We start from the raw sequence: 72,089 nt of genomic DNA, 5'->3' as shown, positions 1-72,089 counted from the left end.
CTCCTTGGTTAGGTTTATTCCTAGGTATTTTATTTTTCTTGTTGCTATAGCAAATGGGATTTTTCTCCTGATTTCTGTTTCTGATATTTCATTGTTGGTGTACAAAAATGCCTTTGATTTCTGAATATTGACTTTGTATTCTGCTGCTTTGCCAAATTCACTTATTGGGTTGAGTAGTTTTTTGGTGGAGTCTACAGGGTTTTCTGTGTACACTATCATATCATCTGCAAACAGTGACAGTTTTACTTCCTCCTTTCCAATTTGGATGCCTTTATTTCTTTTTCTTGTCTGATTGCTATGGCTAGGATTTCCAATACTATGTTGAGTAGAAGTGGTGAAAATGGACATCCTTGCTTTATCCTGATCTTAGTGGGAAAGCTTTTAGTTTTTGCCCATTGAGTATGATGTTGGCTCTATGTTTTTCATATATGGGCTTTATTATGTTGAGGTATGCTTCCTCTATTCTGACTTTACTGAGTGTTTTATCATAAATGGGTGCTGTACCTTATCAAATGCTTTTTTTGCATCTATTAATACGATCATGTGATTTTTGTTTTTCCTTTTATGTGATATATTACATTTATTGATTTGTGAATATTGTACCATCCTTGCATCACTGGGATGAATCTCACTTGATCATGGTGTATGATCTTTATGATGTATTGCTGGATGCAGTTAGCCAATATTTTGTTGAAGATTATAGCATCTATGTTCATCAGCAATATTGGCCTGTAGTTTTCTTTCTTTGTTGTGTCTGTCTGATTTAGGGATTAGGATGATGCTGGCCTCATAAAAAGAGTTTAGTAGTCTTCCTTCTTCCTCGATTTTTTGGAATAGTCTGAGATGGATAGGGGTTCAATTTTCCTTAAATGTTTTGTAAAATTCTTCTGTGAAACCATCTGGTTCAGGGATTTTGTGTGATGAGAGTTTTTTGGTTACTGCTTCAATTTCACCAGCTGTTATTGGTCTGTTTAGGCTTTCTGCATCTTCTTGAGTCAGTTTTGAAAGATTATATTTTTCTAGAAATTTGTCCATTTCATCTAGGTTTTTAAATTTCTTGGCATATAGTTCTTTGTAGTAATTTCTTACAATCCTTTGTATTTTTGTGGTATCAGTTGTAGTTTCTCTTTTTTTCATTTCTGATTTATATTTATTTAGGTCCTCTCTCTTCTTGATGAATATAGTTAAAGGGTTGTTGATTTTATCTTTTCAAAAAAATAGCTCCTATATTTATTGATCCTTTGAATTGTTCTTTTAGTTTCTATGTCATTTAATTCTGCTTTGATCTTGATTATTTCCTTCCTTCTACTTGCTCTGGGCTTTGTTTGTTGTTGTTCCTCCAGTTCTTGTAGATGTAGGGTTAGGTTGTTTATTTGAAATGTTTCTATCTTTTTTAGGTGGGCCTGTATTGCTATGAACTTGCCTCTCAAGTCTGCCTTCACTGTGTCCCATAGGTTTTGGACTACTGTGTGTTCATTTTCATTTGTTTCCAGAAACTTTTTGATTTCCTCCTTGATCTTATTATTAACCCATTCATTGTTTAATAGCATGATATTCAGTCTCCATGAGATTGAATGTTTTTGATTTTTTCTCTTGACGTTGGTTTCTAGTTTCAAGCCCTTGTGGTCCAAGAAAATGCTTGATATGATTTCAATTTTCTTGAATTTGCTGAGGCTTGTTTTGTATCATATTATATGTTCTGTCTTTGAAAATATTCCATGTGCATTCGAAAATAATTTTGCTTCTTTGGGATGAAAGGTTCTATATATATCAGCTAAGGTGATTTGATCTAATATGTTGTTCAGTACCACAATATCTTTGCTGGTATTTTTGTTTGGAAGATCTATCCATTGTTGACAGTGGAGTGTTAAAATCCCCTACTACAATTGTGTTGCTGTCTATATCTTTCTTGAAGTGCTCCAAGATTTTCCTTATATATTTGGGTGCTCCTATGTTGGGTGCATATATGTTTACAATATTTATGTCTTCTTGATGGATTCTTCCCTTCAGTATTATGAAGTGTCCTTCTATGTCTCTTTTTATGGGCTTTGTTTTGAAGTCTAATTTGTTGGATATAAGTATTGCTACCCTGGCTTTTTTCCACTTCTTGTTTGCTTGGGATATTTTTTTCCAACCCTTCACTTCAGTCTGTGTAGGTCTTTTGTCCTGAGGTGGGTCTCTTGTAGACAGCATATGTGTGGGTCATGTTTTCTTATCCATTCAGCTACTCTATGTCTTTTGATTGGAGCATTCAATCCATTACATTTAAGGTTATTGTTGATAGGTACTTATTCATTGTCATTTTAGTCCCTTTGTAACTGTTTTCTTCTCTCTCTATCACTGTTTTTCTTTCTGTTCTCAAAGCAGTCCCTTTAGCATAACTTGCAATGGTGTTTTAGTGGAGGTGTATTCTTTTAGCTTTCTTCTGTTTGGGAAGTTCCTTATTTAGTCTTCCATTTTAATAGAGAGCCTTGCTGACTAGGGTAGTCTTGGTTGCAGGCCTTTGTTTTTTATTACTTGGAATATTTCTTGCCATTCCCTTCTGGATTGTAGTGTTTCTATTGAGAAGTCAGCTGCTAGCTTTATCAGAGCTCCCTTGTATGTTACTTGCTGTTTCTCCCTTGCTGCCTTTAAGATTCTCTCTTTGTCATTGCATTTTGCCATTTTAATTATGATGAGTCTTGTAATGGGCCTCTTTGGGTTCCTATTGATTGCGAACCTCTGTGTTTCCTGGACTTGTGTGACTTTTTCTCTCATCAAATTAGGGAAGTTTTCCATCATTACTTTTCCAAACAGGCTTTCTATTCCTTGCTTCTCTTCTTCTATTTCTAGTATCCCTATTACATGGACATTATTACTTTTCATGTTGTCCTGCAGTTCCCTTAACCCATCTTTGTTCCTTTTGAGTCTTTTTTCCTTTTCTTGCTCTTTCTGGGAGTTTTTTTCTACCTTGTCTTCTGGCTCATTGATTCGATCCTCTGCTTCACGTAGCCTGGTTTTGATTCCTTCTACTGTGTTCTCCAATTTAGAAATTGTATTCTTCATTTCCTCTTGACCCTTGTTGGTTGCTTCTATGTCTTTTTCCATGCTGATATAGTTTGCAGTAAGTGCCTTGTAGTTCCCATGTAGTTTTGGTAATTTGCATTGAGCTTCCTTATAACCATTGTTTTGAACTAAGTATCTGATAGTTTACTTGCCTCTGTTTCATTTAGCACTCTTTCTGAGGATCTTCCTTTCCTTTTGATTGGGGGTTGTTCTTTGTCCTCCTATTATTTGTGAGACTCTTCTTGTTTGCTTCTGCTTCTTAAATTGATCTGTTGACTGTTGAGTTTGTGATGTGAACTTCTATGGTAGGGGACATGTGAGATTCAGTGGTGCAGTCTCCTTGATCTCCTGAATTTGATGCTCTTGGGATGCCCTTTATGCCATTTATGTTGGTTCTCTGGATGTAACTGGGTTTTGACTGTGGTTGGGTCTTTCTTTGGTGGGTCCTTTCCTCCAGCTGGTTGGCAGAAGGTCACTCAGCCCACCATATCTTGTGTGCTGTTGGGCAAGTGCTGCCAGAAGAAAATCACAAAGCCAGGAATGAAAACCACACCCACAAAAATAACTCGCCCCCACCACAACCCCACTATCATTAGCAAATGTACCAGTATTAATAAGGATGTAAAAAGATTAAGACTATTATCATAGAGACAGCAGATATGAGATGACCTACTGAAAGAAAGAAGATTTTGAGAGGGTAGAGGGAGGAGCACTAATAAGAGTTTGGAGTCAGAGCAATGTGAAGATAGAAAGTAAAATTTACATCATGAATAAAAAAAAGAATGAAAAATGTGGAATGGAGTATGAGAAGGGAAGCGTATAGTGTTAGGTTTAAACAGAAATTAAAATAAAGTATAATAAAGTGAGAGAAAGAAAAAGGAAGGAAAAAAGTAAATAAATAATAAAAGTATAGGAGCCAAATTGGAGAGAAAGATCCACTGCAGCACTATCAACAACAAATGAGATAAAATTAATGTAGGTGGTATGGGAATTATTGGGGGAAAAGAAATGAAGAAAAGCTTAAGAGATATTTAGAGGAACGGGAAGTGATTTTGAGATGATAGAGGGAGAGGGAGTATTAAGAGTGAGGAACAAAAACCAGACTAAGAGGGAAAAACTAAAATTTGAGACAAAAGGAAAAAAGAAAAAAGAAAAAAGGAGAATAAAGAAAAATAAAAGGGCAGGAAGAAAGAGAAACAGAAGAAAAAGAAAAAAAACAGTCTAAGGGCAAAACTAAAAATTTGAGACAAGAAAAAGGGTAGGAGAGGGGAGTGGTAAAATTTGAGATTTGAAATACAAAATTAGAATGAAAATATAGAGATAATATTGAAAAAATGCAACAACATCTACTTTACCCCAACCAATCAGCAAAGATTGCTAAGGGTGGAGAGAGAACATGGGTATTTTAAGAGCAGGGAAAAAGGATATGAGATGGCCATTGACAAGAAAATTGTTTTTGTGTGTCTGGACTGGGGAGAAATGGTAAGAGTGTGGAATGGAAACAAGTTGTAGCAAGAGAGAAAACAAAATTTGAAATGAAAATAATGAGAAGAAAGAAGAAGGTAAAATGGGGTAAGAGAAGGGAGGGGCAAAATATGTGAATTGAAATAAACTATAGTATAAAATCTAGTGACTTAATATATACAAACTTGCTGGACAAGAAATGAATGTTAAAAAACTATGCAGGAAAGAAAATATAGTAAATCATGGAGAAGACCACAGTGGATTTCATCTTGGTAGCCTCTAGTATTTACCACTGTTTTTTTTTCCTTCTGGACCCACCTCTGGTGATGTCAGATGTTGATTGACCCTGTCTGACCCTAGGCAGCCAGTTGGAGACTTACAGGGATCTTCTGCCTGTGACTGTCTCCTTCAGTTGCACTCAGCAGTCAGGTTTAAGTACTGTAGGGTGGGGCTGAATCCCTGGGGGGGGCACTATTGTTTCCCCTCAGGCTACTGCTGCTTGGAAGAGAGTAGTCTGCCTGAGAAGGATGGCTGCTGCCATTTGGGGGATGACTCAGCACTGGGACCCCAGCATCTACTCTCTCAGTTCTCTCCCCAGAGCCTCCGTCTTCAGTCTTTCCTCAAATGTCTATAGTCCTATCTGTGCCCCCTTTGCCAGGGATCTACTGTATGTGGCTGTCTCCTTTGGTTGTTAATCTGTTCACTAGCATTCAGCAGTGCGGCTTAAGCACCACAGGTCCTAGGTAGAGACCCTCCTGGGGTTGGGGCTATTGTTTCCCCTCAGACTGCTGCCGCTCAGAGGGGAGTGGTCTGCCTAAGCATGATGACTGCTGCCATGCGGGAAATGATTTCGCATTGGGATCCCAGCGTCTACTCCCTCAGTTCTCCCCAAAGCTTCTGTCCCCAGTTTCTCTTCAGGTGTCTCCAGCCCACTGTGCCCTCACCTTTGCCAGAGCCCAGGGTACATGGCTGCAAATGAAAATTTGTGTGTTGGCCTTTTAAGCAGCTCTTGCACCTCCAGCCATCTGTCTCTGGCAGAGAGCAACCCTGCCACTTTTCGCAGCTGTTTGTTATCTGTGTACTTTTCAGGCTCTGGTGCTGTAGGCTGGGGATCCCAGCTTAGGGTGTAGACCCCATTCTTCTCAGGGGGATCTAACTGCCTGCTCAATTATCCCTCTGGTGTTCAGCCAGCCCTTTCGAGTCTCCATCACACTCCTTACCAGACAGGTTGTGCCAAAGCTGATTCTTTTGTCTTGTCATGGTTCTAAGGCTTCTCTCTTGCTATCGCTCAGTTCTCTGTTCTGGGTGATTTCTACACAATTTAGCTGTAATTCCAGATTGGTCCTGGGAGAAGGTTAGTGTGACTTCCATTCACTCCACCATCTTCCTTTCAAATGCATCAGGTGATTCATTTTAATATGGTGCATAGGATAAGTCTTAGATATTGCTTCAGTCTTTGCCCTTTTTCTTCCTTTCTTTTTTCTTCCTTTCCTCTTTGCTTTCCCATCACTGTAGTTTAAAGATACACCCCAAGATCCTAAAACACATAATAATGAATACAATAGAAAAAGCTTGTTGTGTTAAGTGGTTTATCTTTAGGGGAGGGTACACTCTGGAGGTGTCATCAGGAATGCTAGTTACATATTGTAAAATGTATTCAGAACTTAGTCCACTTTTTGAGAAGAATGTTGATAGAATTAAGTTTGTAGTCAGCACTGCTCCCATGTTTTCTGAGATCCTTTCTGTATCTCCATCACATACCAGCCTGATGGCCATGGTCAGCACCCAGTGGAATCTCCTGTTCCCAGTGCATGATGGCAGAAGTGACGGGGATCATGCTCTGTCAAAGAATGCTCCAGATGGAGAGATGCAGGGTATAACATGTACCTCGCACCTCAGCTGGGATAATTCTGAAGTTTGGATCTTGTGACACTTCCCAGAATTTCCCTACAGGGTGAAAATCCTGCTTACTAACTGTGGGAACTGATGTGATGTAAATTTTATTGGATGTATTTTCTTCTCTGTATCACATCTCCACTGTCAAACCCATGCTCCATGTTCCTTGCTCCTTCCATTAAAGGGCTTACACATGAATACTTGGCTCAGTGTCTGCTTCTTGTAGTCCAAAACCAAGACCAGTGGTAAAGCTGTGAAGGGTATCAAACAATATCATGGATGGAACTAAGTTGTTTGGGGGCAAAAAAACCAAAGAAAAAGCAAGCAAGCAAGCAAGCAGTAGGTGTATAGTAAGATCCTCAAATTACTGAGAAATCATACTCAATGTGGCTTCAATGCACTTTGATTCTATTAAGTTCCATCAACTGTGTATTTATTGTCTGCTGTATACAAATTGAAGAGGGGGCCAGAGATGTATGTAATCATGATGACAACACAGAGTGGTAAGCACAATAAATTTGGATGTAATAGAACCTGTGGAAAACAAAGGTAATAGTTTTCAACTCACTTTGAGTTAATTTCAGAGAAAACTTAAAAATTTTTGTTTCACTGATTTATTGAGGTATAACTTACCCTGCAATTTACCCCTTGAAAGTATAAATTCAATAACTCTATTCAATTTATAGTTAGGCAACCACCACCACAATCTAATAATAGAATATTTAAAAAAATTTTAAATATATTTTATTGATTATGCTATTACAGTTGTCCCATTCCCCTCCCCTTCATTCCCCTCTGCTCTGCACACCCCTCCCACCCACATTCTCCTCTTTTGTTCATGTCCATGGGCCCTACATATGAGTTCTTTGCTTCCACATTTCCTATACTATTTTTACCCTCCCCTTATTTTCTACTTACCATTTATACTACTTATTCTCTCTACCTTTTCCTCCTCTCTCCCTCTCCCACTCCTCTGTTGATAACCCTCCATGTGATATCCATTTCTGTGCTTCTGTTCCTGTTCTAGTTGTTTGCTTAGTTTGCTTTTGTTTTTGTTTTAGGTGTGGTTGTTAATAACTGTGAGTTTGCTGTCATTTTACTGTTCATATTTTTTATCTTCTTTCTTAGATAAATCCCTTTAACATTTTTTTCTTTTCTTTTTTTTAACATTTCATATAATAAGGGCTTGATGATGATGAACTCCTTTACCTTGACCTTATTTGAGAAGCCATTTAAATGAAAGCCATTCTAAATGAAAGCTTCACTGGATAGAGCAATTTTGGATGTTGGTCCTTGCCTTTCATGACTTGGGATACTTCTTTCCAGCCCTTTCATGCCTGTAAGTTCTCTTTTAAGAAATCAGCTGATAGTCTTATGGGAACTCCTTCGTAGGTAACTGTCTCCTTTTCTCTTGCTGCTTCTAAGATTCTGTCCTTATCTTTAATCTTGGGCAATGTAATTATGATGTGCCTTGATGTGTTCCTCCTTGGGTCCAACTTCTTTGGGACTCTCTGAGCTTCCCGGACTTCCTGGAAGTATATATCCTTTGCTAGACTGGAGAAGTTCTCCTTCATTATTTGTTCAAATAAGTTTTCAATTTGTTGCTCTTCCTCTTCTCCTTCTGGTACCCCTATAATTTGGATGTTGGAACATTTAAAGATGTCCTGGAGGTTCCTAAGCCTCTCATTTTTTTGAATTCTTGTTTCTTCATTCTTTTCTGGTTGGATCTTTCTTTCTTCCTTCTGGTCCACTCCACTGATTTGAGTCTCATTTCCTTCCCATCACTATTGGTTCCCTGTACATTTTCCTTTATTTCACTTAGCATAGTCTTCATTTTTTCATCTAATTTGTGGCCAAATTCAACCAATTCTGTGAGCATCCTGATTACCAGTGTTTTGAACTGTGCATCTGATAGGTTGGCTATCTCTTGGTCACTTAGTTGTGTTTACTGTGGAGCTTTGATTTGTTCTCTCATTTGGGCCATTTTTTTTTTTTTTGTCTTGACACACCTGTTACATATGAGGAGCAGAGCCTTAGGTGTTCACCAGGGAAGGGTAACCCACTTTGCTAGGTTGTGATGCTATATGTGGGGAAGGGGTCTGAGAGGGAACAATGGCACTTACTCAGCTGTCTGCTGGATTTCAGTCACTTCCCCCACTACCCATAAGCAAAGTGGGCCCTTCTGGTGCTGATTCCCAGGCGGGTGGATTTGTGTACATCCTAGGACCCTGTGGGTCTCTCCAATGAACTCTCCTGTGAAGCTGGGAGTTTCTCCTGCTGCTGCCTCAACCGCTACTGGTGTTTCCAATCAGAGGTTTGAGGCTTTCTTTCCCTGCACTGGAGCCCTGGATTGCACAGTCTGTTTCACTCTGCAGTTGTTTCTCCCAGTTTATCTGAGCACAAATATGGGACCTCCCACTCCACCAGCCACTGCCTTGCCAGGTCCACCAGCTGCTGCCTTGCTGGCCAGTTAGAGCCTTCCCTGCCACACTCCACAGTCCACTGCCTCACTGGGTCCGCCAGCCACCGCCTTGCCCACCCTGGTCCTCCAGGCACCGCCTTGGTCTCTGCTGCTCCTACCTGTCTGGATGAATGTGTTTTCTCTATCTCCTCTGTCATCGGACTTCCATACAGTTCAATTTTCTGTCAATTCTGTTTTTTTTTTTTAATTGTTGTCCTTCTTTTGGTTGTGAGAGGAGGTACAATATGTCTACCTATGCCTCCATCTTGGCCAGAAGTCAATAAGAATAGAACATTTTGATCATCCCAAACAATTTCTTTGTACCAATTTGTGGCTAATGTCCACTCCCACCTCATTGCTAGGCAACCACTTATCTGCTTTCTGTCTCTACAAACTGGACTTTATATTATACGAGATATACGACACACACCATATATGATATATGAGATATATAACATACGATATAGGTGATACATGATACATCACATACAACATGCCACACATGACATATCATGATATAGATACACGCCACATGATACATAACATACAGACAGATGTAGGACATATAATATATGACACACCACCTACATGGTACACCATATATGCGACACACATCATGTGACATGCATCACAATACATAGACCTATAGGATATGTAGATACACATGATAGATATGACAGAAATCATGCAACATACACCAGGATAGATATACGACACATATATGTGACATCACATGTTATGCACACCATGTGAGATATAGATGACATATATCACATATAAGTGTGATATACATGAGATATACATGAGATATAGATGAGATATGTATATCTCATATATGACATATATATATATATATCAATGGAATTATATAATATGTGACCTTTTATATCTGGCTTCTTCCACTTAGCATAATGATCTCTGAGGGTTATCCATGTGGAAAATATGTATCAGTATTTTGTTCCTGATAACTGCAGAATAGTATTCTGATATATGGTTGTACCACATTTTTTTTATCCATTTACCAGCTGATAGCTGTTTGTGCATTCCAGTTTAGGTTATTATGAAAAATAACATTATGAACATTTGAATATACATCTCCGTTGACCTGTGTCTTCATTTCTTTGGGGTACATAATTTGAAGTATAATTACTGGGTCATATGGTAAATTTATGTTTAATTTTTAAGAAATTACCAAACTGAGAAAAGGATACACAAGGACATAGGGAACAAGACCATATGGAGACACAGGCAGAGACTGAAGTAATGCAGCCATAAGCCAAGGAATGCCAAAGACTGCCTACAACCACCAGAAGCTGGAAGAAAGGTGGGGGCAGATTTTCCCTCAGAGCCATCAGTGGGAGCCAACCCTGTCGACACCCTGATTTCAGACTTCTTGCCTCCTAAATTGTTAGAGAATAAAGTTCTGTTATTTTAAACTAAAAAAAGAAACTCACCAAACTGTTTTTGAACATGGCAGTGCCATTTTACATGCCCACCAGCAATGAATGAAGGGGTCTGTTTTTTCACATCTTCACCAATACTTGGGATTAAGAAACAACTTCTAATAGGAGACTATACTTAAGCATTGAGTAACACATAATCAGTAGGAATTTAACTGGAGAATGGATTTGGGTAGGAAGGAGAGAGGACAGGAGAGTAGAAATTAGAGGAAGAAGGAACTACATACACATAAACATGGAGATATTCAATAGTAAGACATTTCAAGAGAATATTTGGAACTTATGACTAAGTTACTAGAAATAAGCCTAGATATGTAGGTGTAAGACAGACTATTGAGTGTCTAACTTGACATATTAACACTTCTAAAAGCAACTGAGCATGAGAGCCATGTTGTAACAATAGGTATAATATGAAAAATTTAGGGTTGGTATGAGTGTGTCAAACTGAAGGCAGAGGGGACAGTTAGGAGGCTGTTGAAGTATTCCATGGGAGAGACGATGGGAACCTGCCTAGCCAGTGGCAATAAGACAGATTTTGCAAGAGAGGCATATAGTTTTCTATTGCTGCTATAACAAATGGCCACAAGTCCAGTGGCTTAAAATGACACAAAGTTATCTTACAACTTTGGAAGTAAGAAGTCTAATGTATTAGCAGGGCTGCTTTTCTTCTGGAGGCTCTAGAGAAGAATCTATGTCTTTGCATTTTCTGAATTCTAGAGATCTCTTGCATTCATTAGCTTGTGATGTCTTCCTCCATCCTCAAATTCAACAGTATAACATTTTAAAATCTCTCTCTAGCCCTCTTGACTTCCTGTTATAAGGATCCTTGTAATTACACTGAGGTCACCCAGGTAGCTCAGGAATATCTCCCTGTCTGAAGATACTTAATCACATCTGCAAAGTGCCTTTTGCCATCCAAGGTAACATATTCAAATATTCTAGAGATTAGTATGTGGACATCTTTGGGAGGGTATTATTCAACCTGTGACAAAAGATATATGTGATACAGAATTTGCCAACAATTGATTCATAAGTCTTGAGCTGATTTTCATTGAGCATGTCCATCTCATGATACTGACTCACATAATGATGAGGCTGCACGAGACATGTGTGCTTTGAGGGCAAGTGACAGGAAAGAGAACCTAGTCCATTTGAACCTAGGTGAGCAGAGACTCAGCTGTATACAGGCACCACTCAACACAGAGGCTGAAACACTAGGAGGATTTCCTTTCAGATGATCAGCTTTATATTCTCAGACTGGTTACCTCTACATAAAAAGAGACATGGAAAACAGTAGCTCTCATTACTCACATTAGGTAGCTTCACTACTTAACAGAAACTAGATTTATTTAAGCTCCTATATGTTAAAAAAAACTTAGAAAAAGAATGTAATTGGTATAGGTATATCTTCTTCCCCTGCTGGCCAATCAACTATGGCCAGGAGACAATGTGACTGGTGGCCCCTTCAGAACCACATTTGTTTATTCAATTTATCGAGCCTATTTTTACTATTTACTATGTGTCAGTCATTATTTTAGGCTCAACTACCACAGGATTCAGAGGATCAGGGATATGGGTAAAAGCAGGTTGTCATATTTAAAATGGTGGTCTTCATAAACCTCATTGAGAACCTCATTTGTGAAGATGGTGAATGATTTAGGTGAGTGTATATCTGGGGAAACAGTGCCACAGGCAGAGGGTGAGATTAATACAAATACTCTAAGGTGGGAGGTTGTCTGAGGGCAATGTGGCTGGAGCAGAGCCAGTGAAGTGGGGCATATTAGCTAAGAGGGGTATCGGGTCAACGTGTGAGGTTTTCTCTGCCACTGAAGGACTTTTGCTTTCATTGACTGAGTAGATTGAGGAGTCATTGAAGGGGTTTGAGCAGACACATGACATGATCTGACTTAGGACTTCAAAAAATCACTGTGGCTGCTGGGTATGGCATGGATTGTAAGGTGTGAGGCAGCCTGCTTGGAGCTGACTTATGCCATCCCAGTGTGATATATATAGCTAGGGCCAGGGTGGGGATAGCAGTGTAAGGGTTGAGAAGTCATCATTAGGGCTATATCTTGAAGGTAGAGGCAAGAGGATTTGTTGTCAGTCAGGATTGGGTGTCAGAGAAAGAGAGAAGCCAAGAATGTCTCCAGGATTTGGGGCCTGTGCAACTGGAAGGACAGAATTGCCTCCACTTCTGAGACAGGGAGTGCTGAGAATGGAGAAAATTGGGAAGGAAAGAGAACTTTAGAATGTTCTCTTTGAAATGTCCAAATTGAGATATTCCAAATTGAGAAATATTATAAGGTTCTGCTTATATTAGATAACTAGAATAGTCAAATTCATTACACAGAAAGGTTAATCTAGATTATCAGTGAATGTGTGGAGAGGAAAATGGGGAGTCAGTGTTTAATGGATACAGATTTTTATTTGGGGAAGATTAAAAATATCTGGAGATCAATGGTGGTGATAATTATAAAACACTATATAATTGTAAAACACTATAAAGCGACAGAACTATGCACTTAAAAACAGTTAAAATGCCCTGGCTGGAGTGGCTCAGTGGATTGAGCACCAGACTGCGACGCAGGGGGTCAGGAGTTCAAACTCAGTTAGGGCACATGCCTGGGTTGTGGGCCAGGTCCCCAGGGGTGGCACGTGGAAGGCAACCACACATTGATGTTTTTCTCCCTCTCTTTCTCCCTCCTTTCCCCTCTTTCCAAAAATAAATAAATAAATTTATTTGGTAAATTTTAGGTTATGTATATTTTACCACAATAAAAAATATGGAGATGTTTGACATCCCAGTGGAATCTGCAGTTTGTGATACAGTCTGTACTGGAGGCAAAAACTGGAGGGTCATAGACATATAAATACAGAAGGAACAAGTGTGAATATGAAGGAGAACTATAGACAGACCCCTGGGGTGCTCTGGGAGAGGAGTCACCCATAAAGAGCCTGGGCAGGAGAGACCAGTGATGTGGCAGGAAACTAGGAGAGCTGGTGTTCCAAAATCTAAGTAGAGAAAGTTTATCAATGAAGATACTAGCAATTTTCAAGAAGAAAATTTCAAGAAGAAAGGTGTGACCCCTTCTGAGGTACACGTCCTTCCAGAAAGAGCCAGAGCTGTGCACTGAGAATATCGAGACCACCTGGCCAGAGGAACCCTAGATTTTGTTGAACTCCAAGAGCCTCCACTTCTTATTTACACATGAACTTTCCAATCCGCTGCCCACAGCCAATCCTCAGGAGTGACACTTCTTGTTGATTCTGCACCTATCCCACAGCTGACCCAGCACTGAAGTAGATTTATCCATATTAGCATTTTGAACGTTGGATCTCTCTCTCTAGATAAAGAAATACATTTCTGGGGAAGAACTATTTGAGGATAAGTTGTGTGGACCCTGAGAAAAGAGATACCTACGAAGAAGGGCCTCTGGTGCCTTAACTGGCCTTAAATTAAAAAAAAAAAAAGAGCCTAGCAGCTGTTTCTAAACGGCCTCAGACACAAACTGCACTCCATGGAGAAGCCTGCACTGAACTGCCTTCCTGCACTGTGTTTCTGCCATCTGAGCCAGCCCATATAGAGGAGTTCCTGGAATCCTGTTTCAACCAATGGGACTGAGGCTTCCCTGTCCAACTGGATCTGTGTAGCCAAAACCCTATCAACATCTTCACCAACCAATCAGGAGGATGCTTTTTGGATCAATTAAACTGCTAGGATTTGGAGTCATCATCTGCATGAAGATGAACCAATCACAGACCAGGAGCAGGGACTTCTGTCTATTTAAGTCAGCTCCCCTCTGCTTCTGAGAGTGCACTTTCCCATTCCATGGAAGACAAGGCTACATTTCCCTGGCTGAAGCTAAAACAGAAAATGTCTCACTGGAGCAGAGCAGAGCAGAGCAGAGCAGCATGGAGCCAGAGAAGGGGAATTAGACCAGAGCAGAACAGAGCTGCCTAGCCAAAGAGGAACCTTACCCCAAGGCCTCTTCACAGCCACAGTTATGCTGCTTTGTAATTGAACTATATCACTATTAAGCTGTTTCACAGTTGTGCTGTATCACAATTCAGCTGTTTTGCACTGAATAAAGTCTCTTTCTTCATTGTAGCCCAAATTAGGGATTCATACCAGTGTAACTGGTGCCAATGACCATTGGTTAATCAGGAGATAGTTTGTGATGACACAGATTTAACAAACAGAGTAAGATTTATCCATCAGATAAATCTATTATACCAGACAGTTACAGAATACATGTTGTTTTCAACCATACTTGTAGGATCCATAAAACCTGGTTACATATGAGACCTATCAATTGAGACTAAAATCCCTTGGAACAGAACCTTTCTATAAGACAGGTTTAGACCAGTTTGGAGTTTATTTTTCATGTTACATGAAACCCAGAAATAAGCAACCCAGGGTTGGTACAGCCAAATAATACTGTATGTCCCTGCTGTGTAATTGGTAGCCTATGAGTCATCTTTTTGGTTTCTTTTCTGAGGAAGAAGAAGAGATAAGATAAAGGAAAAATGGTAAAGAGAAAATGCCAGATGAGATGCTCCCCTTTCTTTAAAAGCCACATGCAGTGACCTCTCACTGTTTCTTATTGGACAGGACTGTGGGCTCATTGGCACTCATAGCTGCAATGAAAGCTAGGAGATAAGTCCTTAAAAAACTCTCCACACTGTCAACTTGAACACAGTTGTAATTGTTACTTTAAGAAAGGAAGGGCAATGACTTAAAGTGACTTACTGTAAGTCACTGCAGTCACAAATGGCAATGGATTTTGGGACAGTACCTTGTTGTATCTGACACATTAGGCCACAAAGCAAATCTCCAATAATTTTCTGTCTGAATTTATGCCATTTAGAATCTATATCATGAAGGACATATATTCAGTGCACAATGCAATTAAATTACAAATGTGTAACTAAAATAGGCAGAGTCTGCACATTAAAAAACACATTTCTAAATAATCTATATGTCCAAGACACTTTGATGAAAAGTAGACAATATTTAGTACTAAGTTACAATGAAAACTTTATCAAAACTTTTATGATATAAATCAAGGGAAATTTAGAGTGCCACACTACATTTAATACTCATCAATTGATGAGTTGTCAAACTTTAAGGATGAAACACTCACCAATAAAGATAATCACAGAGCTCTAACACTTACAAGATTGGCCAGTATAATATGTCTTTCAACATTGGTCACCAAAGGTTTCTCTACAGCGTGAGTTCTAAACTGCGGAGTGAGGTGTGAAGGACCTCTTAAGGCTAGCCTGTAGACATTTCATTCATATAGCTTTGGCCCTGTATGTATTCGGTTGTGCATTATAAGGTTAGTGCTGGTGCTGAATGCTTTTCCACAATGAACACATTTATAGGGCTTTTCCCCTGTGTGAGTCCTCACATGGACCCTCAGGCAAGAGGAATTCCTAAAGGCCTTCCCACAGTCTTTACATTCATAGGTTTTCTCTCCAGTGTGCGTCCTCTTGTGCACAATAAGGTAAGAGCCTGTGCTGAAGGATTTTCCACACTGATTACACTCATAAGGCTTCTCTCCAGTGTGAGAGCGTTGATGTTTCTTAAGGGATGACTGATCAATAAAGGCCTTTCCACAGTCACTGCACTCATAGGGCTTCTCTCCAGTGTGGGTTCTCACGTGTTTTTGCAGGGATGAGGGCACAGTGAAAGCCTTGCCACATTCCTTACAGTCATAGGGTTTTTCTCCAGTGTGTGTTCTTCTGTGCACATTAAGATGAGAGCTCTGGCTGAAGAATTTTCCACAATGATCACACTCATAAGGTTTCTCTCCAGTGTGTGATCTCACGTGTTTCTTGAGGGAAGAATGAAAAATGAAGATTTTCCCACAGTCACTACATTGAAAAGGTTTCTCTCCAGTGGGAGGTCTCACACATGGTCCCTGAAGGGACCAGGGGCCCGTGAAAACCTTCTCCTGTTCGTTATGTTTTGAGCTTTCTTCCACAGTACACAATTTCTCATGCACACTGTGGGAAGATCTTTTTCCACAGTCACTGCAGTCATAGAGTCTCTCTCCAGTAGGTTTTTGCACACGCACCAAAAAGGAATGCTGTAAACTGAGAAACGCAAGACACTGATTATACTCATAAGGTCTCTCTCCAGTGGGAGTTCTGAAGTGCTCCCTAAGGGAGGCCTCTTGATTGAAAGCTTTGCCACAATCATTAAAGTCAAGAGTTTTCTCTTTGGTGCAAGTATTAACATGACTCTGAAGAGTTAAGGAACAGCCAAAGTCTTTCCCATATTCTTTGTATTTGCAGCATTTTTCTCCCTTGTGATATCTTGTACCAATAAGGGGACAGTTCTTTCTGAAGAATTTTCTACCGTGATCAGATTCCAAGGGTTTCTCACCAGGGCAAGTTGTTGCCTGTTGAATAAGGAATAAGAGGTGACCTAAGGCCTTTTTACTTTCATTACACTTATGAGAATTCTTTGCCATGTGGAATCTGCCACATATAGTAAATACATTATTATGACTGACATTTTTACCAGTTTTAGGGCATATGTGCAATTTTTGCCCTATTGATTTTTTCAAATTGAACGAGTTGAGTGCTTTCCAAGGCCCCATTGTATTCATACCTATCAAAGGGCATCATCCTAAATACAGAGTTTTTGTAATTGTAAGGCATAAATGAATTATGTATTAAATACTTAATAACAAAAATCACATTTAAGTAAATGCCTATTCTTTGGTATTCTCTGTGAAGTTGCTTACTGTGAGGCAGCAAATGTTGAGGTCAGATTGGAGATTTCTCCGATTTTGTGAGATTCATAAAGTCTTTACTGAGATAGCTTTTTGATGAGTGAATGTCACTTGCCTCAACTGTCTCCCCTTGTGTGGGTGCTGCTGCTGTTTTAATTTATTGAAATTCACAGACTTTTCCTGTTATAAAAAAAACAGATATTATCTCTAGTGAATCTTACCATTTTTATGCCATTGGAAGTCTTTTCCCCAGCAACATCCTGCATAGGAATTACATGTTTTGGTTTAAGTTGAGTAGCCGAGTCTGAAACTGAAGGAGGAAAATTTTTGTAACTACGGGGAAAAAAAAGCAGGGATGAAAGAAATAAGAAGGCAGGCACCCTATAGATATGTTTTCAAATAATAACACTAAATACAGAAAAAATGTGAAAGAGTCATGACCAGGGTCACTATTTTAGGGACTTGTTCCTATGACAGTAACAAGCAATGGAAATGGGAAATATTTTACTCAGAATGGATTCTGGAGACTTGAAACAATAAGAGAGGGTGTTAAAGCAAAGTAGGGTGAACTGAACAAAACATATTCAAGGAAATATGAAATTGAAAGAGGAATTAAAAGTCTTTCTCTGAGACCAAATAAAAAGTGAATGAATGGAGAGATGGTGAAAGAAGGCAAGCTCACATAATGGCCTCAGCCTCTGTTTCCCACACCTACATTCCCAAATATACCACCCCTCACCCACTATGGCTGCTCCACACAATGAGTCCTTTCTGCCTGGTGTTCATGTTCACCTGAACAGGAGATTTGGAGATCTGGCTCAACTTGGAGATTTCTTCTCTCTTCCGTCCTCAGCTCTTCCTGTTCTACTTCAGTTACCAGACTGTGTTTGCAGAGATGATATCCTGCCCATGGGAAAAGACATGTGATTTTGGGGCACGGTGAAGAAGGCAAGAAATGTTTCTATAAACCTGATTTCAACACTCTGGTGTGAAGTAGACAGGCAAGTGCAACTTTAGGAGCAGCAAACAGATTAGATCAAAGATCTTTCACAGGGTCCCAAAACAACCACCCACATTCCATGTCCCACATGGATTGACCCTTGAAATCCAAGGCCAAGATCAGATAGATATACAATGCAAATTACCTAAATCTTGTAATGGGAGAGAAAATAAAATCAGTGCATTTTCATGGGAAGACATGAGACTGCCCCACAAGGGCAGGGGCCATCCATTTTGTGTTCATCACATATTGTTATTCCTTTCAGAGATCCTGGAACACACTATGTGATAAACCATGTACTGCGTGAGAAAATGAAGAAATCAGGCCAACCTTACCCACGGAGGCCACATTCCTCAAGGTCTCCATCATCACATCTCTGTACAGGATTTTCTGAGCAAGGCTCAGCAGTGCCCACTCCTCTGGGGAGAAGTCCACTGCCACTTCCTCAAAGGTCACCAAGTCCTAAAACATCACACACATTCTGGCTCAGCCAAGGACCATCTCTAACACTGAAGTGGGAGAATGGGAGGGTGAGGCTTCCAGGGCTGGGGAAGGAGACTCAGTGCACAGGAAGCTGAGATAGGCTTCAAAGGCCTCTCACTGTCTTCCCCAAGGCTCAGTTCTTAGAACTTTCCTCTTTCACTCTAACCCCCTAGGCCATCTCATTCAGGCTCATGATTTGAGCAGCTTTTCTAACACACAGTTGACCCAACATTTCCACACCTAGGTTCAGGATCCAGTACAGACTGAGTATACAATGGGATGAAAAAGCATATTTAGAAAATAAATAATTTTCCCAGTGAAAAATCTTTCTTTCCTTCATTGCACCCTGCAGAATATGAAACTAATACTCAACCTGGAGGATTGTCTGGAAAAACATATAACTAATATAACAGTAATAGAAGGCTTTCCTAAGGCATTCTCTCTCTCATTCTAAGAAGCCCAGAGAACTGGGGAAGCCTGAGGCTGGCCCAGTAGGGCTGTGAAGCTGTGGGTCATGGGCAACAGATGTGTTCTTTGGGAAGAGCAATGCCTGTTTTTGGAAGGAGAGTAACTTCTCATATACCTGTGACCAAGTTGTCAGCAATTCCGCATCCATTCTGCCTCCTCTGTGACTCCCTGCTGACCAGGCAGACTTCTGAGCATGCAGAGCCAGAGAAAAAGAAAGGAGCCATAAAAGTCTCATCCTGACAGATGTTCAACACCTACAGACCTGTGAGCTTCCTTACATAGCTTCAGAGTAACCACTACACTTGCACATCAACAGTTCACTCAACATTTTATCTCCCTATCCAAGAACAATTAGGAATTGGGAATAGAACGTATGTACTTATTTTTTTCTTTTTAAATTTTTTCTAAACTGAACCACAGGAAACCTAGAGTCAATAACAACTCAAGAGCAATGAGCCCTAAGCCTCTCTAGTGCCAACATGCTCCTAAATGCCATCTGCCTGTGAGAGAAACTAGGACTCATTTGGGAAATAGCTGAGTCCAGTGTAGAACAGTAAATATGTACGATGATCCTGGAACATCTTATACCAGAAAGCAAGGAGCTTATCAAAGGTTGATGGGGTTGTGTCAGAAAGACCTTAAAAGGGCTCCCCTGGCTTTGGATGGAACAATTTAATACAGAATAATGCCTGAAGTCAATTGAAATGTATTAAATGTAAAACAAAATCATGAGTTTGTAATGATACTAAAAAAAAAGACCCTCAATGATTACTAGTGAAGGTGGCCAGGATAGCAAGTCATTATTCTGAAAATTCATAAAAGGAGAAGAATCAAGCATGTCTCACTCCTCCTTTAGGAAGAGTATTTTATCATTATCAAAAGTTGTGATAAGGGAAAATTTTCCTTTATAGAAGAACCATAGAAGCTTTATTAGAAGCTTCATTTATTATGAAGAAAATGCTAGAATTGGAAAGTCACCATTCTGCAGCCAGTAATGAATGAGTGGATCTAGGCGACAACAATCAATGGCTACTAAAATATTAGGTGAGAAGTGAATAGTGATGTTTATTTTCACCTTAAATTTTTTTTATTTTTGACTTTGAGGGGAGGTGGGGGACAGAGAGAAGGCAGGGAGAGAGAGAGAGAGGGAGATTTATTTGTTGTTCCACTTATTTATGCATTCACTGGTTGATTCTTGTATGTGCCTCGATAGGGGACTGACCCTGCAACCTTGCATATTGGGATGACACTAATAAACTGAGCTACCTGGCCAGGGCTGTTTTCAACTTTGAATATGAAAAAATTTCAACTTAAAGAAAAGCTGTAAGAATAGGGAGAATATGATCAGCTTCCACAAACTCTTTACATGACCATTCATAACTCTGTAGGGGCTACTGAGAGGACTCTCCTTAAAAGGAAACTACAGATGTCATGACCCTTTTTACTACATCCTTGAGAATGTCAGAGGAACTTGAGCATTCTTGAACATAACCACAATAATGACGATCAGGAACACTTAACATGGGTTTAATATTATTGTCTACCACACAGCCCTTATGCAGAATTTCATGAACTGGCCCAATAATGTAACTTTATAGCAATCACTTTTTAAATTTCTCACTTAGCTGATGTTCTCAAACTATGTTTCTGGACTCTTCTCTAATCTAGACCAAGCCCTCAGCCTTTAATCATCTTTGAAGATTTGAAAGTCCAGGCCAAATTATTTTATAGACTGTGCCTTAGTTTTGGCTTAGCTGATGTTTTCTTGGATTAGATTTGTCAAGTACATTTTTGCGTGAAGTTTTAGATAACTGGTGTGTATCCTCAGCATATCACTTCATTAAGCATTGATGCTGGTTTGTCTCATTATTGATGGTAACTTCAATCACTTGGTTAAAGTGGTATGAACCAGGATTTTCCATTAAGTTACACTTTTTCCTTTTGTAATGAATAAGGAATCCCATTAATTAGGTGATAATTTGAGACTATATAAATAAGATGAAGAATTTTATAAATGAAAGGTCAAGCTAATACCAGCATCAACTGATAAATCTTAACATGAAAAAAGAGGCATCTGGATATCATGTGAGTTCTGATTTGATTTGAGGAGAAACAGCACCAGCTATTTAAAAAAATCTGACAAATCCCTTAATCTAATTAACTGCTTAGAGAGGAAGGGGAAGAGGAGAGACTCAGACGCATTAAACAACACCTGGGCATACAATTAGCCAACCTAGTATGGGGTAGAAAGAGAATGGGGGAATTATCACTAAGACACATAACTATCCACTGCAACGTGTGTACCTTAAATCTTGATTCCAACAACACCAACTGTAAAAACACATTTTGAAGACATTCGGAGTGAAATGAATACAGAGAGGGCATTATGTGATACTGGTAAGGAGAAAAGCAGCCCCTGACATCCAGTTATGTCTGGGTGTTCTGTTCAATATAAACAATTTCACAACAGCAACAGCAGACAAGGCCACTGTGTGACCATGAAATATTAAGGGAAAAACAAGGCCACTCTGTAATCATGTCTGAACACAGGCAAAACATAAGCATCTAGGCCTCAAAGAGGACTGAAACAGCTGTCCTCCTTTTGTGGGTAACGCAAATGACTGCTGCTTGTTTATCAATGACACCTTTAGCTTCAGTCTAGTTTTCTTCCCTTCTAGGTAAACTTTGCTAAGATACCCAATCATCCAATTACCCTTGCTTTCTGACATCCAACCCAGAACCTTCTCCCAAAACCAACTAACAGGCCCACATCCTTTAATTCTTTCCTCACATGCTTTTCCTGAGATGTCTCACCATTCACCATGGTATATGTTCTGCCTGTTGCAATGAGGAATAAACCCAACTTGTTTAACTATAAGTGTGCCCCTGGTGGTCTTTGGCTAAAGGTCATTGATAATATCAAGAAGTTTTGTTAATTTTGGCAGGGGTGGGGGGCGGCTGTGTGATCACAGTATTGTGATAATGCTAGAAACTTCTGTTAAATGTTTATTTTATTAATGGATTATCTCCCATGTCTCTTCCTCTGTAACAGTTCTCCTTCTTAGCACCAAACTGAGTCATGCTGGTTGTATCCTTGTGATGTCCTCTTCTTTACAGATACAACTCAAATTATGAATGAAGTGATATGATGTCAGATATTTGTTTTAGCATACTCCAGGAAAATAAAACTCAATTATAATAGTAAGCAAGGGGAAGAACAGATGTATTAAGAATGGTGGGATATTGGGTAATCACTGAAGCTGGGTGTTAAGTACAGAGAGGTTTTATCATAGTACTCTCTACTCCTGAGTATGTTTGCAAATCCATAATTACAAGTTTTAGAGAAAGAAAACCTTCCATACAGAAGAAGAGGGCAACAAAATGTACTGTCTAGGCCTTGGCATCAGATATAGTAGAAAAAGAAAATTTAGGTTTCAATCCAAATTCACATTATTCATGTAGTCCAAAGAATCTCAAGAGAATACTTTCAGTTACAGAGGTTCTTAGGTGGCACTGCCCTCAGGCAATTGCTGTGAACAAGTAGACTTATCTCTGGGAAATTTAACTTCAAATCAGGCCTCAAAGAATTCCCACATACAAAGTTTGAAGTAAATTAGGAGGTCACTGTTAATAAAATTATCCAACACAAATATACAATGTACTGTGAATAAGAAGCAACCAAAATACAGGCAGCAGGAAAAAGAAAAACACTGCAGATATTAGACTTTTTAGACATGGAATATAAGAAACTATACTTAACATGCTTAAAGAAATTAAGAGCAACTTGGATGCTCATGGAATAAGACATAATAAAAATGATCAGGCGATTTTGAAAAACAAGCATGATTATTAGAAATTAAAAATATACTCATTAAAGTTAGAAACTCGATTCAAGGATTAACCGTCAGATTAGAATTTGTTAGCACCATTTGATAGGAAATTAACTAAGATTTCCTAGAATTAGTAAAGGACATTAACCTTTGGATCCTAAGATGAATGAAGAAAAAGAAATCCACACCTAGATTCATTCTAGGATTTTCTTTCTTGGTGTTTGATTCCCCCCTCCCCCAACAATCTTAAAAGCAGTCAGGGAAAAGTTACAAGTCACCTAAAAGTAAAAAATGAGTTAGTAGCTCACTTCTCAAGAGCAACACTGGATGTCTGAAGAAAGCAGAACAAAACCTCAGGGTGCTGAGAAAAAAATAACCATCAACCCAGAATTCTAAATCCAGTTTAAGTATCTTCTTCAGGTTTACAAATGAATTTATGAAATGAAACCTGAACCTAATCAAGCTTCTAGACTATTAATTAATACTATTAATAGGAAATACAGAGATTAATTACCAAGTTAAACAACACAAAGAACCAGTAATCAGCCCAATGCAAAATGTAGGGTATTTTAAGGACAATGACTTGGTATCTCCAGTAAGTGAATAGATTTTTTAAGAAGGACATAAAACAGAAATTTATAAGAGATATGTTAAAAACAAAACAAAACAATGTGGGGGACCCTGTTAGGATTCTGATTTGAATAAACTAAGTGTAAAAAGATATAAAAAGATATTCTGGAGACAAGCAGCCCCTAATAACTCACTGCCTGGACAGATTCCTTAAAGAAAAAACAAAACAAAAACAAAATGTAAGAAAATTTTAAATTGTTTATATTTCCCCACAGAGAAAACACCTGGCTCAGTAGTTTTAAAAGTCAGTTCTGCTATTCAAAAAGAATTCTAATCTGATTCAAAATCTCCCAGGGATTAGACACATTTATGAAGATTCTGGCTACTTAAACTAGACTTCAATGTACTCAGTCACATATGTTTGCATATTACTAAATATTAGTAGAGGTAATAATATCTGTGTAATCTATCAGGCAAGAATTAGGTATTTGGCCCTGGCTGGGTAGCTCAGTTGGTTAGAGTATCATCCCAACATTCCAAGTTTGCAGGTTCAATCCCCTGTCATGGCATATACAAGAAGCAACCAATGCCTAGAATGCCAAGAATGCCTAAATAAGCAGAACAACAAATTGATGTTTCTCTCTCTCCCTCTCTCTAAAATCAATGAAAAAAGATTAAGGTATCTGGAAGGTTTTATTTAATTAGCCTTCCTACAAAACATTAGAATGCCCATAATCCCAAACCTCATGTTTGCATTGTGAGTATTCTATTACACCACCATGACAGAGGCAAACAAACCAGTTTGACTTATCAAAGGGATTACCTTGATTAAGAGTATAAATGGGATGGAATGCTCTTTGAGCCTGGTATAATGCTGCTATCAAACATAACACAGGCATCACAAGAAAACAAAATGATAGGTAAATCTCTTTAACAGACATAGATACAAATAAATACAGGCTGGGGCAAAAGTAGGTTTACAAAACACAGTGAGTACACAAAACACAGTTTATTGTTGTATTATTATTTATTAATTATTATATTATTTTCTATAGGAACAACTGTAAACCTACTTTTGCCCTTCCCTGTATTCTAAAGAAAATCAGTCCAGACCAAATGCTGAAAAAATGAGAAAAATAATAAATGCAAGGTGTATTAGAACATCAGTATCACTTGTTTCATTAATAGAGCAAAGTAAAAAACTGTATGATCACCTCAATGATAAGAGTAAAAATGTTTGATAAAACCCAACACTGCATCATGACAAAAATAATCTTAGCCAACTCACTAAAAACCAAATCCAAAATTGGCAAAATAATATTTTCCTTAAGAAAATACAAATGACCATCAAACAAATGAAAGATGGCTATCATTAACTACAAGAGAAATACAAACCAAAACCACAATGAGACAGTACTTCATACCTATTTTGATGGTTATAATAAAAAAGACAAATAACAAGTGTTGGTGAGGATGTGGAGAAATCAGAACTCATATTTTCCTGATGGAAATGTATAATGGTGCAGCTACCTTAAAACAGTCTGCACTTCATTACATGGCTAAATATGGATTTATCATATGAATGAGCCATTCCATGCCTAGGTATATATCCAAGAAAAATGAAAACATAAGTCCACACAAAAACTTGTATAGAATGCTCGCAGCAGCCATTATTTATAACATTCATAAACTGGAAATAACCCACATATCCATCCAATAACGAGTGAATAAATAAAATGTATCTATACAATGGACTATATTTGGCCATAAAAAGGAATTATGTACTGTCAAATGGCACAATGTAGATGTACCTTGAAAACCTTATACTAAATGAACAAAACCAGTAACAAACACATTGTATGATTCTATTTATATGAAATGTTTAGATGGACAAATCTATAAAGACAAAAAGTAGGTTGGTTGTTGCCTAGGTCTGGGGAGTAGGAAAGAATGGGGAGAGACTGCTAATGGGTATGGGGTTTCTTTTGCAGGTAACAAAGATGTTCTAACATTAGATTGTGATGGTTGCACCACTCTGGGAGCATACTGAAACCCACTGAATTGTATACTTTAAATTGATGCAGTATATGTGAATTATATCTCAATAAACCTATTATAAAAATAATCTTAGTAAACAAGGAACTGAAGGGAATGCCTTTAATCTGAAATTGTATCCAAAACGTAGAGCAAATACCTAATTTATTGGTTGCAAACCCAAGGCCTTTATTTTGAGACATGGAAAAAGACAAGGGTGGCTCCTGCTACTAAATTGTAGAAGTTGTAGCCAGTAAAGCAAATTGGTAAGGGGAGGAGAGACAAGGGTAAGGAGGCATAATAGTTTCTAGGACTGTAGGGAAAGAATTAACTTGCCATTACTTACAGATGACATGACTATATGTAAACGCTCAAAAGAATCTAAGGATAAACTATTTGAAATTTAAGAGAACTGTAGCATGCCAGACACGAGGTATACATTGTGAAGGCTCAAAATAGAACAAGCCTAATGGAGGGGGGCAGTTGGCAGTATCTAGAAATAGTAGTACACAGAACCCAACAATTCACTTCTAAAACCCGACTTTAGTCTAGAAATATGAAGAAACATGCTCAAGCATACTCAGATAGGAACTCAGTCACCCATGAATAAGAAACTACGGTGCACCCACATGACAGAGAACTTAAGTCCAAAAAAAAAAAAAAAAAAGTGGGGGAGGGGAAGACCTCCATAAACTGTGGGGCATTTCAAGCTCTGCCGATAATGGAGGAAGAGGTACAGGAAGGATCACTTTCTTATGGAATAATAATGCCTGATTTGGGGAGGACTTTTCAAGAGGGAAATAAAGGGTACGGAAAAAAAGGCCAGCCACGGCGCCCTGTCCACATCTCTCCACCTGTCTCTGGCCAGAGACCCAAGCCCAGGGCAGCCGTCCCAAACCCCACAGCAACAAGAGGAGCCTCAGCAAGGGCTGCGAGGGAGCAGTCCTGGCTCTGGGAGGAAACGGAAGACCGGGATGGTTCGGGCAGTGGCTCCAGAGCAGCTGGTACTGGTAACCACACTCTTGACCGCTCCCTACTCAGCACCTAGGCTTGCGTTTAACAGCCCCAGTCAGATGCAGGCTGCAGAAGCAGATGACACTGCAGTTCCGCTTCCGCTCTGGGGATGTGAGCGGCAGGGTCAGGACTAGGAGGCGGAGCCAGGACTCCACTGCTCATAGTTGGGAAGAAGTGCAAGGAACATTTAGTTCATTTTAGGGAAGAAATGGAAAAATAACAATGGTTCTTAAAGGGCTGTAATGAAGATTAAGTGAGCTGATTCAAGGAAAGCTTTTAGGGCATTCCAAAGTGTCCGGTAAGTGTAAAAATAACCAGGGGCTCTTCTCACTGGCCTACTGAGGCATGACTGTTTCTAGAAAGTTTCCACCTGATATTTACTAACAAAACCATTTGTCTTATTATTGATCTTATTTAACAAATGAGAAATGAATCTTAAGAAAGGCTAAGGTCCATTTTTAAAATACATTTTATTGATTATGCTATTACAGTTGTCCCATTTTTTTCTCCCCCTTACTACCCTCTGCCCTGCACCCCCTCCCACCAGCATTCCCCTAGCTTAGTTCATGTCTGTGGGTTGTACATATAAGTTCTTTGGCTTCTCCATGTCCTATACTATTCTTAACCTCCCCCTGTCTACTTTGTACCTACCCATCATGCTTCTTATTCCCGGTACCTTTTCCCCCATGCCTGCCCCCTTCCCAGCTGATAACCCTCCATGTGATCTACATTTTTGTGATTCTTTCCTGTTCTGGTTGTTTCCTTAGTTTATGTTTTTGTTTTAGGTTCAGTTGTTCACAGTTCTGAGTTTATTGTCATTATACTGTTCATATTTTCAATCATCTTTTTCTTAGATAAGTCCCTTTAACCTTTCATATAAGAGCTTGGTGATGATGAATTCCTTTAACTTGACCTTATCTGGGAAGCAAGTTTTCTGCCCTCCCACTCTAAATGATAGCTTTGCTGGATAGAGTAATCTTGGATGTAGGTCCTTTTCATGGCTTTGAATACTTCTTTCCATCCCTTTCTTGTCTGTAAGGTTTCTTTTGAGAAATCAGCTTATAGTCTTATAGGAACTCCTTTGCAGTAAACTGTCTCCTGTTCTCTTGCTGCTTTTAAGATTCTCTCCTTATCTTTAATCTTGGGTAATGTCACTATGATGTGCCTTGGTGTGTGCTTCCTTGGGTCCAACTTTTTTGGGACTCTCAGTTTCCTGGACTTCCTGGAAGTCTATTTCCTTCACCAGATTGGGAAAGTTCTCCTTCATTATGTTTTCAATTTCTTGCCCTTCTCTTTTCTTTCTGGCATCCCCACAGTTTGGATGTTGGAATGTTTAAAGTTGTCCTGGAGGTTCCTAAACCTCTGCTCATTTTTTTTTTTGTATTCTTGTTTTTTTCATTGTGTTCTGGTTGAATGTTTATTTCTTCCTTCTGCTCCAAACCATTGAGTCCTAGTTTCCTTCTCATCACTGTTAGTTCCCTGTACATTTTCCTTTATTTCACTTTGCAGTCTTCACTTCTTCCTCTATTTTGTGACCATACTCAACAATTTCTGCGAGCATCCTGATTACCAGGGTTTTCAACTCAGCATTTGATAGGTTAGCTCTTTCTTCATTGCTTAGTTCTGTTATTGGAACTTTGATCTGTTCTTTCATTTGAGCCATATATTTTTACCTTGGTGCACTTGTTACATAGTAAGGGGTGGACCCTTAGGTATTCACAAGGGTGTGGCAACCCATGTGGCTGCACATGGTATGTGGGGGAGGGGTCTGAGAGAGTACAGTGCAGCTTGTCTGGCTCTCAGATGGCTTTCAGTCACTTTCTCCTCTACCCAAGAGCAAATTGGGCCCGTGGGCCCCTCCAACAGACTCTCCTGTGAGGCTGGGTTTCGCCTGCCACCACAACCCTCACAGGTTTTTACAGTCAGAGGTTTTGAGGCTTTATAGCCCCATGCTGGAACCCTGGGTTGCATGGTCGGTCCCATTCCCTAGTTGTTCTCCTGGTTTATCCGCATGGAAATGTGGGATTGCCTGGTTTGCTAGCCTTTGCCTCAGACACCCTGGTTCTTCCAGCTGCTGCCTCACTATGAGTCCTCTCCACCCCAGCTGCCCTCTCTGCCTCTCCTGCTGGTCTGGATGAATGTTTCTTCTTTAACTCCTTGACTATCAGACTTCCATACAGTTCGATTTTCTAGCAATTCTGGTTATTTTTTGTTTTTAAATTTATTGTCCTTTTGGTTGTGCAAGGAAGCAAAGTATATCTACCTATACCTCCATCTAGGCTGGAAGTCCCATTCCCATTTTTTAATTGGATTGTCTGTCTTCCTGGTGTGGAGTTGTGTGAGTTCTTTATATACTTTGGAGATCAAACCCTTGTCCGACATACAGAAATCAACAAACAACAAGTGCTGGTGAGGTTGTGGAGAAAAGGGAACCCCAGTACATTGTTGGTGGGAATGCAGAGTGGTGTTGCCACTGTGGAAAACAGTATGGAATTTCCTCAGAAAACTAAAAATGGAACTGCCTTTTGACCTGGCAATTTCACTGCTGGGATTATACCCTAAGAATCCTGAAATATCAATTCAAAAGAACCTATGCACCCAATGTTCATAGCACCACAATTTATAATAGCCAAGTGCTAGAAGCAACCTAAGTGCCCATCAGTAAATGAGTGGCTCTAAAAACTGTGGTACATTTACAAAATGGAATACTAGGCAGGAGAAAGAAAGAAGGCAATCCTACCTTTCTTGACAGCACGGATGAACTGGAGACCATGATGCTAAGTGAAAGACCTTATGATCTCACCTATAAATGGAACCTCATCAACAAAAGAAACAAGCAAGCAAAACAGAACCAGAGACACTTGAAATAAAGAACAAACTGACAGTAACCAGAGGGGAAGGGGGATAATGGGGGAGAGATGGGGAAGGGTTGTCAAGGGACATCTATAACGGACCCATGGACAAAGACAACGTCGGGGGGAGGATTGAATGTGGGAGGTGGGGGTGGGTAGGGCAGGGGGAGAATAATTGGGGGTAAATGGGGAGAACTTAATTGAACAATAAATGAAAAGGCTAAGGCAAGTACACAGGACACATATCTCAAAAGGACCCACACTCTAGCAGTTGGCTGCAGAATCTGAACCCTTAACACCTAGGATTGTCCAGAGGCTTTGCTTCTCTGAAGTATATGGGGCTGTGGAATCTTCCCAGTCAACTCTTTAAACTATTGAAGAGACTAATAATACAGAAAAAACGGGAATCAGTCTGTTATAATTACTACTGCTGTGTAATAAATCACTCCAAATGTAGTGATATATAATAGTATTTTTCAGACTATGGTTTCCAGACTTCCCAGGGACCTGAAACACTTTCAGGGCATATGTGAGGTCAAAACTATTTTTATTTTTTTTATGCTAGTTCTAAGTTATTTACCTTTTCATCATGGTATTTCTAATGATGATACAAGCAGTGGTGGGTAAGTTCTGGTGCCTTAGCAGAAACCAAGGCAGAGGCAGCAAGTTGCACAAACAACTGTAGTATTCTCCACTGCCACACACTCCCTTTTAAAAAAATCCAGTTTTCCTTAACAATGTCCTTGAAGGAGAAGAAAATTTTGAAAAACTTGTATCTGTGACCATGACTATGGCAACTTCTCAACATTTACAAACTTTTCTGACATAATATTAGTGAATGCTATTTGATGTTGTATAAGAAAATAGGTCATTAGAAAAATATGCATAATGCAGTTAACTCTTTTCCATAACACATAATGGCACAAACTGTGCATAGCTAAAATGTCCAAAGTACAAAGCAAAGCAAAGGACTTTAACAAAGTAGGGAGTTCACCAGCAAAATTTCATATTCCACTGTGCAAGTAACTATTCCACTTTAAGCAAATATTAGTTGAGTTTTGGTGAAGAATCAAATAATATCCAAACTTATCTGAAAATACTTCTCCCTCTTCCAACTATGTATTTCACTGAAGCCAAATTTCCTATATTTACTTCAAAAAAACTTATGGCAAACAACTGAATGCAGAAGTGGGTATGAGAATCCAGCTGCCATCTATTAAATAAAGAGAATTACAAAATCTCATCATAAACATGCTCCTCATATAGAAAAGAAAACTCAATGGCAAAGCTGTTGAGGTACCCCATGGACAGCCTGGAAAAGGTGTACTATGTCCCTTCAGAGGTGGCGGCAAATTGCAGCTTCCAGGCTGTTGTAATAGGCACTGAACAGGTTAGTCAAATCTATAAGAGCAAAATGTTTACTGGTTGTTGATTGAATGGAGTCAGTCCTTTTAATATCAGATATCAGGAATGAGGGCCATCGTGTATGGAACCACAGTATTAAGGCTGTACTATTCCACCATGAGGCACCTGTTATTTTTTCTGGGTTTAAGAAGAGGCAAAATTGGGCCATCAAAGGAGAGGCAGTGGGGAATAATTACCCCTTTATTAATTAGGTTTTATGTAGTAAATTTTAACCTTTAAGGGCTGTTTTAGATTACATTGGGCCATATTAACCATTTTAAACTGGGAGGTGGTTCATGGGGTCAGATTTTATCAAGCCAATTATAAGTATTAAAGACTTAATTTTAATTTGGTATTCAGTGTTAGAGTACCTATGTCCAATATGGGATATTTTAGGGCAATGGGTACTATGACTATGGGAAATTTAGGCAAGGTGTTAAAGAAAAAAAATCAATGACACTTGTTAGAGATAGAAAGGCAGAATTAATATTTAGGACCATCTAGATAGGTAGAGGGACCAATGCAATAGGATTTTACAGCATTGGAGAGATTGGTCGTAACTCCAAATTTGACATCGGCAAGTGAGAAGATATGGCTGAGGAGCAGCATGGGGGTTAATGGATGGAAAATTACTACTAAAAGAAAACATCAAAGGTAAGGGGGATTCTGGCTAAACTGACCTAACAGAATAGTTGCTGAAGACAGAGCAGGGTGATGACAAATCAGCTGAAGGATGGTAAAAACTGTGGACTAGATTATATATTAAAAGTGATCAGATATGGAGGATGGTGAACTATTATTTCATTGACTTAGGGTTCTTGCTATGACTAGAGTTTAGAATACACAAATGGACCTAGGTTCAGGAGACTAAAAGTTGGTTAAGAAGGTACTTTTTGTCACTTCTCACATTTTTTGGTTGTTATTATGGAATATTGTTATTTTTCATGAATGTTATATTATTAGATGAATTATAAATATTTAAAATTTTATCTTACTTTCTAATGTTAAATAATCATAGATATAACATCCATAATTGGGTGCTTAATTTTGAAGAATGTAAAGGAGATCTGAGATCCTATGAAGTTCCAATGCTCTTTATCAGTAACAAAACTTTTAAACAGATTTTTAAAATTTACTTTTTTTTTTGAAGATTTTATTTTAGAGAGAGGGGGTGGGAACGAGAAAGGGAGAGAAACATCAATGTGCAGTTGCCTCTCGCACACCCGCTCCTGGAGACCTGGCTTACAACCCAGGCATGTGCTCTGACTGGGAATCAAACTGGCAACCCTTTGGTTTGCAGGACGACACTCAATCCACAGAGCTGCACCAGCCAGGGCTCTTTTAGGTTTTATTTAAAAAGCTTTTTGCAACAAAGGTTTTTCATTAACCATTAAAACATTTTAGGATTTTTACTTTTATAAAAGTATATTTACTGAAAACACTTAACTCTCATACAGACTATCGTGTGACTTTTTATGCGTATGGTAAATTAACACAGCTTTTCCCACACTCCCTATTTATAATTTATAGTGCTTCTCTAGAGTGAATCATGTTTCCTAATAACAAGAAACAATCCAAGGCTTTCCTGTATCCCTGTTGCTCATTGGCTCTCATTATGTGTGGTTTTACACGTTCCCAAAGCAGAGGATAAAAACTGAAAACATTCCTACACTTCTTACATTTGTAAGATTTTTTACACCTGAGAAATCACTGATGAATATTAAGGTGTAAAGCAGAGCTAGAGACATTTCACATTCCTACAATTAAGGTTATTAAGTGCATGTGCAGTAAGTGTGAGAAAGTAGTGAAAGCTTTCCCCTCTTCTTTACAAGCATAATGTTCTCTCAAGAACTAATTTTTTTTTTTTTGAGAGGGAGAGAAACATCAACACGTGGTTGCCTCTTACATGACCCTAATGGGACCTGTCCCACAACCCAGGTGTGTACTCTGACTGGGAATCGAACCGGTGACCCTTTGGTTCACAGGCTGGCACTCAATGCATCGAGCCACACCAGCCAGGGCTCATGAGAATTCTAATACATTCAGTGAGGCATGAGGATTTACTAAAGGGTTTCTTCCGTTCGTCATATATATGGCATCACCCAACTGTGAGTTCTTAAATGTTGAGTAAGATATGAGTACCCAGTAAAGGCTTTTCCATACACCTTACACTCAAAAGGTTCCTCACCAGTGTTCTCATGTGTACTCTAAGGTCTGAGGAAATAGTGAAGGCTCTCCAACATTTTTACATTTGTGTGGCTTCTCTCCAGTATGTTATTTTATGTTGACAAAAAATATTTTTTTATTTTTAAAAGATTTTATTTCTTTATTTTTAGAGAGGGAAGAGAGGGAGATAGAGAGAAACATCAATGTGCGGTTGCTGGGGGTTATGGCCTGTAACCTAGGCATGTACCCTGGCTGGGAATAGAACCTGCGACACTTTGGTTCGCAGCCCATGCTCAATCCACTGAGCTACGCCAGCCAGGGCGACAAAAAATATTTAAATGCTTTCCCACATTCTTTACATTCAAAACGTTTTTCTACACTGTGAATTCCTAAATGCTGAAGGAGAAATAAAGATTTAATAAAGCCTTTCCCACACTGCTTACAATGATAGGGTTTTACTCCAGAGAGTCTGCATGTGACTTTTAAAGCAAGATGAATTACTCAAGAGTTTCCCACATTCCTTACAGTGATAAGGTTTCTTGCTGTTGTGAGCTCTCATATGTGCAATAAGGTGTGAGGAGTAGCAAAGGCTTTTCCATATTCCTTACGTTCATAGGCCTTCTCTCCAGTGAATTGTGTTTTGTAAGACCTGAACAATCAGTGTAAGGCTTTCTCACACTGATACTCACATGATTTTCTCCCAGTGTGAACTCACATGTGAATATTCAGTTTTGAGACACAAACTCTTTGCCACACTCCTACATAGTGTTTCTCTCTAGTATGAAATCTTATGTTTGGCAAGATTAAGGGAATAAGGAATGGCTTTCTCAAATTTCTTATATTCCTCAGGTATCAGCCCACTATGAGTTCTGAAATGTTGAATAAGTTATGAAGACTGAGTAAAGTTTTCCTACATTCTTTACATTCATAGGGTGTTTCTCCATGGTGAGTGTACATGTGTATAAAAAGGCTTGTCAAATGATAATAAACTTGCCCACATTGCTTAAAAACATAGGGCCTCTCTCCACTAAGAATTCTGATAGTTCTCTTAAGATGTGAAGAAGAATGTAAGCCTTTCCCATAGTCACTGCATTTACAGGGTTTCTCTTGAGTGTAAGTTTTCTTGTGAACGAGAAGATGTGGATTTTGGCTGATGGCTGTTTCAAAATGATGACATTAACGAGGTTTCTCTACAGTATGGGTTTTTTGTGTGTGTAAATCACAGGCAAAGTTCTATGTGAAGGCTTTTTTCACAATGATTACACTTCCAAGTTTTCTTTCTAATGTAAGTTCTCTGGTGAGCTTTAAGGCATGAGAGTTCACTCAGGACTTCTTCATAGTAGTTAAATGTAAACAATTCCTCTCCAGTGTGGCTCCACTCCTGTTGCTGTGATTACTCATAAAAGTTTTCCAGCTTTATTACTTTCAAAGATCTCCCCTCTGCCTTGAATTGTCATACTACACAGAAAACAAACCATTATGATTAAAGGTTTTTATTCGTTTTTTTTTCTTCCATTTTTACTCCAATGCGTGGTTCCAAACCTGAGTGCTTTCAAGTAGAATGATGTGAACATTCTGCTAGCGTTGTATTCTTTACTTTTGTGGGGATTCTTATATAGTTCAGATGATAACTGATCAAGACAATTTATCAAAAACTTCATCTGAATTCCTTATATGAGAATATGTAGTGGAGTGAACACTGTAAAAACAGGTCATTATTAGGGGTATATAAGGTATTTGCCAAATTCATGATGCTCAGAGACTCTATGAGAAACAGTTTCATTTTGGGTGAATATCATTAGCCGTAAATGTCTGTCATGATTATTGTGCTGCTTTTCTATCTTATGGAATTTCCAATCTCCCACCATTGTGGAAAGCAAGGAATTACAGCATATGAATCTTACCACTTCCACCATGTAGGAATTTTCCCTTGCAAAATATTCTGCTCTGGTGCTGACCATTTGGCATTTAGACAAATCTCCTAATCTGAAATAAGATAAAAAAATTAAATTTTTGGAGAAATAAATGATAGAAGGAGGATACTAAAAACGAAGGCCACTGTGTATTTGCTTTCAAGCACTGACTTAAAATATATTAAAAATACAAACAAAGAAATGAAAATATAAGAGGTTGAGAAGTCTGGCTGTATTAAGAGTTTGAGAATGATAAGATGCTGTTGTCAAATTGGTAGGAGATTAATAAGAAATGATTCTATAAATGTTGAGACTTATAGTGAACAGAAAGCACCATAACCAGGAAAACAAAGTTGAAAAAAATGTATAAAGAACTAAACTTAAAATCTAAAAAAGAAATGGGTTGAAAGGAAGTTTCAGAAGGTAGATGAAAACTTAAAAAGGGAAGTGTAAGGTACTCAAGTAACCTCACAAACCAAATGGCCTCAGCATTCTTAGAAAAGCAAAATACATCTTCAAAAGCTTCCTACTGAGCATTTCTAAATGGACTGCAGCTCTCATGGGTAAGGACTACTTCTCTAAAAGAATCACATCTGCCTTTCCCCCCTCACTTTGAAGAACTTTCCCCAGTGTCTTCAGCTCTTCGTCTTTGTTCTACCTGAAGGACCAGACCAGGTATGCATAGCTGGTGCCCTGCTCTTACAGAAAGGTCCTTCATGTGAGAACATGGCAAAAGAAGGCACATACTTTCATAAATCGCGGACCAAGATTCTGCTCTGCAGGGATACCAAGTACTATCAAGTATAACTTGAGAAAAAACAAATGTTCAGGCCAACTCTACTAAACCAGTAAACTTCCAAATCAAACACATACTTGCTCTCTCAAAATACACAAAAAGGGTTGCTGATATTTCCCCTGAAATCCAGGCTCAAGCTTATATACACATTTTTCAAGTCCTAAGTATTTTATCCATAGAGAAAATAAAGCTAGTATGATGAACAGATCTTCATTTTCATGAGAAAGCCCCTTGACATGAAAGCAGAAACATGTATTCTCTATTTACCACTGCATTCCCATTAATCAATACAGAGCCTAGAATACAGTTACTCAAAAAAATATTTGTTCCAGAGAAAAACTAAATGAAGAAATGGTACCAGTCTTACCTACTGCAACCAGATTCTTATAGTTCTGCAGCATCACATCTCTGTACAGGTTTCTCTGAGTTTGAGCCAGCAAAGTCCACTCCTCCTGGTTGAATTCCACAGCTACATCCTTAGAAGTCACTGGGACTTAAACAGTCCCAAACATTCTAGCAGCAGGCAATCGCCACTTCCACCCCTGTTCAATGGAGAAAAAGGAAAGAGACCCAATGTCTAGACAGTGTTCCACAGTCTCCCATCATTATCTCCCCTACGGCTCAACAGTCCTCACACCCCTTCTCTCTACCTGGACATATTCACTGGTAACCTCAACCAGTCACACAGCTTTACAAGCATCTCTTTCACCTGAATGAATGTATGTATCTCCCACAACTAGACTGTGACCTCTTCTGGTTTTATTTTTCTCTATTGACAGAAGTTAGCACAGTGCCAAGCACATACATTATAGACATCATAAATGCTGGTAAATGAATTAATCTTTCCATCGTGTGATAACACAAATTCTTAGTGGGCCACGCTCACACTCTCACTGTGTAGCATAACAAAATGAGAGCACATAATCAGCTTGGATGAGTGTCAGACCAAATTTAGTAAATATTGGGATAATGGTATCTTCTCCCTTGTAATCTGTCAACCACACACCCGAGTCCCCGAGACCTGAGAAAATTCAGGTGGGGACTCAGTCCCTAAGAAGACCCTATTTGCTCTGTTCCACTAGAAGGAAACATGTCTAACAGGTAGAAAGAAACATGTACGTTAATAAAAAATATACATTTCCTACTTACCTGAGAATAATGCATCAGACATCCAGTCATAATCCTTTCCCCCCTCTAACTTCTCTTCATGGAGACAGGAAAAGTCTTAAGAAAGACAACCTTGAGGAGAAGAAATAAAATCTGAAAACCCAAGTTGCCCAGTTTCTACACTCACAAGCCTGGAAGCGCCATTCCACACTAATTCTATATGGGTGGGCACACAGACAAATGGAGACACACACACACACCTCCTGTTTAATCCCCAAGCAGTCTTATCTCATCTGAAGTCAGAAAAGTGGTTTTGGCTTTGATAAGTAAGAGGAAGAGTTTAATAATCCCATTTTAAAGATAAAGAAACTAAAATCCAGAGAGGTGGAGTTCATTGCCAACAACGATATAATTCATCAAATGATTAAATAGACCCCCTCTCCCACAAAAACACATACTTACCCATTCTTCTCTAATCTCAGGATTTAGACAATCTTACTTACGTAACCCACCTAGACAGCCTAGAAGCAAGACTGCTGAGACCCTGATCCCAAGACAGACAGTTCATGGGTCGGAGTTGGAGCAACAAAGGGACTTACCACAAGGGGAGAGATTGGTGGCTGGCATCCTGTGAGTCTGACTGAGAAATCTGCCTCAACACTTCTTGTTCCCAAAGTCTTTTTAAGACTGTGAGTTTCAATCTTAATTCCTCTTGATTAAGTAGTAACAGGAAGTCTTGCCTCATATCTTCAATCTTTAGCAATAAGCATTACTCATCTGTCATCAAGCATCACTCATTAGCCATCTCTCTGCAAAAGATGAAATTATATGTGTGAGAGTCATTAGCAACTCCACAGCACACTACATGAATATAAATAACAACTGCCATTTACAGAGTACCCAAAGTGTGCCAGAAACAATGGTAGCTCATGTGATTACCACTGAGTAGCTGAGGCAATTGAGTTCTGACAGAAGTGGCCAAAGATGACCACTTAGGAAGTGGTGAGCTAGGGTCTGAATGTACGTTACTGTCATAAAAAACCTGAACTCCTGAGGTTATTGCTATTCTCTAGTATGACTAGAAGATAATCATAAAATGGTGTGCAGGAAGTGATGAATTCAGCAGGTCTGGGTTGCTCAAACTCCATGCTTTCCCAAGAAAGGCCTGTCTTTAGGACCACCCTTGGCTGGGCCTGTGGGAAATGACTTCTGAACCCCTGACATAGCCTGCCTGACAAGGGCTGTTGCATGCATGTAGCCTTGAGCCACATCACACCAGTGTGACCAGACAGTTTAAGTCTTCTCTTCTCTTCTCTTTGCCACATAAAACACTAGGCACTAAAGAGAAAGTACTGAATTATAGAGAAATTGTCCCATATCTTAGGTATCTCACATTCCAGAGGGCCAAGGAGATTTGTAAACATATAAATTTGTAGTTGGTGGTAAGTGCTATGGAAAAAAGTAAATGAATGTTTAAGGAATATTACCCTTCACCTCCCCCAACACACACACATACACCCAAACATTTTTCTTAATGAACTCAGGACTGGTTCTAGGAAAGATAGTGGCAGAATAGGAAAACAACCTTTTCAGAAGACTCTTGAAAGGCAACACCTGACTTGTCTAAAAAGTGATATTCAACTTTTGAACCAAAATATTAGAATAATTTCACAGCTCACAAAATAAACTTAGAATACTGGTTTCCTTCACCAGGGTTTAGAAACACTCAAATCATAGATATGACACTGTCCCCTTGGTGCTATTATAGGACATAGTATGGAGTGCGTAGAATGCTAAGTAAAACAATGCCCAAAATTTATCTATTTTATCATTTTTCTAAAAAACTCACCTCTCAGTATTATTCATCATTTCTACTTCTTATGCCTTTTTTTTTTTTTTACTAATTTTTGCCTTTATTTTTACTCTTCCTTACTAATGCTTTATGTTCATTTTGTTGATCACATTCAAACATTTGGAAATTATAGCTGAGCTAATTTTTAAAAACATTTTGTTGAATTATACATTCAAGTAAGTGCAATTCCTACACCCCTGAGGCAGTCACGTCTCACACAAAGCATTACTCCTCTCTCCTCTCCAAATGAAAACACTATCTGACTCTTAACACTATAATTTTACCTGTTTGGAACTTCATATAAATAAAATCATATGGTATGCATTAGTTTTCTGTCTAACATCTTTCACTCAATATCCTAGGCCTAACTGTGTACTTCTTTGTAAAATCCAGTTTAAGCAAGAACTCTGCTAAGTCAGTTTAATTAGAATCCTCAGTATATGATGACCCTTGATATCTGACCAGGTTTCTCATCCTCCCTTATCTCACAGGGAGATCACCAAAGCCTATCTTCAGTTTAGCCAGAATCCCCCTACCCCTAATGTTTCCTTAGTAGTAACTGTTCATCCATTTCCCCCACGCTGCTCCTTGGCTATGTAACTTCCCACTTCACCATGCTGTATTTGAAGTTGAGCCCAATCTCTTTCCCACACTGCAAAATCCCCCTGCACTGGTCCCTATACCTATCTAGATGGTCCTAAATATTAATTCTGCCTTTCTATCTTTAACAAGTGTCATTGATTTTTTTTCTTTAACACCTTGCCTAAACTTCCCATAGTCATAGTACCCATTGCCCTAAAGTATTCCATATTGGATGTAGTTACCCTAACATAATGAATACCAAATTAAAATTAAGTCTTTAACCCTTATAATTGGCTTGATAAAATCTGACCCCATGAACCACCTCCCAGTTTAAAATGGTTAATATGGCCCAATGTAATCTAAAACAGCCCTTAAGGGTTAAAATTTACTACATAAAACCTAATTAATAAAGGGGTGATTATTCCCTACTGCTTCTCCTTTGATGACCCAATTCTGCCTCTTCTTAAACCTGGAAAAAATAATAGGCGCCTCAGGGTGGAATAGTACAGCCTTAATACTGTGGTTCCATACACGATGGCCCCCATTCCCGATATCCAATATTAACATGACTGACTATATTCAATCAACAACCAGTAAACATTTTGCTCTTATAGATTTGACTAACCTGTTCTGTTCAGCACCTATTACAATAGCCTGTAAGCTGCAATTTGCCACCTCTGAAGGACACACAGTACACTTTTTCCAGGTTACCCATGGGGTACCTCAATAGCTTTGCCATCACACAATCTTTGCAAACAAGATCTTAACTGCATCCACCTTTGTCCAGGAGAACAGGTCTGACATTACACTGATGATATTCTCTTCCATGGAGATTCATTTGACATACTTATTAAGGGCACTTACCCAACATCCTTTAGTCTTTTTGGGGTTCTGGTGTGAACACATGCCTCATTTACAAATTTTACTTTCAAATTAAAAACAGGCTCTCCTGTTAGTGTCTTCAAAGACTTCTCTGCTGTAGAGGCTTTAGCAACCTTTTCTCATGCCTCCTGGAATCTATGGACCACCCATGATGGCCATTAGTTGCTCAAGGATTTCTGATGCAATACACTTTCCTGCCTTGGCCTCATACTACATGTCATAAAACAGTAATTGTTGTCTATATACTGGGCTGTCCCAGAAATAGAGCTTCTCATGGACCCTGAGCCTGTGACCCTGCATACCCAATTGTCCATTATACTTTGGGTCATGGAAACAACACTCCACAAACTAAGACAAGACGGACAAAACCTGGGCTCCTTGCTATATCCCATATATGGGAGAAGTGGTCTTGCCTGCCCTCCATCTCTTGCCAGATGCCATAATGCTGGAGGATGTCACCACTACTTCAGATATTTGATTACCAAGGAAGCCCCTTGGGATGAAGTAAGTGAACAGCAATGAGAATATGTAGATTACACAAATGGCATGGCTAACCATTACATGTGACAGAACCTGATGGAATGTTACTGCTTTCTATCGCTTAGCCAGATGTCCATAATAAAGGACAAAACCCAAGAAACAACACAGTTGGCCAAACTTTAGAAAGTCACCTTTTTATGGGATGCCCGGGCCAACAAATGGTCCCATCTTCACATTTATTTTAAACTACTGGGCCATTATCTAAAAACTGTCCCCTGTATAGTACAGAACTCTGGCAATCTCTGCCTCACCTACAGTCACAATACATATCAAAATCACACATCTTTACATATAGCTAAGACTACAATACAAGGACACTCCTTATTCCCTTTAGAGTCACAGGCATTACTGATAAACAACACACACATTTCACTGCTTAGAATACTCAATGCTGGGCTCTGCTTCTGGCCAAGGTGAAGGCATAGGTAGATACACTTCGCCTCCCTGCACAACCAAAAGAAGGACAAAGACAAATTTAAAAACAAAAAATTGCCAGAAAATCAAACTGTATGGAAGTCTGACAACCAAGGAGGTAAGGAAGAAACATTCGTCCAGACTGGTAGGAGGGGCGGAGATGGGCAGCCAGGGTGGAGAGGACACATGGCAAAGCAGTGGCTGGCGGATTGGGAGGTCCCACATTTGTGTGCGGATAAACTGGGAGAACAACTGGGGAGGAAGACAGACAACACATCTCAGGTTTCCAGTGTGGGAAAAGAAAGCCTCATAACTTCTAGGTGTAAAAACCTGTGGGGACTGCAGAGACAGGAGAAACTCCCAGTCTTATAGGACAGTTCATTGGAGAGACCCACCAGGTCTTAGAACATACACAAACCCACCCACTCAGGAATCAGCACCAGAAGGGCCCGATTTGCTTGTGGGAAGTGGAGGCAGTGACTGAAAGCCAGCAGAAAGCTGAGCAAGCAGCACTGTTCCCTCTTGGACCTCTCCCCCACATACAGTGCCAGAACATAGTGACGTGGGTTGTCCTACCCTGACGAATACCTAAGGCTCTGCCCCTTACAACATAACAGGTGTGCCAAGACAAAGAAATACAGTCCAAATGAAAGAACAGATCAAAACTCCAAAAATAGAACAATGCAATGAAGAGAGAGCCAACCTATCAGACATAGAGTTCGAAACACTGGTAATAAGGATGCTCAGAGAAATGGTTGAGTATGGTCACAAAATAGAGGAAGAAGTGAAGGCTATGCAAAATGAAATAAAGCAAAATGTACAGGGAACCAAGAGTGACAGGAAGGAAATCGGGACTCAAATCAACAATATGGAGCAAAAGGAAGAAATAAACATTCAACCAGAACAGAATGAAGAAACAAGAATTAAAAAAAAATTAGAGGCTTAGGAACTTCCAGGACATCTTTAAATGTTCCAACATCCAAATTGTAGGGGTACCAGAAGGAGAAGAGGAAGGGCAAGAAACTGAAAACTTGTTGGAGAAAAACAATGACGGGGTGGGGGTGGGGGGCTTCCTCAATTTGGCAAAGGACCGACTTCCAGGAAGTCCAGGAAGCTCAGAGAGTCCCAAAGAAATTGGACCCAAGAAAGCACACACCAAGGCACATCACAATTACATAATCTGAGATTAAAGACGAGAGAATCTTAAAAGCAGCAAGAGAAAAGGAGACAGTTATCTACAAAGGAGTTCCCATAAGACTATTAGCTGATTTCTCAAAAGAAACCTTATAGGCAAGAAAGGGCTGGAAAGAAGTATTCAAAGTCATAAAAAGGCAAGGACCTACACCCAAGATTACTCTATCCAGCAAAACTATCATTTAGAATGGAAGGGCAGATAAAGTGCTTCCCAGATAAGGTCAAGTTAAAGGAGTTCATCATCACCAGCCCCTCATTATATGATGTGATGTGATAAAGGGATTTATCTAAGAAAAAGGTGATCAAAGCTGTGAACAGTAAAATGACAACAAACTCACAACCATCAATAACTGAACCTAAAAAAACAAAAACAAACTAAGCAAACAACTAGAACAGGAAAGATCACAGAAATAGAGATCACATGGAGGGTTATCAGCAGGGTGGGGGAGGGAGGAGAATGGGGGAAAAGACACAGGGAGTAAGAAGCATAAATGGTAGGTAGGAAATAGACAATGGGAGGTTAAGAATAGTATAGGAAATGGAGAAGCTAAAGAACTCATATGTAGGACCCATGGACATGAACTAAAGCGGGGGAATGCTAGGGGTGGGTGGTGGTGGTGGGCAGTGCAGGGCAGAGAGGAATAAAGGGGAGAATGAAAATGGGACAACTGTAATAGCATAATCAATGAAACATACTTAAAAAAAGAAGAATACTCAATGCTGGGCTTTTGCAAAAAGCATTTGATAGAACCTTTATGTCCTCCAATGGGTCCCAGATAACAGGGTTAACTGAGATACATAATGGTCTGAACAAAAAGCTCTTTGGCGAAATCATTGATTCCAGCATTGAAACAGGAAAATACAAAGTGAACTGGGGGTTTATTTTGCACTCAAAGATGAACAGAATTGTGTCAAACGGACACAGGAACCAAATCAAAAGGACTGCCCCTGACCAAATTTAGGACAATTTGAGCATCAAAATGAATGACAGTAACCAATTATAATATGTATAGTAAATGAAAGAAAAGTCCAAGGATATGTTGTGATACTACAAAAAGAAAAAAAGTATAGAAGGGGGAAGAGTGGGGAAGGAAAGCTCCTCTTCACAGAAGACTGCCAGCTAAATAATGGAGAAGGAATAACAATTTGAAAAAACATTTGTATACCCCATTATAAAAACTGGTCAAGGCAAAAATCAGCAAGTGATGCTAAAACCACTGGGTGAAAGGCTTTGAGGAATCGAGCGTCACCCTATTTCTTTGTGATTACCATAAAGAAAAATGTGGCTTAGCATCATTAATAAACAGTGGGACAACTTGCATTTGAGTGTCTCATGATGAGATACAATATGAAGTACACATCACCTAAGAAATTTTCAAGTCTCTAAACTTGTGCAGTATCACTTGGTAGCCACTGGCTGGCTAACGCAACCAAGGAACTGAATTCTTACTTACAACTCTAAATCGTCACTTACAATGTCACTTACACCTGTAGAGCTACTTTTGCCCACCCCTGTATAACTCTCCTGGAATCTTCAAGAACCAAAATTAAATTTTAAGAAATGCAGGGAAAGGTTTTAGGTATAATAGATTAAAGAGACAGAAAAGCAAAATGCAATGTATGAATCTTGTTTGGCTCCTAGCTCCAAAAAAACCCTGACAACTCTTAATACATACTCCTCGGAAGCTGGAGAAATTTGATTTTCTTGGGTGGATAATGGAGTTTTCTGTTTTTGAAGGATACAGCCCTCATTATTTAAAGGGCTGTGCAAAGGGTGAAGTGAATGTCTTTTAATTTAGCATTAAATGGCTCATCATCACAAGTATCTGTACCAGAAAAGACTAATGAGACAAATCTTAACACTTAGTGAATCTAGATAAAGGATTCGTGGACGTTCGTTTTAATGACGCTACATGCAGATTTTCTTCAGATAAGAATTTCAAAATGAGTACCTGGGAGAACAATCCACCAGTCCAAACTCAAACTTAGGGTTAATTCAATTCCAACTTCTCCTACTAGCAGAGATCAGCTTGCGCTCTATTTCTTCCCAGAGACTCACCCATTTTAAAGCTTTGGAGACTTGCAGGGCTCTGACAGGAGCAGACTTTTCCGATCAGAGCAGTCAGCCCGCTTTTACTCTGTGGTCAAAGCGCTATTTAGTCATTCATTCACTCACGAATTTATTTACATCCAACACACGTGCTTCCCCAACAACCAGGAAAAGGTTCTCTTTCCTTTGGAATGTCACTTACCAAACTTCAATAACATACACGCACGTCGGAGCATTCCCACGGAGTGGTCCCGGGGACCGACGGAACGAACTGCCGGGCTGGTGGGGACGCTGGGGCCGAAGTCTGCAACGCCAATGACAGAGAGATGCTTTTCTTTCTGAAGGGCACAAAGGGGGATTTGGGGGGCTCTTTCGGAAAGCGGAGGAGGCCAACCCACCCCTTCCCTAAGCTGCTGCCCGAAGCCCTGCGAGCCAAGCTCTATGAAGGGGAAATCGCCCCACAGCGTCCACCGGAGGCACGAAGGGCCACCAGCACGCGACGAAAGCCTCCAGAGACCCCAGCCTACCCAAACCTGAGACGCCGGCCGCAGCTCAAAGTAAACATGGCCGTCACCTTGTGCACGCCCACACGCAGACGTGCTCGGTCTCCTTGGTCAGCGTAAGGGGCGGAGCCTTGGAGGTTTGGACTGACCCGGGAGTCGCCGCTTTCAACAGCCCACGGAGAGGGTTAGAGGGCTACATATGACCTGGAGCACCGAGGACGCCCCGGCGGTGGTTTATTTTCCTCCCTGACCCATGCCTCTTACTCGTCTTACATGAAAAGCAATTGCTTTGTAGACTGAAAAATAATATCACTAGTTATTTCATCACCAAAAAGAATTTATTGGGGAAAGGGGCCGGGGAGAGAAAGGGTTGCAATCCGGTGCATGCAGACGTGGCTAGCCATGTATACTGCTTGAGAAGATGGAGGGGTATTCGTACAAGGGAAAAAGAACTTAAGGGAAGGGGAAATTAGAACCAGACAACTATATTATAAACATACAGTTCTTCCTGTAGGGTTTCCCCGATGACATAGTGTGTGAGAACTTCCTAAGCCCTAGCTCTTCGCATAGACCCTCCTGACCGGTTAAGCTCCTGTGAAGTTCCCGTCAGTCAGTATCACTTTAAAATTTTGCTGCATACTTGAATGCACCTTACTGTTCTTTGCACCATTGTTACTAATCTTTCCCCAAGAAGATGATGAATACAGTCGCCATCTATGGCACTTAACCTTTTCATACCGCAACACAGATTCGTGTTTCAGCTTTTCCGTGTAGATTACCTTCCTATGACTTCTCTTACCTGGGAAGGAAGATGCAAATTGCAGTTAAGCGAGAGGGAGCAAGCGCTACACAGCATCTCAGTCTGGTCTTCTGATACTATACTAGAGGTGAAGAAGTGGCGGTAAATTTAAATCTGAGATGGCTTCTTCTAACTGTGGGGCTGAGGGGGAGATTCTTTAGCTACTGGGTTTGGAGAGCAGGTGGAATGCCCAATGGGTCTCTGATTTTCACTACATTTTTAAGTTAAAAGTACAAGAGCTTGATCATCAATTTCAGATACTAATGGAAAAAGAACATAGCTTATTGTAATTTGGGAGAATTCTCAGTAGTGGCCTTAAGTTGGCCAAAGGCTATCTCTGCAGTGACATCCCACAGCAGCAATTCAGGGGTGTCATTAGTCACAACATAGAAGGAGGCAGATTATTTAAGTTGGCAATGCAGTTCACAATACATCTTAGGAATCTTCTAAGTTGACTTGGTAAAAAGAGAGGGAATTTTGAATATCTAATTCTCTGGTGTGAGGGATTTGCTTCCCAGGGTTGTCATTGGCTGGTGAACCTGCAGTCTGATTGTATTGTAATTTATCCTTGTTGACTTTATGTCTTTATATAGCCAAAGTTTTCCAGAGATAAAGAGATTCCTGCTGAGAAGAGGTTAGATCAGCTGAAGGTAAGTCATTTACAACTAGAATTAATGTAGAAGAAGAGGGAGGTTGTAAATGTGGGAGATTATGTCACTGGGTTGCCCCACTACATTATTAGTCTTTGAACTTCTACTAACTTTATTGTATTCTCTCCAATACATCTCTTGACAAAAGCAGGCTGAACTCATTAACAAAAAAGAAAGAAAGAAAAGAAAGAAAAAAATTCCAGGGAGAGTAGCTAAGCTTGTGGTCATAAACCAGGAAAGAAAAGAAAGAAAAAAATTCCAGGGAGAGTAGCTAAGCTTGTGGTCAGAAAGCAGGTAAGAACCTGAGAAATCAGGTTGCCCTGGAAAGATCCAAGATGGTGCCTGAAACCCTTTCCCAAGTGACCTTTTGACAAACTTCTTTACTAGCATACTGAAAAATAACACCCAGAGGTGGAGATTTAATATTAAAATAAGGCATGCAATGTATGGCTAGGCATGTCCCCAGAATGTCTGGGAACTGAGCATGCTCCCTAGGAAATTCTGGAACTCTCTAGTGGAGATTTCCACCCTTGCATCTGCTTAATTGTCCCCCAACTCTAAGATTTTCCCAATTCTCCATGATTGGAAAAGGAATTTGGTCAAAGAATAAAGTTTCTGATCTGCTTTACCAAACACACTTTTATTCTATTGGTTCGAGTGACACTGGGCAGAACAACTGCAATGTGGGTCCCTGGCATGTGTGGGTCCGTGACAATTATGGCTGAGAACCTGAAAGAAGTATGAAGGGCCTTTAGTGAAGGCCTGTAGCATCAGAGTGCAGGTGTATTGTTTTGCCACATGAAAGTGAAAAGGTATTGGGAATAGGCTGTAAAGGAATGCTAGAGGAGGCTGAACAGAGACCTCCTAGCATGAAATGTGTTGATTTTAGGGGTCAAAGCCAGAATAGCATTGGGGTTGGGGGCCACAGGAAATGTGGGCATCCAATACAATTTACAGACCTAAGTTTTATACAAAACAATACTTACCCCCATTTTTAAAAAAGAGGCTAGGAGTGTTGCAGAGGCTGGTACAAATAATAAGTAAGCTCTTGGCTATGAAGTCTACAATAGGTCATAATGCCTCCAGTGCTGTGAGTTTTGATCCTGGCACCATTTGCCTCTATTGTATTCAAAAACTGCTGCTTGATGACCATTTAGTAATAGTTATTTCACCTTGCTGATCCAAGGGGCATTTGTAATACAATAAGCCTTTTCACCCTTCTTGGTGTGTGGCATCATCAGTCTTGACATACCACAAACAAAATTAGTGGTATGTATGTGGTGGTTGGGAGGCTCCACTCAGTGTCTGCAGGGTGTTTTTACTGCTTTAAGTACTTTCTGACACTGTTTTTTCTTTGGCAGTGTGACACTTGGGCCAGGTAGGAAGAGAGGAGAACTGCTTCACAGCATAAGACCATCCAGAGGCTTATGACACAGGGGCCCCCAGTTGGAAAGAAGAGGAGGGCATGAAACCCTTGGGAGAAAGGGGAATGTGGGAGGGGGCTTACATGTTCAGTTGATGTTGCTCCCCAGCCCAGGGAGGGGAGTCCCTGATTCAGAGAGCCCTGAGGGGCCATAGCAGCTTGGGGTCTTAAAACCACAAGACTCTATTTAATCAATCTTCAACAAATGCTGGATGAAGTTTCACAGGGTATGCAAAGCAGTCAGACTCTAAATGGCTTAAAATATGCCTTATTTTTAGCCTATTTAAAAATAAATGGATGTATAAAAATTTGAGTTTGGTGTCAGCAGGCTTTCGAGCTCATGGGTCTTGGCCTGTGATGAAGAAAGAAACAGGTGGGGGTCAAAACACAGAGTCCATTTGTGCCTTTTTTCTAAAATATTTTTTTCTCCGAATTTACACTTTATTTTTTTAAGTATATTCTTTTTTTTTTAGATTTTATTTATTTATTTTTAGAGAGGGAAGGGAGGGAGAAAGAAAGAGAGAGAGAAACATTAATGTGTGGTTGCTGGGGGCTGTGGCCTGCAACCCAGGCATGTGCCCTGACTGGGAATCAAACCTGTGATGCTTTGGTTCGCAGCCCATGCTCAATCCACTGAGCTATGCCAGCCAGGGTTCATTTGTGCCTTTTTAACATAATAGACCTTTACCTCATACTATGTGCCACAATACATCCCTGGAGGAGTAAAGATTGAAAAGGTTTAGGAATAATAAAATTTGGAAGAAAATTAGGAAAACATATTTATGCTCTACAGTTTGGGAAGACTTTTAAAAGCATGCTAGGAAACCCAGAAACCATTTTTTTGGTTGTTTTTGTATTAAAGAGTTTTTATTTATTGATTTATAAAATTTAAATCATTTTTATTTTTTGATTACAGTTAGATATATTAGTTTCAGGTGTATATCCCAGTGACTAGACATTATATAACTTACTAAGTGACTATTCTGATAAATCTAGTACCCATATGACACCATACATAGTGATTAGATATTATTGACTATATTCCTTATGCTGTACTTTACACCCCCGTGATTATTCTGTATCAACCAATTTGTACTTAATCCCTTCACCTTTTTCACCCATCCCCCTCAACTCCATCCCATCTGGCAGCCATTGAAATGTTCTCTGTATCCATGATTTTGTTTCTGTTCTTCTTGTTTGCTTAGTTTGTTTTTTCAGATTCATTTGTTGGTAGATATGTATTTATTGCTATCTTATTGTTCATATTTTTAATTTTTGTAATGTTTTGTCCATAAAGAAGACCCTTTAACAGTTCATGTAATATTGGTTTGGTGGTGATGAACTCCTTTAGTATTTTCTTCCTTGGGAAACTGTATATGTCCCTCAATTCTAAATGATAGTTTTGCTGGGTAGAGTATTCTTGGTTGTAGGTCCCTGCTTTTCATTACTTTGAATATTTCTTGCCAATCCTGAAACTTCTGCAAAGTTTCTGTTGAGAAATCAGCTGACAAGGTAACTAACTGCATTTCTCTTGCTACTTTTTAAGATTCTCTCTTTGTCTTTAATGTTTTGTGTTTTAATTATGATGTGTCTTGATGTAGGCCCCTTTGGGTTCATCTTGTTTGGGATTCTGTACCTCTTGGACTTGTATGTCTATCTCCTTCACCAGGTTAGGGGTTTTCTGTCATTATTTTTTTCAAATAGGTTTTCAATTTATTGCTCTCTCTCTTCTCCTCTGGCATTCCCATGATGTGAATGTGGGTATGGTTGAAGTTGTCTTAGAGGCTCCTTACACTATTTTTGGGGGGAGATTTTTTTTTCCTGTGCTGATTGGGTGTTTTTGCTTCCTTATATTCCAAGTCACTGATTTGATTCTTGGCTTCATCTACTCTACTGTTGATCTCCTGTAAATTATTCTTTATTTCAGTTAGTGTATCCTTCCTATCTGATTGGTTCCTTTTTATGGTTTCCATGTCCTTTTTTTAATGCTGTTGAAGTTCCAAGTTCAATTACTCTTCCCCTAAGTTCATTGAGCATCCCTATAATCAGTGTTTTGAACTCTGCATCTAGTATATTGCTAGTCTTCATTTTGTTTAGTTTTTTTTTCTGGAGTTTTGTTTTGTTCTTTCTTTTGGGATGGGTTTCTTCATCTCCTCATTTTGGCAGCTTCCCTGTGTTTGTTTCTATGTATGAGGTAGAGCTGCTACATCTTTTGGGCTTGATAGAGTGGCCTAATATAGTAGGTGTCCTATAGGGTCCACTGGCTCAGCCTCCCTGATCACCCAAGCTAGGCACTCCAGTAGCACCCACCCCAGCCCCATGTGGGCTGTATACATCTTCCCTTGTAGTTGAGACTTGATTGCTGTTGACACATTAATGTGAGAGACTTATCCCATTAATTAACCAGGAACAGGCTAACAACTGTCAAAGGGAAGAGGGGAAGGAAGGACTGGATAAAAGAAGGTAAAGGGATTAGCCAAAAAACATATATGCATAACCCATAGACAGAAAATACTGTGCTAATGGCCTGAGGGAGGGAGTGGGGGCTGAGTGGAGGTGGGCAAAGTGGGAAAAATGGGGTAACTGTAATAGTGTAAACAATAAAAATAAAGTTAAAAAAATAAAAGTATAGACTTATTGGCCTATATAAAATTAAATATTTTATACAGATATAATGTCATAAAGTAAGTTAAAGGAGCAAAGTTATCAATTCAATAGATGTATAAACATTTAATAACAATCAGAAATTGACATTTTCATAAACCAGATTTAAAAGGGACTTCATTAATTTAATAAAGGCCACAACCTACAATAGCTTGATAATCATTACTGACCAAGACAAGAATGCTTTATTTCTTTTTGGCTTTATACCATAGTTTGAGAGGCACCGCACAAACAAGAAGAAAAAAGACGCATTAATATTCGAACAAGAAAAATATATACACAGAAAATTTTATTTATAGTTTAAGTCCAAAATAACGAATGGGCAAATATTAGTGGTCCGCAAGGTTTCCAGGTATGTGAACCGACAAAAATAATTATTAATATCCTTCCTCTACATGAGCAATTATCAATAAAGCAATGCAAGGAAACACTAAAGGCCTAATGAAAGGACTGAATGAACAGAAGGGAGATCTCATGGATTGGTATAGGCTTAAATTTTCTGTCTTGATCTCTGTCTCTTTAGAGCTTGGATAGAGGAGCCTAACCCCACCTCTAGCCCTACCTCAGTCCCGCCCCTCGACCCCGCCCCACCTTAAACCCCACTGTTTTGAATATTTAACTAAGTGCCGCCCTACAGGACCTGTCAGCCAAGCCTCGCCCCACTGACCTGATCCCGCCCCACCTCCGTCTATTCTCAGCTCCTGAGCTAATCCGGTGCCAGGACCCAACAGCGTCTGTCCTGGGAGGAAACTTCACTCTAGGCTGGAAGCGCCGCAGTCCAGCTCTCCCGTCCCCTTCAGTCCCTCCGGATACCTCCCGGTCCCTCCGCCTCTCCATCCCGATTTTCTAGCTTCTGAGGTCCCGCCCCTTTCGCTGGGCGTGGCGCAAAAACCGGAAGCTAAAGTGTACTTTTGCGCCTGCGCGAGCCGTGGGCACTGTTCTCTAGTACCCTCGCGCCCTGAGGTCAGTTTTCACCTGGGTCCGCAGCCTACCGGAGTTCAGTCTGGCCTTTCCCGGGTCCCTGCACTGGAGGCGGAGAGCTCGGCCTTGGGGGGCGGGCAGCGGTCAAAGGGCGGCCGCCGCCTGGACCCCCGCGCCCTAGGCCTCCGACGCCTCGGCGTTTCCTCAGAGCCCTGGACCGCTGCACTGGTGGCTGTTGCACATCCCAAACTCACTGAATCGGAAACTCCAGGCTGGGTGCAGCAGTCGGAAAGAGAGCAAAGTAGAGTTGGAGAACTACCCACGTATTTAATTCACCTCCCAAAGCGTCCTTTGCTATCTTTCCAAAAAGGAAAAACATCCCTGCTATTCAGGTCACGGAGACGAGAGCCTCACCTTGTTGTCTACGCTGATCTGTGGATTTCGGCGTGTTCGGTGAGCACGGGCTGGCATTTGCCTGAACTAAGTCCCCACCTCTCCTCCCGGTGCTAGAGATACTATTTAACCTCAGTTTTACCCTGCCGTGGGCATCCATTTGCTAAATTATATTCAGGTGCATAAAAGTGGACAGATTAATAAGTATCTTTGTAACCTGCTTCACCGAGTCCAGCTATACATTTTAATCATTTGTCTGTAGATTTTTTTTTAAATTTCACTCATAAAAGTGTGATCATCTCTCAGTTTCAGCGTTCTTCCCCCCCCACCCCCGCCCCCCGTACCTTCTATTTCATTTTATTTCTTTAGTGCACTTGCCAGGACCTCCATCCAGTTCAATGTAGAATAACATAAAATTTGTACCCTTGTCTTCTAGATCCCAGAGGGACTTATGCTGCCACTTCACCACTAAATAGGATGTTTACTGTAGGTGTTTGTAGATTCTTTTCCAATAAAACATATTCCCTTGTAGTTCTGGTGGGTTAAATTGTTATCACCAATGGACATTACTATAGATCAGTCACTAGCTTGTATCTAAGGGAATACATCATATCTTTTTCTGTGAATGTGGTGAATTATATTAATCGATGATTCCATTTTCAATCACATTTTATTGTTAGGACAAAATGAACTTGGTTTGTGATTATTCATTTCTTGACTAAACTAATATGTTATTTGTAGTAATGTGTATGAGATCTTTTCTTTTCCGAGTTGTACCCCTACAATGGAATTTTGAATTTTTTCCTTATTTAGTGAGCCTACTGGTAAAACAGTTTGTAACTTCTGTTTCCTTCGTGGGTATGTTTTAAACAAATCATATTTTTTCCTTTAGTGACTGGATATAATCAAGTGCTATATTTATTTTAGATCATTGCTGGAAAGTTGTACTTCTCTCGAAATTCATTCATTACCTGTACAATTTCATATCTGTTCCCTTATTTTTTTTGTTGTAGCCTCCCTGTAACATCTGTAATTATGACTTATTCCTAACTCCTTTTGTCTGTTCTCTGTTGTTCTTAAAGAAAATTGCTATGGGTTTGTCAACCTCGTTAGTTTTTAAAGGACACATTACTAGCTTTTCTGATTCTGTTTATTAGTTTTTTTTAAGTATCATTAATTGTGCCTTGTTTTCACTTTTCTTTCTAACTAACTCTTTATGCTGTTCTTTTCCCAACCTTATAAATCAGTGGGTAGTCCCTTGATATTCATTTTTTCTTCTCTGGGAATTGATGATACTAACAAGCATATAAATATATATACCACACCAGCTATGCATGTCCAGTGTCATCTGAAATAGTTATTTTAATTTTCTGCTTCTGTTCTGCCACATGAGTAGTCTTCACTCGCTAAAATAAATATGTGTGCTTCTCCTTATTTCCATAATGTGCTGCAGTTTTATGTAGCATATATACCACTACCTGATATTTTGTTAATTTACTGCCCTTCCAAAAAAAATTATGAAATCCAGGATTTTTCTGTTTTGGATCAGGAGAAATATTACCTAAATGAGTATGCACTGAAGGAGCAGCAGGTAAGGGCCTTAAAGGAAGCGTCTTTACTCAACACATCGGTCATAATCAAGAGAAGGAGCTCAAAAATAAAACATTTGAATGGAATATTTCACTTGTCTACTCTGCATAGTGTGCCCAATGAATTCTAGGCCAGATACTGGTAATGTCAGGGAACAAGGGCATCACTAGTAGCTAAGTTGTAAGGTATATATTCAGAAATATACTCAACGGGGCATTTAGACTTTGAAGATAAATAGACCTACATACACACCCTGACAGAGCAGCTTTCTAATTTTGGTAATATTGAGTGTGTAGTTAATTCACCCTTTCTAAGGTTTCTCAACTATAAATTAGTTGTAATATATCTGATTTGCAGAGTTTCATGAACAATAAATAAGTTTTTTGCAAAGGTGTGGGCATCTCTTTGCAAAGTCATTCTCACATCATCATCGCTCAGTGGAAAATGTTATTAATATAGTAAAGAATATCACACGTTTTATTGGCTTTAAAGTACATACTGGATCCACTGCAGTGGAAGAAACAGTTGCATTTTCATTATTTGAAATTTGGGCAAAGCACTGGAGATATTGCTATTGGAGATGGCACTCATTGCTCACTTAGGTATACTTTTTTGGCTGCTTCTGTAAAGGCAAAATATAGCATGAGACTTACAGCGTGGCAGTCTTCTCTGCCTCCTGTGTGTGGAATTTAGTCAGCGGATGCTCTTTCTCAAAAAACCAGGTTTCAGGAACCCTGCGGCCCATGGGGGTGGGTCCAGTGATGAGGGGCTGAGCAGTAATGCCTGTTGGCCTGTCAAGGGGTGCACAAGTAAGAAGTCTAGTATATAAGTCAGTGCTTCCTTGGGTTTGAGACAGAGTGTATATTCTTAGTATATTCTTAAGGTTGAAGTTATTGTCTGATACTTTTTATGTTTTCCATTTTCATGGGCAAATAGATAGCTAAGCTTTTAGACTTCAGCTAACTTGTAAAATGGGAGTCTTAACCTTTAAAAGAAATGATCAACAAGAGCCAAAGCACAGTTTTTTAGCTCTTGATGAGGTTAAGATTGCTTGACTTTCTTACAAGATCGGTGTATGTTTGCTTAGTTATCTTGGGCTTATGCATGTGCATGTGTGTGTGTGTGTGTGTGTGTGTGTGTGTGTGTTTGTTGAGGGGAGTGGTCACCATAATGTGCTGCAGCACCCAGGTTCTTAAGTGTGAATATTATGGGGAAACCTAGATTATCTTGTCATCTTTCTCCTGCCTCACCTGTAACTTCTCAATATTTTGCCTTTCTTCATGAAGGGAACATGGATGAAGAAAGAAGAGCTACTGAGTTACAGAAAGACATGACACAGGTAGGTAAGAGCTAATAATTCTCCAAAAGAATATTCCCATTTCACCAGTTCATCGATCTAATTGTTTAGAGCAGGATCAACAACCTGTTTCTGAGTTGGGCCACAGAGTAAGTATGTTAGGCTTTGCAGGCCGGAGTTTTTGTTGGAACTCAACTCTGTCATTGTAGTGTGAAAGCAGCCATAGACATTATATACAATGTGTACACGTTTTATTGTGTTCCAATAAAACTTGACTTATACATATAGGTGGTAGGCTGGATTTAGCCTGTGTGTCATAGTTTGCTGACCCCTGGCTTAGAGTATAAGAAAATATGGGCACCTGGGGGCCTGGGTTGAAGGTTGCAGGCTCCTGGGTTTATTTAAAAATGAAAAGCTTCCTTTCCTTCAGTGTGTTTTTATTCATTAAAACCTCATCCAGATTTGCCCCAGTGTTTCATGTTGTGCTGCTTGCTATAGTGGGAGAGAAGGAAGCAATTGAAATTGTTTCTTTAACAAGGAATTGTTGGTGTCAGTGTGGAAATTCTGTATGTCCTCAACATTATTGATAGGCTCTGCAACTTTAAGCAGAACAACAGATAATGAAACCAATTTCACCATAGGCTAATTGATATAAACAAGTGTTAAGTTCCCACGGCATCTCATCAACATTATAGTAAAATTAAGTCATTTGAGGGCCTGCTGTAATTCAATTTTAGAGCATTTCTCTCATTTTTGCTATATGCTCTGGACTGTTCTGGATCATTATAAGACTGGAATAATTTACCATCACACCGTGGAGAGATAGATTGAGCATTTTAGAAGTGTTAAGTCTGGAGACAGGATTCAATCTCCCAGGAAGGATGTGTGGGAAGAAAGAAAGAGATCTGATGGCTGCATCCCATCAATGTTAGGAGACCATAAAGTCTTTAGAACTTCCTATGAATGGATTCTCAGTTCCCATGTATTTTCAGCATTGTGCATCCTCCTGAACACATTTGGGAGTTGGTACCTTTCTGAACAGAGTATGTGTGATATTTCAGGACTCAGTGGTCTTTGAGGATGTTGCTGTGGACTTTAGCCAGGAGGAGTGGGCTTTGCTAGATATTGCTCAGAGGAGCCTCTACAGAGAGGTGATGCTGGAGAACTTCCAGAACCTGGCCTCATTAGGTAAGAATGAGCAACATTCTTTTATTTAGTTGTTTAGAAAACAAATCTGACAAATCAACCCTATTTCTTATTCTAGGATTCAGGCTGAGGAATTGGAACACATTGGTAAACAAGACAGAGTGGTCACTGACCCCAAGCAACTTAGAATGGCTTCACCATGAAAATAAACATCTGTGTGTTGAACTGACTTTTTATTGTGGTTGAAAACCTCAGGCTTATTAAGTGCTGAAAGTGTGGGTGAAGACTTCAGGGTTTACTTAGGAGCACAGGGAGGTTTATCATTTGGGATCTTTTGAGAATTTTGCTGACATCATTGCTATTTACCCAAAGACCATCAGGAACACACCTAAAGTTAAACAGGTTGGGTTTATTACTCAGTGCAATGAGGGAGAACATGATGTTAGGGAACTTCGGGGTGTCACATTAAGAGGGTATTAGAACTTTGGTTGGGTGATTTGGGGATTGGTATATGGAAGCAGGCTATATTAGATTTCTAGGCCTTTTGTAACAAAGTGCTATGATTGGGTGACTAAAAACAAAAGAAACATATTCTTTTACATTTCTGGAGCTGGAAGTCCAAAACCAAGGTGTCAGCAGGGCCATGCTTCTTCTGAAGGTTCTGTGGAAAAAGTCCCGCTTATCTCTTCCTGGCTTCTGGTGGTAGCCAGCAATCCTTGGTATTCTTGACTTGCATCACTCTAATCCCTGCCTCCATCTTCAAACAGACTTCTTCTGTCTCTAGGTCTCTCCCTCTTTATAAGGCACTAGGTTTTGGATTTAAGGCTCACCCTACTCGAGTGTAATTTCAGCTTAACTTAGTTACATCCGCAATGACCCTATTTCCAAATAAGGCAACACTTTGAGGTTCTAGGTGGATGTGAAGTTTTTAAAATAATATATTTATTTAGTTTTAGAGTGGCTTTAGATTTACAACAAAATGGAATGAAAGGTGCGGAGATTTCCCTTATACTCCTTTATCCCCCCCACACACTGCCTTCCCTGCTGTCAGCATCCCCCAGCACAGCAGGACATTAGGTATAATTGGTGAACCTACACAGACACATCATTATTGCCCAAAGTCCATAATTTACATTAGGCTTCACTCTTGGTGTTGCACCTTCTGTGGTTTGGACAAATATATAATAACATATGCCCACTGTTATAATATTATACAGAGTAGTTTTACTGTCTCAAAGATTGTTGTTGCCATGCTGATTCATCCCTCCTTCCTTTCTAATCCCTGAAAACTGTTGATCTTTTTTAATGTGCCCATAGTTTTCTCTTTTGGAGAATGCCATACAGTTGGAATCATACAATATATCAGCTTTTTACAATGGCTTAATTCACTTAGTAACATGTCTTATAGTTCTTTCATTGTCTTTTCATGGCTTGATTGCTTATTTCTTTTTAGCACTGAATATAATATTCCATTGTCTGGATGCACCACAGTCTACTTATCCATTCACCTACTGAAGGACATCTTTACTGCTTCCAAGTTTTGGCAGTTATGAATAAAGCTGCTGTAAAACTGTGTGCAACTTTTGTGTGGACATGTTTTCAACTTCTTTGGATAAATTCTGAAGAGCACAATTGTCTGATCATATGGGAATTATATGTTTAGTTTTATAAAAAACCTACAGTTTGTCTTCTAAGGTGGCTATACCATTTTGCATTCCCACCAGCAATGAATGAGAATTCCTGTTGCTCTACATGCTAACCAGCATTTGGTGTTATCAGTGTTCCAGATTTTGGCCATTCAGATAGGTGTGTAGTGGTATCTTCTTATTTTAATTTGCATTTCCCTGATGATATATGATGTGGAGCATCTTATTTGTTTGTTTGTTTGTTTATTTATTTATTTTAGAGAGAGGGGAAGGGAGGGAGAAAGAGAAGGAGAGAAACATCAATGTGAGGTTGCCTCCCAAACATCCCCTCCTGGGGACTGGGTCTGCAACCCAGGCATGTGCCCTGACTGGGAATCAAACTGGCGGCCCTTTGCTTTACAGTACGGCATTCAGTCCATTGAACCACACCAGCCAGGGCTGGAGCATCTTTTTATATGCTTATTTGCCATCTGTATTTCTTTTTTGGTGAGGTGTCTTTGGCCCATTTTTTAAATTGGGTTTTTAAAACTTTTGAGTTTTAAAATTTCTTTGTATATTTTGGATAACAGTTCTTTATCCGATATGTCTTTTGCAAATATTTTCTCACAGTCTGTGGCTTGTCTTTTTATTCTCTTGACATTGTATTTGCAGAGCAAAAGTTTTTAATTTTAAAGAAGCCCAGCTTATCAATTCTTCCTTTGGTAGATCATGCCTTTGGTGTTGTATCTAGCAAGTCATTGCCAAGCCCTAGCTCATCTAGATTTTTCTCCTGTTATCATATACGAATTTTATAGTTTTGCATTTTAAATTTCAGTCTGTAATCAATTTTTGTGAAAAGTGTAAGGTCTGTGTCTAGATTCATTTTTTGGATGTCAATATCTAGTTCCAGTATTTGTTGAAAAGACTATTTTTTTCTTCCGTTGTATTGCTTTTGCTCCTTTGTGAAAGATCAGTTGACTGTTTTTGTGGATCTATTTCTGGACACTCTATTCTGTTTCACTGACCTATTTGGATGGAATTTTGAAGAACACTGTTCAACCCAGTTGGATTGAACCCAGTTGGGTAGATTGGGAGAAAGTGGGGAAATTCTATTATTGGGTATTTTGTGGGTAGCACAGTGACTTTCCTTTTTCCCTGTCCTTAGACTAAATTATGAAGTGGACTTACTTCATTTTACTATAGTCTCAGAGTAACCTTGTCTAAGATTGGTATTCTGTGAGATTATGCTCAGTAGGAGAACAAAATGTCCTGGCTATAAGTATCAGACCAACTTCTAATAATATTGAGGAAGATATGAACATCAGATCAGTTGTAGACATCAATGGCTATGTTGCAACTCTGCCCCCCCTTAAAAATTTTTTTGACAAACATTTTGTTGCAATTAAATTCATACTTGCCCCATCTTTATAGTATCAGAAGACCAAAGTTTTGGCCTTGTCTCATGGAAATGCTTATGGTTCCTCATTATTTTCCTTCATGTGATACACCTTTCTGCATTGACAGGGTATCCTCTGCATACACCCTGTTTCATCTTCCAGTGGAAACAAGAGGAGGACCTGGAGAAAACAACGGGAGGGCCTCTGCGGGAGCAGTGCCAGGAAGGCAAGAATTCTGGGGAGAAAGTGTCCTGGTTGGGGGATATCACATTCGGAAAAAATCAAATAAAAGCGAGGTGAAACTTTTGTTTGAGAGGCAGATTTTCCAAAGATACCATTGATTACTGTTTAACTTTTTATTAGTCCTTTCACATTTGTTTTTGGGAAAGACTTTCCATGTTTCTTCTTTGTAAGTTAGTATTTGGTTATATATATTTTATCCTGTTCCTTTTTGCTTTGTTCTCCTGATAATAACCTATTCATGTTATCATCGGTCTCAATCTTCTGGAATTTTTTCTTAGTCACTTGCTTAGTATTTTGACCCTTGCAGTTATCACTAGAGTCTTGACATAGTTGCTCTGCACAAGCCCTTGCTCATAGGTGCCTTTACCTTTTATTTCAGGTTTTGAGACTCAACTTAAAAGTAGTGAGTCAGTCATTTCACAAAATAATTATGGAGAAAAAATATCTGATGAGCAGAAAATAGTAAGATTCAAAAGGAATGATTCTTGGTCATCCATTTTATACAAACACTGGGAATACCATGCTGTTGATGATAAGAACAAAAACCACAAGAGACATCTGGGGTGAGTGCCATTCATATAAAAGAAGGTAGTACTTCAGAAGAGAATCTTAAAATGTCATGAAATTTAAAAAACATGTTACAAATCTTGGTCAAAAATTGTAATTTCATAAAGAATTTTCACAAGATTTTTTCCTCACAAATGAGACTGAGATCTTCAATGTTTAACATATAATTCAGATGTAAGCAATTATGAGAAAAATTCCGTAAGTCAAAAACTCAGTGATAAATATTGGCTCTTATAGAGCCCTCTGTAGGAACTTCCAGCTTATAACCTGACAGGGCAAAAGACAGATATAGTTACAGAAAATGATAAAAGTGTATTTATTACTAATGATGTGCTTTTTATTTTTAAAAGAAGTCATGTGGTGGAGAACATCTATGGGTGTAATGAAGAAAATCGGTGTGGACAAACCTTCAGCCAAATTTCAAATCTTAATATACTCAAGAGAACTACCGAGGTAAAATTGTATGAATGCCATGAATGTAAAAAAGTCTTCACAGATCATTTATCTCTTAGGAATCATGTCAGCTCTCACACTGGAAGCAAGCCCTATCAGTGCAAGGAATGTGGGAAAGTTTTTCATTTTCTTGCTTGTTTCAAGAAGCATATGAAAACTCCCACTGAAGAGAAACCTTATGAATGTAAGGACTGTACCAAAGCCTTCGGTTGTTCTTCATTCTTTAGGGCACATATGAAGATTCACACTGGAAAGACAAACTATGAATGTAAGGAATGCGGAAAAACCTTTAGCTGTTCTTCATCCCTCACGGAACACAAAAGAATTCATAGTGGAGATAAACCATATGAATGTAAGGAATGTGGAAAGGCCTTTAGTTGCTCCTCCTCACTCTCCAAACACAAAAGAATTCATAGTGGAGATAAGCCATACGAATGTAAGGAATGTGGGAAGGCCTTTAGTTCTTCCTCTCACCTTATAATACATATAAGAATTCATACTGGCGAGAAACCTTATGAATGTAAAGAATGTGGGAAGGCCTTCAGTGAGTCCTCAAAACTCACTGTACATGTCAGAACACACACAGGAGATAAACCCTATAAATGTAAGGAATGTGGGAAGGCCTACAATTGTCCCTCTTCCTTAAGTATCCACATGAGAAAACACACTGGAGAGAAACCCTATGAGTGTCTGGAATGTGGAAAAGCCTTCTATCTTCTCACTTCCCTTAATACACATGTGAAAAATCAAAGTAGAGAGAAACCCTATGAATGTAAGGAATGTGGAAAAGCCTTTAGCTGTCCCTCATCCTTTAGAGTGCACGTGAGAAATCACACTGGGAAGATACAATATGAATGCAAGGAATGTGGGAAGGCCTTTAGCCGTTCCTCATCCCTCACAGAACACCTGAGAACTCACAGTGGAGAGAAGCCGTATGAATGCAAGGAGTGTGGGAAAGCCTTTATTAGTTCTTCCCACCTTACAGTACATGTCAGAACTCACACTGGAGAGAAGCCTTATGAATGTAAGAAATGTGGAAAAGCCTTTATTTATCCTTCAGCTCTTAGGATTCACATGAGAACACACACTGGAGAGAAACCCTATGAATGTAAGGACTGTGGGAAAGCCTTTCGCCATTCTTCATACCTTACTGTACATGCCCGAATGCACACTGGAGAAAAGCCGTTTGAGTGTCTGGAATGTGGGAAAGCCTTCAGTTGTCCCTCATCCTTTCGGAGACATGTAAGAAGCCACACTGGAGAGAAACCCTATGAATGTGAGGAGTGCGGGAAAGCTTTTGTTTGTCCTGCCTACTTTCGAAGACATGTGAAAACTCACACTAGAGAAAGCATGTAAAGGTAAGGGATAGGAGAATGTATGCAAGGAGTTTCAATCTCAGGCAGCATGTCTCATGTGGAGACATCCTGTGACGGCGAGAATGTGCAACATTGTTGCTCATGCGTTTGAAGACATTTGAGAACTCACAACTGGAAGAAACCCTTTGTATGTAAACCATGTGGTGATGCCTTCCTGATTATCACTTGTAAGTGAAAATCATAAGAAATAAGTGTACAAAACAATTCATACTGGAAGCAAAGATCAGTGCCTCACCCTTACAGTGGAATGTTTACTCATTGATTTCTGGTTTTTATTTTCTGATATGAATATTTAAGGTGGTAGATTTCCCTCTAATTCCTTTTAGCTCTAATATGTTTTATTCTGAGGTGCTTTTATTTTGCTTCAGATGTAATTGTTATTTCCATTACTAAGTCCTGGAGTGTATTTTTTCATGTGCAGGCAGGAGTGGCCCTTTTTTATTAGTTTCTGATTAACTCTCACTGTTCTCTATAAGTGTGCAGTGATTATGGTATGGACACTTTGGTATTTATAATTTCTTTTATAATTTTTAATTCATTTTAAAGAGGAAGGGAGAGAGAGAGAAACATCAATTTATTGATACACTTATTTATGCATTCATTGGTTGATTCTTGTATGTGCCTTGACCAGGGATTGAACCCACAACCTTGGCATATCAGGACGATGCTCTTACCAACTGAGCTACCTGGCCAGGGCCCTCTTTTATAATTTTCTTTTGTAATTGGTAATTGCATTTTGATCTAGTATGGCAGATACTGGAAATTGCCTATTCAATATTCTCCCCCCCTTTTTTTTTACTAAGTGAAACTACAGCTTTTGAAATTAATAATTTTTTACTGTTCAATGCTTTTGCTGTCTAATAAGTAATTTCAGCAGAAATTAATGTGCAAAGATCTTAAAAGAAGTGTCTTACTTGATATGTTGTTTTTGTATTTCATTCTTTGTTCTTGCTCATGGCTGGGAATTGGACCCAATGTTTTGAGAGTAAAAAGAGACCTTGTAACAAGAAAGCGAGAGGTCAAGTTGGGTGGGTTGGCTTCCCTGTGTTAATTTGGGCATGGCTGGACCCCACTTCCCAGAATCATTTCCTTATGCAGTTCCAGGTTAGAGTTGTCTAAAATAAACAGTTTGTATGTGAATTGGAAGGCAGAGGATAGAATCTCTTACTTTTAGTTTAGTGAGGCCATGAGACAGGGAGACAGATGCATATAGTGCCTGGTGGGCTCTAGTTCCAGCTCACTTTCCTGATTATTAGCCCCAGCAATTAATATTGGCTCAAGTGGAACATATAGTGCTTAACTTAAGTTACCTTAGAAGCAGCAGTTCCATAGACATTGCTGTAAGTTTCTCCATCATGTCCATTCACAGCCTCTTAAATTTTTGGCAAGTTTTAGCATTGCTGATATTACAGGCCCTCTGGCACATCAACTGATTATACAGAGTTGGCCCCAGTTTGGAGCAGGACTGTTGTCATCTCCACAGTTTAGTTCCATTATGTCATTCTGCTCAAGGAGGAAGTACATCTATGTAAGTTCACTGTGGTCCCCAAACAAGCAGAGTTGTGGACAGTGAGGAAAATTAGGTATAATTGAAATAAGCATCGGGGTACCAATCCATTTTAGCGAAGAAAGATTTATATTTGACACTTTCAAACAAGGAAGATTTTATCACTTTTTTTAAAATCTGGGAAGATGAAAGTTATTTGGTTTATGCTTCAAGTGCATTTATCAACCTTTTTCCTTTCATTATATTTTCCCCTTATCTCTAAGAGTGCAGTCCTGTGCCACATATGACATTTCAGTCAACAACAGGTGGCATGTCTGATGATGCTCCTGTAAGATTATAATGGAGCAGAAAAATTTCTATTGCCTGTACGTTCTGTGATATTTGCACAATAATGAAATTGCCAAATGATGCATTTTTCAGAACGTGGCCCAGTTGTTGAGGTATGCAGCGCTGTATACCTGTATCACTTTCCCTTAATCACTTTTTATTGTTTTATTGATATATATATATATATACATATATACACACACACACACACTAATGTGCATGAAGTGTGCTAATCTTAAGTGTACAGCTTGATGAAATTTCACATAATGTTTACATCCTGATAAATAGGACATTGCCAGGACTCCTGAAAGTTCATTCATCTTCCTTCTCAATAAGTGCTCCAAAGAGGCAAGCCCAATTTTGACTTTTGTTACAGTTTATTAGGATTGCTTGTTCTTGATCATTATATAAATGTTAAAATACAGTATGTACAGTTATGTGTTTGGATTCTTTTTTCACCATAATGTCTGTTTGCCTTTTAATTGCTCTTTGGCAGACTAATACATTTCTCTTGGTAAATGCTTTATACATGGGAATAAAATGAGTGAATCCAAGGGTAGATTTCATGCTTAGTTTTGGTAGGTATTCCACTTTTTTAAAAAGGTTGATCCCACTTATAATCCTAAAAGCAATACATGAAAGTTCGAGTTATTCCACTTATCTGGTCTGCACTTTCTAATTTTAGCCATTCAGCAGAAGATGTGGTAATATCTTGTTTTTGGTTCTAATTTGCATTTACCTGACATGTAATGATGTTGAGTACATTTTTATGTGCTTGTTGACTATTTGGATATCTTTTATGAATGTATCTATTAAAGCATTTCATCATTTTTTTTTAAATTGGAAGGATTTCCTTCTGATTACTTGTCCTAAATTTATTGTATGTATGTGTGTATCTGTATAGTTACATACATATATATGCCATGTGTTATATATTATATATATGTTATAATATGTATATTATATATATGTATATTGCAGAAAACTTTTCCCAGTCTAAGGCTTGTGTTTTCACTCTTTTCATTTTGTTAGCAATAAAGGGAATTTATTGTTTTGATTACTGGAAAGTCCTTGGGTATACTTGGCTTCAGGCATGGCTGGATCATGGGACTAAAAACATATTATCTGGATGAATTCTGTTTCAATGTCTTGGCTGTGCATCTTCCTGTACTAGCTGTTCTCCTTGACAGGCTCTCTGTCTTCGCAGTGGGCCCCAGAAGATTCAAGCTGCTTTTTTTTCCTGGTTGAATTTTCAGGGAGAAAAGAGTGATAGTCTTTTGGAACAATTCCATTATGATTATGGCAATTGAATCTGATTGGCTCACTTGCCCACTGTTTTCCCCAGGCATGTAATATTCTTATTTCTTTACAACTAGCTTTCACTCTCATCTAGAAACCAGAGTAGATTCTACACTTGTCTTCCCTATTCACCATTTGTTTGTATATTAATTTTAGAATCTCTCTTATCAATTTTACAAATAAATCTGGGACTATGCTTGGCATCATACTGATTTTATAGAATAACCTGAATAAAATTGACATCTTTACACTATTGAGTCTTCCAATTGATGAATGTGATGTAATTGTACATTTACCTAGGATGTTTTTAATTTCTTTTTTTAAGTTTTTTTTAAAGACTATTTTATTTGTTGTTCTGTTACAGTTGTCCCATTTTTTCCTCCCCTTTATCCTCCTCTGCCCTGCACACCCCCACCAGCACCCTTCCTGCCCCTGCCCCCTTAGTTCATGTCCATGGGTTGTAAATATAAGTTCTTTTGCTTCTCTATTTCCTATACTATTCTTAACTCCCTCTGTCTATTTTGTACCTACAAATTATGCCTCTTATTCCCTGTACCTTTCCCCCCATTCTCCCTGCTTCCCTCCCCACTGGTAACCTTCCGTGTGATCTCCATTTCTGTGATTCTGTTCCTGTTCTGGTTGTTTCCTTAGTTGGTATTGGTTTTTGATTTTTAGGTTCAGTTGTTGATAGTTGTGAGTTTGTTGTCATTTTAATGTTCATATTTTGATCTTTTTCTTAGATAAGACTCTTTAACATTTCATATAATAAGGGCTTGGTAATGATGAACTCCTTTAATTTGACCATATTTGGTAAGCACTTTATCTGTCCTTCCTTTCTAAATGATAGCTTTGCTGGATAGAGTAATCTTGGAAGTAGGTCCTTGCCTTTCATGACTTGGAATACTTCTTTCCAGCCCTTTCTTGCCTGTAAGGTTTCTTTTGAGAAATCAGCTGATGGTCTTATGGGCACTCCTTTGCAGGTAACTGTCTCTTTTTCTCTTGCTATTTTAAGATTCTGTCCTTATCTTTAATCTTGGTAATTTAATTATGATGTGCCTTGGTGTGTGCTTCCTTAGGTCCAATTTCTTGGGATGCTCTGAGCTTCCTGGACTTCCTGGAAGTCTATTTGCTTTGCTAGATTAGGGAAGTTCTTCATTACTTTTTAAAAAGATTTTATTTATTTATTTATTTTTAGAGAGAGGGGAAGGGAGGGAGAAAGAGAGGAAGAGAACCATCAATGTGTGGTTGCCTCTCACATGGCCCCTACTGGGGACCTAGCCTGCAACCCAGGCATATTCCCGGACTAGGAATTGAACTGGCAACCCTTTGGTTCACAAGGTGGCACTCAATCCACTGAGCCAGGGCTCCTCCACACCAGCCAGGGCTCCTTCATTGTTTTTACAAATAAGTTTTCAATTTCTTGCTCTTTCTCTTCTCCTTAGGCACCCTTATGATTTGTATATTGGAATGTTTAAAGTTTTCCTGAAGTTCCAAAGCCTCTCCTTATTTTTTTGAATTCTTGTTTCTTCATTCTGTTCCTGTTGAATGTTTATTTCTTCCTTCTGCTCCAAATTGTTGATATGAGTCCCAGTTCCCTTCCTGTCACTCTTGGTTCCCTGTACATTTTGCTTTATTTCACTTTGCATAGCCTTCACTTTTTCATCTATTTTGCAACCATACTCAACCATTTCTGTGAGCATCCTGATGTCTAGTGTTCTGAACTCTGCATCTGATAGGTTGACTATCTCCTTGTTGCTTAGTTCTGTTTCTGGAGTTTTGAGTTATTCTTTCATTTGGGTCATATTTCTTGGTCTGGGCATACCTGTTATGTTGTAAGGGGTGGAGCCTTACATGTTCACCAGGGCAGGGCAACCCACCTCGCTGCTTTGAGGGTTACTGTACGTTGGGGAGGGATCTGAGAGGGAACAATGCCACTTGCTTGGCTCTTGTCCTGCTTTCAGTCACTTCCCCTGCTATCCACAAGGAAATTGGGCCTTTCTGCTGCTGACTCCTGGGTAGGTGGGCTTGTGTATGTTCTAGGATCCCATGGGTCTCTCCAACAAACTCTCCTGTGGGGCTGGGAGTTTCTCCCGTTTCTGCAACCTTCACAGATTTTTACAGTCAGAGGTTTTGAGGCTTTCTTTTGTGCTGGAAACCTGGGTTGTGTTGTCTGTCTTGCTCCCCTGTTGTTCCTCCCAGCTTATCTGCATATGAATGTGGGACCTCCCTGTCCACCAGCCACTGCCTGGCCAATCGTTGCTACGAGTCCTCCCCACCCTGGCTGCTTGTCTCCGTCACTCCTACCAGTGGATGAATGTGTCTTCTTTAACTCCTTGGTTGTCAGACTTCCATACAGTTCGATTTTCTGGCAGTTCAATTTTAAAATTTTTGTTGCCCTTCTCTTGGTTGTGTGAGGAAGCAAAGCATATCTACCTATGCCTCCATTTTGATTGGAAGTTCTTTGTCTTTAATTTCTTTTAACAGTGTTTTATAGTTTTAATTGTAGAGGTATTCAATACTTTATTTCTAGGTATGTAGTATGTTTTGCTCTGTAAATATTTTTATTTATTTTCTTTTTGAAATTTTTAGGTTAGCACATAGAATTGCAATTCCTTTTTGTACATTGATCTTTTATCCAGTGATATTTATAAATTCAGTTATTTATTCAAATATTTATGGCTTACTTTGGATTTCTGTGTATACAATCCTGTCAATACCAATAAAAGAAATTCTAAACTTTATCTTTTTCTTGCCACATTGCTTTACAGTGATGATAGAAATGAAAATGAGCATCTTTGACTTGTTTTTGCTCTTAGGGGAAAGTTTCATAATTCACCATTAAGTATAATAATAGCTGTAAGGTTTTTTATAGTTCTAATAGCATCTTTTCCACCAACCACATCATATGGGCTCCCTATGTTATGGAAGGAGTGTTAAAAGGAAGGAGAAAATCCAGTCAATACAGTATGAGAGACCAAGACTGCTGTATCTTTGAGTGAAAACATGACACGTTGTTATTATTATATAAGTATTGATAGTTTGATTTGACAAAATTAGCTAAGGTGTATTGAGTGATTACTCTGTGTCAGGCACTATTTGAAGCACTTTATAGCTATAATGCATTTATTCTTCACAAAAAATCTTTGAGATAGATGCTTTCATTATCCACATTTTACAAATGAGGAGAAAGAGGCAGAGAAACAACTTGCCCAAAGTCACACAGCTTTTAAGTAGTTAAATCTACCTGGCTTCAGAATGAACACTTTTGATGACTGCATGTTATTATTCAAAAGAGTAATTTTGGGAAATAATGCCTGTTGTGCAGCAGCAAATGCTGACATTCTTTAGCTTCAATATCTAACCCAAAGTACCACTTCTGAATAGTAACTGTAATAGTTAATATTTTAAAACATTCACCCTGTGCCACATACTCATGAGTCCTCTTTTTATTATATACTTTTCTTTATACAAAAACTTAAGCTTTAAACAATTTATTGCAAAATTTAATTTTATAAACTGATTTCCAGATGAACATCTTCCAGCAGTAATCCTCTCATTTTGTTCTATCTTGTTTTTCCTTGTTTTGATTTTTTAACTTCTGTCAAAAAAACCCACATAAAATTCACCCTCCCCACAAAGTCCAAGTGTGGTACAGTGTCAGTCACATATACATTGTTGTGCAACAAATCTCTAAACTCCCTTACCCCTATCCTTCATGACTGAAATCATACCCAACATCCCCTTCCACCCCTTTCTCTCAGCCTCTGGTAACCATCATTCTACTTTTCTGTTTCTATCAGTTTAACTACTTTAGAGTAGAGTGGAGTAACTACTCCACTATAAGTGGAGTCACACAGTATTGGTCTTTTTGTAACTTTGGTCTTTATTTGTTATTTCACTTAGCATAATGTTGTCTAGGTTCATCCATGTTGTAGTGTATAAAAGCACTTCCTATTTTAAGACTCAATAATATTCCATTCATGTATACACCATACTTTCTTTATCCATTCATCTGTGAATGGATGCTTAGTTTTTTTCTACCTTTTGGCTGTTGTGAATAATGCAGCAATAAACATGAGTATGCAGATATCTCTTCTCTAAGCCTCAGATTCCTAATAGCAAATTAGGATTATTTACATTTACCTTCCAAGTAGGGCTGCCAGATTTGGCAGGAAAAAAACGCTCAAATTGGGATTTCAGACAAACAATGCCTTTGGGACATACTTGTACCAAACAATTATTCATTGTTTATCTGAAATTTAATTTTAAATGGGTATCCTGTATTTTATCTGGCAACTATACTTCCAAGGTCATTATGAAGATTAGACATAATATGATAAAATCTATTAGTCATATGGCAAGTTTACATCAAACATGGTATCCATTTTTATAACTTCTATATATTTCCATTTCAAATAAGAATCCCAGGAATTCAAAATTAATATGATACTGCTATTTTTATGACCCTGGACAAGTTCAAGCTGTGATTCTGAGTACCTCGCCTAACTTCTAAGTTTATTGCAAACTGTGATCTGGGGGCCCAATCTAGGCTGCCACATGTTTTCATAAATAAAACTTGGTTGGAACACAGCCTTGTTCATTTGTGTATGTGTTGTCAATGGCTACTTTTGTGCTATGATGACAGAGTTGAGTCTTCAATATTTACTGTCTGGCTCTTTACAGGAAAATTTGCTAACTCTTTCTTGATGTTATTGAGACAATTGTTTATGAGGTTACTGTGAGGAGAAAATGAAGTAAGGATAAAGTGCTTAGGATAGTGTTTGGCACATAGTAAAGCATCAATAAGTAGAAGTTGTTATCATATTAAGAGGCCAAAGGAAAAAAATATACAAACTTTCTAGAGATGTTAAAATGGCATTTGGTAAGTTATAACCCATTCCAGATTAGAAATCTTAACAGAATAGGAAAATAAAGAACAAAATATGTACACTGACTAAGAACTAGTATGAAATTTAGTGCTAGAAACTTGGAATCATTTTCATCATAGTGAACAGAGATACAAATTCATTCTATCACTATTATGTTTCTAGAAAGGTAGACTATGCTTTAGGACAGAAACACAAAAAAAGAAAAAGGCCACAATAATGAATAATTTCAGATAATTTAATTCTCAAGAAAAACAGCTAGAATCACTGTTAGAATAAAAAAGAGTGCTAGGTAGTGAAAAATTACAATTTAATTGTTTTCTAATATGCCATTAATTAACAATAAATGAAACCAGTGCTGTAACTGAAATTAGCTACAAAAATATTACCAAGGAATGAACTCCATGAGAAATGAGAATAACTCATGTTAAGAAAAGCATGAAGCTCTTCTTGCAGATATAAACATGATCAAATATGGAAATATTTTCATGTTCTATCATGGGAAATGTTAGCAATAAAGATGCTGATATTCCTGATATTATTTCATCATTTCCATCCATGCCATTGCAGAAAATCAAAATTACATGTGAATTTTTAAGTGGAAATAATAAATCTAACATTTATAGGGAGAGCCTTCCTTTTGGATATGTGACTAGAGGCAGCCAAGTGAACCTGCTCCAGGGCAGGGTAGGGCTCAGATGTAATTGAGCTGGACCAAGGACACTGTATTTTCCTTCTGTGGTCTCTAAGATTGTGAAGTCTTCAGGGAATAGAGTTCATAGATCAATTTAGCTAATTATGACCTCTGTTCATACAGTGCTCAAACTCATACTACCCTAAATAATCAGTCTGTCTCCAGCCTTTCAGGTTCCCAGTCCCTGCATAGCTGGCTTCACACCTGTGCCTCTTTCTTTCAGAACAGGTAATCTCCATCAGAAGGTCTGGACAGAGTCTGTTTTTCTGCCAGTCCTGGGCATACAGCCTCAGCCATTGCTCACCAGGCAGTATAGGGGCAGCAGACTGGCCCTGCTGGGTCAGGTACCAGTGGAGTTGCAGCTCACCAAGTAAGTGCTGTGGGAGACAGTGGAAGGAGGAGGGACTGGGGAGCCTGTTTCCTTATTGTCAGGACAAGCAGGATATTTTGTGTAGACAGACCAAAATGCAGTTTTTACTCCAGGCACTATGAAGTTCATGTTCTTGGTTTTGGTGGGAGGCTAAGAACTTTCATTCTGAGTTCTGCTTTCCTCTCACAGTGATTCTAGCTCTTGTGGAAGTTACCCCCATGATGTCAGGAACCAGGCCTCTCTAAACTGTCCCTTAAGTACTCATGAGGTGCTGATGATGAGGAGGATGTAGATGAAGACAGTAAGCCAGATATCATGAACAGTCACTGAGGACTTCCTTAGTTCCAGGCTCTGAGCTGAGTGTTCTTACAGCTTTTTTCATTTTACCTGCTTAATTGCTCCCCAACAAAGAGGAATGCACATTATCATCATTTTATATATGAGTAAAGGAGCCCAGCATTTAAATATAACTAGTACTAGGTCATGCAGTAAAATAGGAGTGAATTCAGATTTGAATCCAGGTATCCAGACTCCAGATGTAGGATGGGTAGCTAGTATTCTCTCCTGTTAACCCAATTCATCATTTCACTTGCCAGGTCACTCCAGGCAAAGACGCTCTGTCCTCTTCCCTTTGGGGGTTTCCAGTAGACCTCAGTGGAGAGCAATAGATACCACTTGCTACACTGACTATAAGGAAGGATAGCTGAGCTCATGGTGGGGATCATAGACAAACCAGCAGACTATAATTTAGGGCACATCTTGCTCTTGTCCCCACTCTTAGATTTTCCTTAAATTGTCTTCTTTCTCCTTCATTCCTGTATATTAGCCCTTTTCAATCTCTAAAAGAGACATTAATTAAGGGTGTTGGGTTCCTTACGAAACTAAATTCAGTTAAAAGATGTTTGGTAAAGACCTCTGACCTTCTGTGCTAAACTTTCTGAAGTGTCAGGAAACAGAATGAAGAAGTTTATCATATGGGCATCAGAAACTGACAATTTAATTTTGTCTGCTATATTTACTATCTTGTGTAATATGGGGTAAGTTCTTGGTATCTCTGACCCTCAACATTGTCATCTGAGTTGATCCCTAGTTGTCACAGCTGCACTGTTGCAGTATTAAACAATATTGTGGAAACTACATGTGTGATATGTGATGAATGTATATAGAGAGGACAAAATAAATTTCAGGCATTAATTATTAATATTAACAGGCTAGCTTTTCACACTTTGGTGAAAATATCCTGTGATTTGAAGGTATGGGTCTCCCTGGATCTCTGACAGGACATTCTATTTTGTCCTCATACAAGTAGATACTGAGTGTATGATGGGAAATAACTGAATCTCATTGATTTCTGATTCCTCGGAGTCTATGCTGTCTTTGGCACAGAGTGGGCAGGAATATTCCATAGGACTAGAGACAAGATGCAATAGGGATTAGGTATTTCTATGACATGAACTTCCTATAAACTTATTATTTTCCTTTTATAAGATATACATCATTCAGTTATCAAAAATTGCAGCAATTTTAAATAATGAAAAATTTAAAGGATGGAGAAGGGGAGGCTCAATTTTACTTCATAGACAGAGACACTTAGGATTTCACTTTTATGATGTCAAGTCATTCCATGCTTAAGTTCCCTGGGGTGAAGAAGGCTTTGACCTCTCTGCCTAACAACTAGTTTAATTTACTTGGCTTTTGGACAGTAAGTGAAATTGTCTTGACAACTTCACTGATCA

General features: G+C 39.1%; 2 protein-coding genes across 6 annotated transcripts; one reads left to right on the top strand and one right to left on the bottom strand.

Moving 5' to 3' along the window:
• Positions 1–12,741: 12,741 nt before the first annotated feature.
• On the bottom strand, positions 12,742–44,820 carry LOC123828492 (zinc finger protein 177-like). 5 transcript variants are annotated; one of them, XM_045853525.1, is made up of 11 exons: positions 44,751–44,820; positions 44,426–44,527; positions 37,309–37,518; positions 36,752–36,841; positions 35,970–36,144; positions 34,798–34,879; positions 19,139–19,210; positions 18,408–18,534; positions 17,865–17,975; positions 17,294–17,382; positions 12,742–16,736 (listed from the first exon to the last, which is right to left on the bottom strand). In XM_045853525.1, the coding sequence occupies exons 6-11, from the start codon at positions 34,852–34,854 to the stop codon at positions 15,621–15,623; spliced, it is 1,572 nt and encodes a 523-aa protein (XP_045709481.1). In that variant the 5' UTR covers positions 34,855–34,879; positions 35,970–36,144; positions 36,752–36,841; positions 37,309–37,518; positions 44,426–44,527; positions 44,751–44,820; the 3' UTR covers positions 12,742–15,620. The 5 variants fall into 5 exon arrangements, with proteins under 5 accessions (XP_045709481.1, XP_045709483.1, XP_045709482.1 ...); XM_045853527.1 differs by having other exon boundaries at positions 44,757–44,814; XM_045853526.1 differs by having other exon boundaries at positions 44,426–44,561; positions 44,751–44,791.
• Positions 44,821–51,190: 6,370 nt separating this feature from the next.
• Positions 51,191–64,699, top strand: LOC123828445 (zinc finger protein 699). The gene is made up of 6 exons (XM_045853418.1): positions 51,191–51,636; positions 54,453–54,505; positions 55,525–55,651; positions 58,759–58,857; positions 59,254–59,437; positions 59,792–64,699. Exons 2-6 carry the CDS (start codon positions 54,458–54,460, stop codon positions 61,248–61,250), a joined length of 1,917 nt encoding a protein of 638 aa, XP_045709374.1. The 5' UTR covers positions 51,191–51,636; positions 54,453–54,457; the 3' UTR covers positions 61,251–64,699.
• Positions 64,700–72,089: the final 7,390 nt, after the last annotated feature.

The sequence above is a fragment of the Phyllostomus hastatus genome, unplaced genomic scaffold (assembly GCF_019186645.2).
Source record: "Phyllostomus hastatus isolate PE091 unplaced genomic scaffold, TTU_PhHast_1.1 phas_contig_98, whole genome shotgun sequence".
Taxonomy (NCBI): domain Eukaryota; kingdom Metazoa; phylum Chordata; class Mammalia; order Chiroptera; family Phyllostomidae; genus Phyllostomus; species Phyllostomus hastatus.
Note: the sequence above shows the minus strand (reverse complement) of the source record. Positions and strands in the feature narration are given on the sequence as shown.

Excerpts from the sequence above, each read along its gene's own strand:
- LOC123828492 (XM_045853525.1), bottom strand. The coding sequence starts at position 34,854 with ATGGTCAGCACCAGAGCAGAATATTTTGCAAGGGAAAATTCCTACATG. Across the intron at positions 18,535-19,138 it reads TGCTGACAACTTGGTCACAG|GACTTGGTGACCTTTGAGGA; the intron begins GTATATGAGAAG and ends GTGATGTTTTAG. Across the intron at positions 17,383-17,864 it reads TCTCCAAATCTCCTGTTCAG|TTTCAGACTCGGCTACTCAA; the intron begins GTGAACATGAAC and ends TTCCTCCTTCAG.
- LOC123828445 (XM_045853418.1), top strand. The coding sequence starts at position 54,458 with ATGGATGAAGAAAGAAGAGCTACTGAGTTACAGAAAGACATGACACAG. Across the intron at positions 54,506-55,524 it reads TACAGAAAGACATGACACAG|GACTCAGTGGTCTTTGAGGA; the intron begins GTAGGTAAGAGC and ends GTGATATTTCAG. Across the intron at positions 55,652-58,758 it reads CCAGAACCTGGCCTCATTAG|GGTATCCTCTGCATACACCC; the intron begins GTAAGAATGAGC and ends CTGCATTGACAG.